The sequence below is a fragment of the Euleptes europaea genome, chromosome 5 (genome assembly GCF_029931775.1).
Source record: "Euleptes europaea isolate rEulEur1 chromosome 5, rEulEur1.hap1, whole genome shotgun sequence".
Lineage (NCBI taxonomy): Eukaryota > Metazoa > Chordata > Lepidosauria > Squamata > Sphaerodactylidae > Euleptes > Euleptes europaea.
Window position 1 is genome coordinate 18,496,016 of NC_079316.1, and position 71,786 is coordinate 18,567,801.

A 71,786-nucleotide genomic window follows, 5' to 3' on the forward strand; every position below is an offset into this window, starting at 1 on the left:
AGCAATGAGCTGGAAGCAACTTGACGGCACTTAACACACCTATAAGCATGCAAGCTTGCAGCCGTCAGAGCAAACCTAACAGCAGGAACCCCCAACTAGTTAATTCGGGAATCAATCCCATGCTTGATTTTGGGTAGTCGTGTTTTGCAGCTTTGTAAACCGGTTTGATTTTGCCTTAAGTGGTAGTCGGCATATAAAAACCAACTCTTCTTCATCATCACCAGCAGTTGTAATAACAGGAGATCTCCAGCTACTACCTGGAGGTTAGTCAAGAAAAAATCAGCACTAGGCTCATATCAAAATACATGTATTGTAAGGAGAGACCCAAATAACAACAAAGACAGTGCAAATATCTACAAGTGAACCATCATCTGAACGGGAAACAATCACCAACAGAATTATGCACACAAAATCTATGTCCAGGTTTCCCTCAGAGTCCAAAAAGACCTTTCATGTAACTAGAAGCCCTTGTAGGGGCAGGTCCTCGAAGACAAGGAAAGAATCTTCTTCATAGGTCTGTAACAATGAACTGATGCTTAAAACAGCAAGCCAAACGGTGGCTGTAGTGTTTTTCAAACGAGGAACCTGCTGGCACCAGCAAGGGAAACGTCTTCCAGGTAACTGACGCTTTCACCGATAATGGCTTCTTCAGCCTTAGCTTCTATGGCTGCGTGGTAGTCTCCAACAATCACTTAACTTCATACCAAAGCACCTTCCGTTGCTCGTGCCAGCAGGTTCCTCGTTGGAAAAGCACTGTGTGTGTGTGTGTGTTAAGTGCCGTCAAGTCACTTCCGACTCATGGCGACCCTATGAATGAAAGTCCTCCAAAATGTCCTATCTTTGACAGCCTTGCTCAGATCTTGCAAACTGAAGGCTGTGGCTTCCTTTATTGAGTCAATCCACCTCTTGTTGGGTCTTCCTCTTTTCCTGCTGCCCTCCCCTTTTCCTAGCATGACTGTCTTTTCCAGTGACTCTTGTCGTCTCATGACGTGACCCAAACACGACAGCCTCAGTTTAGTCATTTGAGCTTCTAGGGCCGTGTTGGCGAACCTATGGCACGCGTGCCAAGTCCGGCACGCCGAGCCCTCTCTGTGGGCTCGAGCAGGGGCGGCGAGGGCTTTGAAGGGAGCACGGAGCTGTTCAAAGCCCCCCCCCCTTCCCTGGACTCCCCGCTGCCCGGCTTTGAAGGGCTCCGCTCTGCCTAGCCCTTCAAAGCCGCCCCCCCTTCCCTGGACTCCACGCCACTCAGGCTTTGAAGAGCTCCGCGCTCCCTAGCCCTTCAAAGCCCCCCCCCCTCCCTGGACTCCCTGCAGCCCCTTGCCGAGCTGGGAGGAAACCTCAGTATTCAGGTTAAATTGCCATGTTGGCACTTTGCGATAAATAAGTGGGTTTTGGGTTGCAGTTCGGTCTCTAAAAGATTCGCCATCACTGCTCTAGGGTCAGTTCAGGCTTGATTTGATCTAGAACCCACCGATTTGTTTTTTGGGCAGTGCACAGAATCCGTCACCCTCTCCTCCAACACCCCATTTCCAAGGAACCTACTTTCTTCCTACCGGCTTTCTGCACTGTCCAGCTTTCACACCCATACATAGCAACAGGGGATGCGATGGCATGAATGGCATGCATGCCGCCTCGGTGGCCAGCGCCCCCTCCTCAAGCACGGCGGGCGCGTCTCCTCGGTCTTCGGGCGCCCTGCCCCTCCTCGCCCGCTAGGCGTCTCTGCCCAAATCGCCCCCGAGATGCCCAGCCCCACCGCCGGGACGCCAGGAGGCCGGAGGGGACGGAAGCGCCTGGACTTCCTCCCCGCTCTCCCCGCTGATTGGCTTGCGGAGGTTATGAAACCCTTGAATGGGGCTGCGCGCAGCCTTCTGCAGCCCCACAGCCTCGCCTCGGGGAAGCCGCGGGGCGAGAGGCGGCCAGCATGAAGGCGGCGGCGGCGGCGGTGCTGCTGGCCGGGCTGCTCGCCTTGGCCGCCCACTACGCGTACCTGCCTCTGCCCGGCACCGTGTCGGAGCCTTGGCGGCTCATGCTGCTGGATGCGTCTTTCAGGGCGGCGCAGCAAACGGTAAGGGGGAGGCCGGGGGAGGCCGCCCTCTTTTCTCCCCTCCGCCGCTGGGAGGGCAGATGCGCCTGCGGGGCTCGCGCTTGGGCTGCAGCCGCGCCCGGTGGGCGGTTGTTGCGCTGCAGCCGCCGGCGGCGGCTCCGTGGCGCACCGAGCCAGTCGCCGACGAGCGCTATAGCTATATAAAGAAGGGGTACTGATGTATAATTGTGTAACCCTACGAAAATAATCTCGGTACACACGATAGCGCAGTGGCCAGCCGCGCGGGGGGGCATTCCCCGGGGCAGGGGATGCCTGGCTCGCCTGCAAGCCGCCCGGCTTGGCTTTTCTGCGCGCCCTCTTTGCTCCTCGCGCCGCCCCGGTTGGGCTGCAGCCTGGGGAGCGGGAGGCGGGTGGCTTCCCTCCAAGCCGGGCGAGCGGACTGGGGGGATCGCAGCCCCCTTGGGCGTCGCAAAGCCGGCCCTCCCGTTGTATCCCCCGGGGCGATCCGGCTTCCCCTCGCCCGACCCCGGCGCCGGAGCAACGCCGGTGGTTGCGTCTGGATCTCGGAGCCCCGCCTCGATCCTCCTGGCCGCTGGGCAGGAGGCTGGGGGAAGAAGCCGCCCCCTGGGCGAAGCTGCCCCATTGACGCCCCTCGTGCGAGTCTTTCCAGCCTATACCTATGCAACCTTTGGAGGATTTGGGGCGGAGGGAGGTGGTCCTTTAGGAGAACGAGCCGTTAGCTTCGCTTTGGGCGCGCAGCCACTGTAGATCGGAATTAAAATTTCGTTTTTCTAGAGCAGACTTTCACGTCCCCGGGGTTGGGTTGAAATCCCTGGCGCCTGGTTCAGCGGTGCGGTTTGTAACTCGGCCTGCCTTGGCGGCCGCAAACCCAAAGGAAGAACCCTGGGGCAGGCATATTCAAAGCTGCCATTTCTCCCACTTCGCAAACCTGTTGTTTCCCAGGTGCATATCAGTAGTGAGGGGGAAAGGGCTGCAAACTGCTTTACAGGGCAGGTGTTAATTGGGTGTTGCCCTTGTATTACAGGGGACTTGCTCCAGATGCTCTGGGACAGTTTTCCCATTTATGCACAGGAGGTTTTGCCTTGGATTGGCTGCTCTCTAGATTCACGTTTTCCCCATCCAAATTCTCAAAACTCTGCATCTAGAGAGCGGCAAAACCTCCCATGCGTAAATGGCCTCTGCTTGTTAAAATCACCTTTTTTTCTGGGCTGAGATGCACTCAGGTAATGAAAACGTTATCAAGAGCATCCAACTTTTTTTGCATCTTGAAATTGGGTGGGGGATGAGGGTGGCCAGCGGGCCTGGAGAAAAATGCCCTGCCCCTTTAATAGAGGCTCAACTTGTGGGAATGGGTGGCTGAAGCTCAGCATCAGTTGATAAATGACATCCAATTAGGCCTTTATTAAAGGGAAGGACGTTTTTTTCTTCAGGCAGGTGGTAACCCTATGGGAGATAGTGATGTTCCAGATTGAAACCTGGTGCTGTGTTCTGAATATATGCATCCATACTCGTGTTTTTCCCCCCAGTGGCTTTTGAACTGTGTTCCAGGAAGCCTTGAGGTTCTTTCATGTGAGGATGAGTCATGTCAACCCAGGATTGTTTTGCAGGGTGGCTTTTTGCACCACTTCCAAAAGCTGGCCAAAACGGGTGTGTTATGGAGGTCATAGTTCCAGTGAGTAAGTGGTGAGGCACATGAGACTTAGCTGGTGCCCCAGAAACCATAAGTTTTAGAACACCCCTGTGCAAAACATTGAGGGTTCCTCACTATATGCAAAGAGGTAGACTTTTTTTTTTCAGAATACCTCTGCAGTTGTTTCATCTTCTAGGCAGCTGTCCTAGGACAGTACCTAATCTCCTTGAAAACTGGTGAGGGGGTTGAACTGGTATTCCCCAGTGAGATACAAATTGTCTTGAGCAGGGTTGTTAACCGCCTGGAGAAATAAATGTCCTGTTCCCTTTAACTGAGGGCTAATGGGTTGTTATTGACTAGATGATGTGATCCATGCCATGAAAAGTTTCAGTTGACCATCGGCACACATTAAGTCTTTGTTTAAAGAGAGACAACATTCTTTTCTGGGTCAGTTGGCAACCCTGTCATGATAGCCAAGTGTGGAATGAAACTTGGTATCTGTCAGGAAGTATAACCAACAGCAATTCTCCATAAATTGTGTTTGTGTGCATTCTATGATAGACCTGTAAATAGCTATTTGCAGAGTTGCAAGACTCCAAGAAACAATGTATTCTAGGCAATCAGACCAGAAATTAGTCTTTTCTTTTTTGTAAAATGGATATTTGTTTTTTTTCATGCTGTGGTTGCTCCACAGATGTTTGACGCTCGTGTTTTTGTGCATGGGAGAATAGGTTAATTTAAAAAATGGACTTTGAGCTAAACTTTTGTGGGGAAACTTCACATGACAACGGGGGGCCCATGAGTTGGACCCTATAACTCAACTTCTACTAATGGTGATGGAGACTTCTTCTGGTGCTTGAAGCCCCCAATATGTACTTTCTTCTCAATCCTGGGAGGTGAGCTTGCTGAGATACTGATGTGACGGAGTTATGCTTTCCCTCTGCCATTTTTCCCTGGTCAAAAGTCCCTGCTCCCTGGCTGCTTTTAGCCTGGTGTGGAAGAAAAAGAGAGGTACCACTGTTTGGCATCTTATCTCTGAGTGATGGGGGATATTAACTTGTGCCATTTTAAGTGCTGCAGTCCCAATTGTATTCTCCTCTTCCCCCCCCCCCACACGCACACACACACACCTTTTAGCCCTTGGGAAGGGGCTCCCTTTCACCCAATCCTGATTTTGGGAAGTAACTCTTACTGTGGAACATGTAACCCTCCTTTCTCCAATCAAGCATGTCTCCTTGCTTTATTTCCCAGCTCACGTTATAGCAACAGCCATCCATCTTCCTCTTCCTGGCAGTTGGGCAAATGGTTATCTCCTTGCAGGAAAAGTTATCTCTGCACAGCTTGCCATTTGAACAGTTCATTACTCCCCTTCCTGGGAAAGTGCATTTCTTCCCAGAGATATTGGAACCCCCGGGGATACTTCAAAACATCTTATGTCTCCTGTTCTTGACAATGGGCACTTAGCTGGGCCTTTAATGCATCTGCTGAACAGTGATTCCCCAACACCAAAGAATAATTACTAGTGATCTCAGTAGGGTCTTCTCTGATTTTTCAATGCTTATATAACCACAAACAATTCTCCGTTCTCACGGCCAAACCCCTCTTTCCTCATATCTGCACTAGAAGAAGAAGAAGGGTTGGTTTTTATATGCCAGTTTCCCCTACCTTTTAAGGAGATTCAAACCGGCTTACAATCACCTTCCCCTCCCCACAACAGACACCTTGTGAGGTGGGGCTGAGAGTGTTTGAAGAAAATTGTGACTAGCCCAACGTCACCCAGCAGTGTGTAGGAGTGGGGTAACCAACCCAGTTCACCAGATTAGCATCCGGCGCTCATGTGGAGGAGTGGGGAATCAAACCTGATTCTCCAGATTAGAGTCCACCGCTCTTAACCACTACACCACGCTGGCATAATATCGACCTCTTTAGCAATCTTATTGTAAGCCTAGCAGTTCAATCCTGAACAGATTTGCACCGTTCTACGTAAGAGCCCCATGGCACAGAGTGGTAAGCTGCAGTACTGCAGTCAAAAGCTCTGCTCACGACCTGAGTTTGATCCCAACAGAAGTTGGTTTCAGGTAGCCGGCTCAAGGTTGATTCAGCCTTCCATCCTTCCAAGGTTGGTAAAATGAGTACCCAGCTTGCTGGGGGTAAAGAGAAGATGACTGGGGAAAGCACTGGCAAACCCCCCCGTAAACAAAGTCTGCCTAGTAAACGTTGGGATGTGACGTCACCCCATGGGTCAGGAATGACCTGGTGCTTGTACAGGGGACCTTTACCTTTATGTACATTGAAGTCCATGAGTTTAGAAGGATGTAACTGCTTAGGATGGTTTTACAACAGCATTGTGAACTACTTCACAAAGACTATCACAATGCTGTACATTAAATTACTGTTAGTGTGTGGGAAATGACAAAGCAAACCTCGACAAAATCAAGCGTTTTTATTTTGGTTCGGTTTTATTTTTGTATATATGTTCAGAGGATTCTGCAAGTTGGAATTGAGTTGAGCTTTCAGCAAGCATGCTTAGTGCGGCTTATTGGGCCGGCCGAAAGGGTCACTCTAGTTCATTGTTTTATCTGAAGCAAGAGACTGTCAGGAATTGCACAAGCAGGGCATGATGGTGAAGGACATCCCTTTGTTAACTTGCAGTGGGGAGGGGCTATGGTTCAGTGGCAGAGTATCTGCTTGACGTGCAGATGGCCCCGGTTCAATCCCCAGCATGTCCAATTAAAAGGACCTGGTAGTAGGCAATGTGAAAGTCCTGGGAGAGCCGGTGCCAGTCAGAGTAGACAAGGCTGACCTCAATGGGCTGATGTTCTGATTCTGTAGAAGTCTGATTCGTACGTTGTGTTGGCCTTGTCTTATTGCTCTGATCATTTCGCTCAGGATGAAGGTATACAAAGTTTAAACTGAATGTTCTCTAGTGGGTGAAGCTCAGAGTTTCTGCTAACTACAGGACCCTCTCTCCTGGTATGCCCCCCAGAGAGCTTTACGCTCTGCAGATAATAACTTACTGGTGGTTCCCAGCCCAAAGAGTGACCAGCTGTCCTCAACTGGGGCCAGGGCTTTCTCTGCCCTGGCCCCTGTCTGGTGGAATAGTCTCCTGAGTGAGATAAGGGACCTGCGGGACCTCAGGGAGTTTTCCAGGGCCTGTAAGGCGGAGATATTCCGCCAGTTTGATAGTTGAGGACAACAGCAGTTTGATATCAGCGCTGGTCACCCTAACCTTTCTGTTATATCATCATCAATTTATATCGGAGCTCCTGACTGCTCACCAGCCCATTATTGGCCCTATGGGCCATGGGTTTATTTACATCCCCAGCCCTCTAATTTCAAATCAGCTGCCCAAAGGCAGAAATTGACTGAGTTATGTTCACAAATACAGTCCATTTGCCCAGATATTCCCAGGATATTCTGTGGAGAAATGAATGCTTGTATGGGCAACTCCTCTGAATGTTCAATAAAATCTTCGTTTTTTGGCATTGGGTTCCCTCAGTTACCAATGTAATACCTGGACATTGTAAAGCTAAAGATGATCAAGTTAATTTTGGAGGCCAATGTTTGATAAATTTTGCTGTTCAGTTTGGCCTTACAGTTATTAACGGGAACCAAAATTTTGCTAGCAAAGGAGATTTCACCTATATTTCAGATAGAGGATGCAGTATTAGCGATTATATTTTTGTATCCTCTAATATTACACACCTGATTTCTACTTTTCTCTTGGTTAACTTTATGATAACAGTCATGCGCCCTTGCTTTTAGAATTAAGACTAGAGACTCACTTCAGCCTCTGTGGATAAATGCTCTGCGCCATTGTATTAACTATCTAAGTGATATGCAATAAAAACTATCCTACTTCTACATTATATGTTGTTTCATTATATATTATTTTATTGTACAATATTGATGCTGTCAGCCGCCCTGAGCCTGGCCTTGGCTGAGGATTGAGGGCAGGTTATAAATCAAATAAATAAAATTGAAGACTGTCAATGGGTTCAGACAAGCAAGAAGGTGGGGTTGGGATGCCCAGGAGTGTCTTGTCTGTATAGTTAAACATTCATTTGGGGAGGGGGCATGGCTCAGTGGTAGAGCATCTGCATGGCATGCAGAAGGTCCCAGGTTCAATCCCCGGTAACTCCAGTTAAAGGGACTAGGCAGGTAGGTGATGTGAAAGACCACTGCCTGAGACCCTGGAGAGCCACTGCCGATCTGAGTAGACAATACGGACTTCGACGGACCAAGGCTCATTCAGTACAAGGTAGCTTCATGTATTCATGTGTATTCTCCACCCAGGATATCATCCCTGGAACACCTGCTGCCAAATCTTCCAGATATAAGTGAGTCTGAAACAGAGAATCTGCTTTTCACCTCCAGCTTAACTCCAATTCCAGAATGTCTTCTGACAGATGAGCTCTGAAACAATGAACTGGTTTGTCTGTGTTGGGAAAGTAGCAACCTTAATCTGTTTTTTGTTCAAGGATAAACTGCTGTGGCCCAGGACTTGGAACATTTTGTTTCTGACTACAGTGAATTACGACTTGGGGTGTAGACAAGCTGCGGAAAAAATATGATGCTGCATGTACCATAAATCAGGCGCCGTGATGTTCTTGTTTGCGAGAAGCAAAGGGTTTATTTTGGCTGGAGACACCTGCAGAAATGACACATGAACCCCCATTCCATTTGCATTAGACAGTCATCCAGGCCCAAACCCTATCACCTCATGTTGTGTGTCATAACATAAGAAAGGCCATGCTGGATCAGACCAAGGCCCATCAAGTCCAGCAGTCTGTTCACACAATGGCCAATATAATAGATGTGCTCCTCTGATCCTGGAGAGAACAGGTACGCATCATGACTAGTATCCATTTTGACTAGTAGCCATGGATAGCCCTCTCCTCCATGAACATGTTCACTCTTCTCCTAAAGCCTTCCAAGTTGGCAGTCATCACTACATCCTGGGGCAGGGAGTTCCACAATTTCCACAATGTCATGCAAAGCATAGCTCTGACAGGGTGAAGGTGATAGTCTGAGGGGGACAAAGAGAGCCATTGACCCCTGCCCCCATTAGGAGGATATTACTTGCCAGTGCTTGTCTCAACCTGCTTGGAAATTCACTCTTAAAATTTATTTTAATTTTTTTACATAAAAGAAAACGTTTCAAATTCTGAAGAGGCAGCAACACATGAACACATGAAGCTGCCTTATACTGAATCGGACCCTTGGTCCATCAAAGTCAGTATTGTCTACTCAGACAGGCAGTGGCTCTCCAGGGTCTCAGGCAGAAATCTTTCGCGCCTACTTGCCTAGACACTTTAACTGGCGATGCCGGGGACTGAGCCTGGGACCTTCTGCGTGCCAAACAGATGCTCTACCACTGCACCACGGCCCCTCTCAAGCTAGAGCCTGGGAAACCTAAACCACCTTTCACAAACCTAGATAAACACTTTTGAAAGCATTTCCTGGCACTGTCTTTCTTTCTGCTGTGATCAGATGCTAGTATAGCAGGGTGAGAATCTCTCCATCTTCTCCCCACCCCAATCTGCAATATTGGGATAATCCTGAGTTACCTTAGGGCCGAAATGCCTGCAGTGCTGCAGTTGTATGATCAAAACTAAGAAGCAACCATGTAGTGGGAGGCTGTATCTTAAATGAGCCCGAGGCACTAAGGAATAGTGTTTAAAGCTTTGCACCTCCCTCATATCTCTGACTGAAATTCCTTTAACCAGGCTGCCTTAAATCCTAAGGTACTGGGTGTAGTCAGGGAATCACTAGATCAGAGCTCCCTATGGGACCCCATGGGACCACCTTTCATGGTCCCACCAAAGGTTTTTGGGAAATGAGTTGGGCCAGGAGGGGTTTCTGCCTAGCCAGTCCATTAGCGGATGGATTGGCTGTGCAGATTTTTTTAACATGTTGCTTTGGCAGCAGCTGCTACCACAGCACAAGGATCTTCACGGTGTGACTGAAGATAAGCAATGGCAGTTGTTTTGTGGCTGGCTCTGCTTCCTGCGGCAGCAGATTTTTGGCAGCCACTTTGTGGGTGTCCCCACAACACACTACCAGAATTGCAAAGGTGCCGGCAGGCTCAAACGTTTGGGGACCCCTGCACTAGATCGACGCCAGAGCTTTCCAATTTGGTCCAAATCCACACCAGAATGTCCTGAGCATGAAGAAGAGGAGTTGGTTTTTATATGCCGACTTTCTCTACCACTTAAGGGAGAATCAAACCGGCTTACAATCGCCATCCCCTCCCCCCCAACAGACACCCTGTGAGGTAGGTGGGACTAAGAGAGCTCTAAGAGAGCTGTGACTAGCCCAAGGTCACCCAGCTGGCTTCATATGGAGGAGTGGAGAAACAACTCCAGTTCACCAGATTAGCCTCCACCGCTCATGTGGAGGAGTGGGGAATCAAACCCAGTTCTCCAGATCAGAATCCACCGCTCCAATCGACCGCTCTTAACCACTACACCACACTGGCTCTCCTAATGCCCGACACGAGCATCCCAAAAGGCCAAGAGCTGGTGTCCATAACCCCTGTTTGTTGGCATCATCTGACTAGAGGACAAGACCCAGAAGGCTCAAATTTGCGTGGACCAGTTGTGGTCAGGGAAATGGTGCGTAGTTTGGGGGTGGGGGGGAAGCACCTTTCTTCCCAAGCTTTACAGCCCTGATCACATTTTCTTCCTCCCACTCCTGGTTATTGAGGCACAATGATAAATTGAGGGGGCATTTTCTGTAGGGGGAAAGAGAGAAACCACCTGTTCCCCATGTGTGCTTAAATGACATATTGCCCCACAGGTACCTGTGTAAAACAAAATTAAAAGTTTAGAAGGAAGAAGTTTTATATTTCTCTGTGTTGATTTTGGGAAGTTAATTAAAATTCTCTTGTGGCCAAGAAGAGAGGCTTAGAGGAGAACAATCATGCTTGTGTTCCACGAAGGAAATTGCCTTTTCTTTTCTTTGTGCTTTATGAAGGAAATTGCCTTTTCTTTGCTGTAACCTGGCAAAAATTTGCTGTGATTCTGCATTTAGCTTTGAAATGGATGGGGAAAGGATAAGGAAGGGAAACCTGCAGAAATGCTACCTCACCCCACAGTTACCTGTATAGAACCATTACAACTTCGTTTAACTTGTGGTCTGACAGTGAAGCTCTTGTAAAAGGAGTCACGACCGCTGAAGATATTGCCTCCAATAAGGAATTTTCTACTGGTGGAAAGGAAGCACTCTTACAGCACTTGTAGGTGGGAACTCTGTGAAAGAAGGAGATACTCAGCTGAGGAAACTCCTGGGGCCAAGGTATGAGGCAGCTGAAAGGAAGTGGCGTCATAAGAAGGCCTGAGAGAGAAGCAGGTCAAAAAGATGGAAATGGGTTTGGGTAACAGAGAGCAATCCTTAGCACATCTACTCATATCTATTCAATATGGCTTACTCCCAGGAAAGCTTTCTTAGAACTGCGCTATAAAAATATTCTGCCTAACTCATACTTCAGTTGTTCAGAGGGATGAATGTTAGCCCTAGGGGGAATGTGTGTTTCTCTCGGGTTTTTTCTTTGCTCTGCAGTTGCTACCGTTTTTTCCCCACAACTATGTTTTCTTTTTTCGCAATTGGTGACCAGCTGCTAGTTTAGTTAAAAAGAAGAAACGTGAATTTGAACTTATGGAGGTCTGTCTGCTTCTACATTTAAAAAAATTAGCTGGGTCCAGACACTTCCCAAAGGCTAAGGAATAAAGAGAAGAGACTCCAGCCTGGGTTTGCATGAGTACATCAGGCAGGATTCTCAAGGCCTCCCCTATGTCCATGGTAATTTGAAGAAGGTGTCCAGGAAAAACCTGGGGTTCTTAATTTGAAGATGAGTCTTTAATGTGATGGTTTACATTCCAGAGGGACAAAACTAGTGTTATCTCTTAAGAAGAAGAGTGGGTTTTTATACGCTAACTTTCTCTACCACTTAAGGAAGAATTAAACCACGTTAGAATCACCTTCATTCCCCCTCCCCACAACAGACACCTTGTGAGGTAGGTGGGGCTCACAGGTCACCCAGCTGGCTTCATGTGGGTAAACCAACCTGGTTCACCAGATTAGCCTCCGCCGCTCATGTGGAGGAGTGAGGAATCAAACCCTGTTCTCAAGATTTGAGTCCACTGGTCCAAACCACCGCTTTTAACCATTACACCAAGTTTTCTGGTAGTGACCACAGTAGAAGGAATCTTATTTCTGTTGGTTCGGGTGGTGGTAGAACGATGCTGGAGAAATGAGGTCCTCATTGAGGCCTAGCAACGTGAGCAACTTGATTAGACTACGCACGCCCCAAGGTAAAAAGAGGAGCCTGTATTCTGCCACATCCTCCCATTTCTGTTTTTGCTGTCCTGGGAGGACAATGAAGTTAAGCAAGAGGCTTATCGAGTCCACAGTGGTGGTAGGTGATGTGAAAGACCTCTGCCTGAGACCCTGGAGAGCCGCTGCCAGTCTGAGTAGACAATACTGACTTTGATGGACCAAGGGTCTGATTCAGTAGAAGGCAGCTTCACGTGTTCATGTGTTCACCATCAAATGGCGTGTGGGTGGCATTCAGCTAGGGACTTCTGCAACATCCAGCAAGCTATTGGGCGCTCACAGGCTAACCGTGCACAAACCTGGCGTGTTGCCAAATGTATACCTTTGTTTCCTCTTCCTTTCCTCTAGCCCTCTTGTGCAGAGAATCCTGGTTAGAAACTAACTCCTGTTCCTTATGACGTACAAATGCTGGCATATGGATTTAGTAGAGTTAGTTTGTACTTGCAAGTTTTCATGTACAGTAAATCGCTCGTGAGAAGCAAATGCATAGATCAGCTCATCCTAGGCAGGTAGAGTTGCCAGTATTTTATTTTGGGGTGGCAAATGCTGGCTTGGATCCAGTGCAGTAAATCTGCCTGAGGAAAAACAGCGCTGGATCCAAGCCTGTGGTTTTCTTTTCAATTGAATATTTCAGGGCGTTTTGCTTCTATTCGAAACAGGCACTCCTGTGTCTCTTAGGTGAAAGTTCTTTTGTGCTTGGCTGGCTAAAATATAAACTTAAGAGTTTTGGCAGCTACTGTCCCAAGTAGTTCACCTTTCTGTGATGCAAATCTTGCTAATAATTGATACTGCTCTGAAGCTGAATTCCCAACCTTTCTGCCGTGGACAGGACCGGCTGGGTTTATGTTCCTTTTCAATGAGGCCATTAAACTTTCACCTATTTCCGAGTGTACTTACAGCTTGCTATGTTTTTTTCTCCTCACTATATTCTCCCTTAGGGGGTTGAGTTGCAGACGGAAACCACCCAGTTCAGCCTAACTATTACCTAACAAAATTGCACAAGTCACTCTTCGTGTTTATTCCCCAAACTAAGACATTTTCACGTATCTAAATCTATTTTTTCGAGGAGCCCCATGGCACAGAGTGGTAAGCTGCAGTGCTGCAGTCCAAGCTCTGCTCACGACCAGAGTTCGATCCCAGCGGAAGTTGGTTTCAGGTAGCGGACTCGAGGTTGACTCAGCCTTCCATCCTTCCGAGGTTGGTAAAATGAGTACCCAGCTTGCTGGGGGTAAAATGAAGATGAGTGGGGAAGGCACTGGCAAACCACCTCGTAAACAAAGTCTGCCTAGTAAACGTCGGGATGTGACATCACCCCATGGGTCAGGAATGACCCAGTGCTTGCACAGGGGACCCTTACCTTTACCTTTTAAATCTATTATATCAGAACTTTCAAATATTAATTGGAGGGTTTGTTGAAGCAATCTGATAAAAGCTGTGGTTGTTGGGAACCATTTCATTGTATGGAGAAGATTCTAAATCCTGCATGTTTTTACATTCCAAATTACTTGCAAATGTATCACATTTTTATTCTACCTTTCCTGCAACCATTTTTCATTGTACATGATTCTCCCTCTCTCCATTCTATCCTATTAACAGCCCTGTAAGGTAGCCCTGACCTGGATAACCCAGGCTAGCTTGATCTCGTCAGATCTCAGGAGCTAAGTAGGGTCGACCCTGGCAAGTATTTGGAAGGGAGACCTTCAAGGAATACCAGGGTTGTGATGCGGAGGCAGGCAATGGCAAACCACCTCTGAATGTCTCTTGGCTTGAAAACCCCACCAGGGTCGCCATAAGTCAGATGTGACTTGACTGCAAAAGAAAGTTAGGTTAGGTGAAGACAGTGTGACTGGCTGAAGTTCATCCACTAAACTTCATGACTGAGTGGGATTTGAGCCCAGTGTCCCCCGGACCCTGACCACTACACACCACTGGAAGTATATCACAAGCTTTTTATTCATGTGTTTCTAACGGTTGTACTTTCAGTGAACTTTGCCCGTGCAAGATCCATTGTGGAGCCAGCATGGCATAGCGGTTAGGGTGTCTACTAACTATGATCCGAGATACTCTGGCTGAAATCCCCGCTCTCCCCATGAAAGCTTGCTGGGTGGTCTTGGGCCAGCCACTCTCTCACACCCCAGCCTACCTCACAAGGTTGTTGTAAGGATAAGCTGGAAGAGGTGAGAATTTTGTAAGGCACTTTGGATCTCCATTGCAGAAGAAAGTGAGGTATAAAAAAAGGATAGATTGAAGTGGGGAGGGGCCGTGGCTCAGGGGTAGAGCATCTGCTTGGCACACGGAAGGTCCCAGGTTCAATCCCCAACATCTCCAGTTAAAGGGACTAGGCACATAGGTAATGTAAAAAAACCCTGCCTGAGACCCTTGAGGGCTGCTGCCAGTCTGAGTAGACAATACTGACTTTGATGGACCAAGGGTCTGATTCAGTATAAGGCAGCTTCATGTGTTCAGGTGAAGGGAAGCTTGGTTCCTAATCATTTCAAGGAGGTTTGAGGATGTAAACTTCATAGTGGATTAGCCCCACTGAAATTTCCCCAGCTCCTGCCCTTGACGTTCTTCCAGTCAATGCTTTGCTTCTCAGAGACTATTCAACACAATGGCGGACGTCTTTCTGAATCAACACGGGCTCTCACGGTTAGCTGTGGTGAACTGCACCAACTGTCTAGCAACTAGAAGGTCTTGCAAGCATCTTGTTTTTCTGGAGACATTCTTTATTTCCAGGCACTTGTCTGACAAGAGTGTGGTTAATCTCAACAAGTGGTGTGGTTAAAATCCTGAGGGTGTTATGTTTTTCAGGAGGGAGAATCAAGCCCGTCGGAAGCCTTTATCTGCTTTCTAGTTTCGACATGCCTTTTTTGGTGTTCCTTTGAACTTTTGTCACCTGCAATGGATACGTATTAAGACTTTGCAAGTCAAGAACAGGCGTCCAAAAACCTTGGGTGGCCCTGATAACTTGCCAGAAGGCATGCTTGCCAGCAAATGCTGTCTCTCTTGACATAGTGGTTAAGGTGTCTGACTAGGATCTGAGAGACTCTGGTTCACATCCCTGATCTGCCATGAGAGCTTGCAGGGGGACCTTGGGCCCGTCACACACTCTCCGCCTAACCCACCTCACAGGGTTGTCATGATGGTTCGTTCTGGTTGCTCTGACTTTGGGTGACCCAGGTTAGCCTGATCTCGTTAGGTCTCGGGAACTGAGCAGGGTCAACCCTGGTTAGTACTTGGCTGGGGGACCACCAAGAAAGTCCAGGGTCGCTACACAGAGGCAGGCAATGGCGAGCCACCTCTGAATGCCTCTTGCCTTGAAAACTCTGCAGGGTCGCCATGAATCGGCTGCAAGTCGATGGCCCTCTCCACTCCTACCACCATCATCCTGGTTTGATACAGATGCACATGAATGTAAGCATGTAGGAAATGGGGGGCTGAAGTTGGTTTCAAACTAGGAATCCTCAGTTGAACTCTGTGCCAGGAGAGGGGAGCGTGAGGGAATCAGAAGTGAGCTATGTTTGTGCAAATTGGTAGCAAACTGGTGAACCGGGTTGGTTTCCCCACTCCTACGTGTGAAGCCAGCTGGGTGACCTTGGGCCAGTCACAGCTCTCTTCGAGCTCTCTCAGCCCCACCTACCTCGCAGGGTGTCTGCTGTGGGGAGGAGAAGGGAAGGTGATTGTAAGCCGGTTTGAGTCTCCCTTAAGTGGTGGAGAAAGTCAGCATGTAAAAACCAACTCCTCCTCTTCTTCTTTAAACTGTAGCTTGGCCACATATCTGAATCCAGCCACATAGTCATTTACAGTTAATGGTGGGACACAAGATCATGCGCTCCTTCCCAAGAGTGAATACCACCCCCTTCCCCACCACCATCTTCAGACAAGGTTACTTCTTTAACATCCACCCTAAGCAGAATTGTGACCTAGTTAAGAGTCCTAGTTGTGTAGGGCTTTTCGCACATGCTGTTGCCTAAGGTCAGCAGGGAAAAAGTCATGCCGGAGAAGGGCAGGAACATGCTGTCCTGTTGCCCACTTCCAGTCTCTCATGAGACCTTGTGTTATGTCTGCGCCAGCTGCTGCAGAATTGCCCAAAGTAGAAGTGCTGTATGCTTTTTAAAATAGAGCCCAGAGAGTTATCTGGGCCAGTGTGGCGTAGTGGTTAAATTGTTAAATTATGTTAAATTATGCAACTCCCTGCCCAGGATGTGGTGATGTCTGCCAACTTGGAAGGCTTTAAGAGGGGAGTGGACATGTTCATGGAGGAGAGGGCTATCCATGGCTACTAGTCAAAATGGATACTAGTCATGATGCATACCTATTCTCTCTAGTATCAGAGGAGCATGCCTGTTATATTAGGTGCTGTGGAACACAGGCAGGATGGTGCTGCTGCAGTCATCTTGTTTGTGGGCTTCCTGGAGGCACCTGGTTGGCCACTGTGTGAACAGACTGCTGGACTTGATGGGCCTTGGTCTGATCCAGCATGGTCTTTCTTATGTTCTTATTTTCTTATGTTTAAGAGTGGCGGACTCTAATCTGGAGAACCGGGTTGGTTTCCCCACTCCTCCACATGAAGTCTGCTGTGGGCCAGTCACAGTTCTCTCGGAAGTCTCTCAGCCCCACCTACCTCACAAGGTGTCTGTTGTGGGGAGAGGAAGGAAAGACGATCTGTAACCTACTTTGAGTCTCCTTACCGTTTCTTGAATCCAGCTGCATGCTCCCTCTTCAAATAAGGGAAAACGTATTGGCATCACCCTGAGCTTCTCTGAAGAAGGGCTGTTACAATGGTGATCAATAAAGACGTAATATTTGGAAAGGTGTTTAATTATGTTGCAATTACGTTATTACATTGGGGAAGGCACTGGCAAACCACCTCGCAAACAAAGTCTGCCTTGGAAACGTCACGATGTGATGTCACCCCATGGGTCAGGAATGACCCAGTGCTTACACAGGGGACCTTTACCTTTATGTTATTACATGCATTTCCCTAGGGTGCTCTTCAGCTTAAGCAGTGAGTCTTGAGATCAAAACAGAGGCAACTAAGATGACAGATTTTATTTCCTCAATAAAAGATACATTGCTTGTGTTTGAAGCCCTAACTTGGATTGGGACTATATGAGGAGTGGATTTAACCCGTGGACCTCTGCTTTGTTATCTGTTCTGATGGTGGAGAAGGATAAAATAAATCAAAACTTTCACAGCACTGAGGTTCAACTTGGCTTTTAGAGCCCCCCCCCCCGCGCGTGCGTGATTCCGTCATTTTGACAATTAGAGAAACATCCTGCATTACTTATTCTAATAACAGAACTAATGTTTACTTGGATTGTTTCCTTCCCTCTTTCAAATCATTTTCCTCTTGTTGCTCTGGACTATGGCTGGATAAATTATTAATTGACGAAAACCCCATGATCTCAAAACAAGTGGCCAATTTTTGTGCTGGCGTGATAAAAGCTCGGAAAAAGAAAGGGGCTGGTGGAAAGGATAAGGAAATTTAATAAGAATAGTAATTCTGCTCCAAGTTTTACACTGCTGATAGTATTTTATCTGTATTTTATTTGGCCTGTTACCAATATTTTAAATGTTAGCTTTTAGATTTTCGGATATATAGCATAGGAGTGCAATATGATATTTACTGGTCTATGACTGCAATAAATTATTGTTATCATTATTATTATTCCGCTTGTTGTTTTTCCCCCCAGTGCAACCTGGCTCATTACCTGGGACTTGGTCATCACTTGAGGATTCTGAACTTTATCATTGGTACATTTGACAAGCTGAATCACCAGCATGGGGAAGGGATGAAGATAACAGATGCCCAGTTTGACGGTGTAGATATCAGGGTGTACGAACCTCCCGCAAAGGCAGAGAAGATCCTCAGGCGCAGCGTTGTCTATATCCATGGAGGAGGCTGGGCCTTGTCCAGTACAAGTATGTGTTTGCTGAAGGGGCTGCCATTTTCTTTTTAAGGAACTTAATCTTTGCTCCAATTTTGTGGTCTCCATCTCTGTCGTGTCCTGACCTGGATGGCCCAGGCTAGCCTGATCTCGTCAGATCTCAGAAGCTAAGCAGGGTCAGCCCTGGTTAGCACTTGGGTGGGAGACCTCCAAAGAATACCAGGGTTGCTATGCAGAGGCTGGCAATGGCAAACCACCTCTGTTAGTCTCTTGCCTTGAAAACACTACTGGGTTGCCATAAGTCAGCTGTGACTTAACAGCACTTTACACCCATCTCTGTCACATTCCTTGTAGATCATTCCTAATTTTTTCCTGCTTCACAGGATGTATTTTACCCTGGAAGTGGAGGCCTGTGTATGGTTGAGGGCAAGCTGAGCCCACAGGCGAAGGAGGCTCAAGCCAGTGATATTTCCTGAGGCTTAAAGTGTAGACGACGGGGGAAGGTAATGGCAAACCACCCCTGTCTGCCTAGTAAATGTTGGGATGTGACGCCACCCCATGGGTCAGGAATGACCCGGTGTTTGCACAGGGGACCACCTTTACCTTTATAAAGTCTGGGCCTGCAAAGCAGCTTCTCCTGTCGCTGTTTTATAAAATCATGATACTGTTAGAATGACTACTTTTAGCTTTTTAAACGTTTGCTCAAAGGTCTCTAGGCTTTTGATGAAGCTAATATGACTATATGCATTACGCTCCTTTGAAACGCGCTGGCTCGTTTCTCACTATATGCTGGTCCTCTTCTGATTCCAGGAGGAAGCTTCTATAACAATCTGTGCTTGGTGATGGCCGAATCTTTGGATGCTGTGGTCGTCTCCATTGAGTGAGTAATATTGTGAGCAATAAGAATGTGAAAGTAAACACTGTGTCGGTTTTGAATTTGCATCCATTGCAAGCCAGCGTGGTGTAATGGTTAATGGCGGTGGTTTGGAAGGGTGGACTCTAATCTGGTGAACTGGGTTGGTTTCCCTACTCCTCTACATGAAGCCACTGGGTGACCTTGGGCTAGTCACAGCTCTTTTAGAGCTCTCTCAGCCCCACCTACCTCACGGGGTGTCTGTTGTGGGGGGGCAGGAAAAGAAGATGATTGTAAGCCTGTTTGATTCTTCCTTAAGTTATAGAGAAAGCATATAAAAACCAACTCTTCTCGCTCAGAGGGCCAGAAGGGCATCTTCAGAGTGGGTGTTTCCGTTTCCTCTTAACTCGGGAGGCAGGAATCAATTATTTAAATTTTTCCAGCCTCTTGGGGTAAACCCCTATATCCATTCTATTTCCTGCCTTTATTGGGAGAGCAGCTTTTTCGCAGCTCTTAGCTCTAAAGAAATACATAGCCAGCCTTGTTTTTCTAATTCCTACTTTTTCTAATCCTAATTCTATTATTCTCTATCTGTCCTTCCCTTCTATCCTTTCCCTTCTTCAGGGTTTGAAGGGGAGGGGGTAAAAGTTAGAAAATTACAATTCTTGCCGCCCAACAAAATGGCGGCCAGGCATGACGACGCTTTCATTGCGCAGTCTGATTTGGATCCAAGTCTCCTAACGGCAGCTCCACGGAGCTCGCCTCCGGAGCTTAGTCAGCCCTCATGCAGCTACGCAGGGGACTCAAAGACGAAATCTAAGACAAAGGTGGCGCAAGCGGTGCCAGCAAGCGCAAAAGAGCCGGCTCGGCCAACAGTAACAAGCGCGCCAAACGCATTCTCGCCGCTGCCCGCTCTGCAGCCGCGCCGACCAAAAGCGAAGTTAGCTCCGTGGCAGTTTGTGGCAGGGAATTCACAGCGGCGGTTGCTGCCTCTCACGCACAGCCTGAAAGGGGAGAAGGCACTGAGGCTGGTGGCTTGCCCTTGCCTCCTGACCTTCCCTCCACAGGCGGCTCTCCTCCAAGTCAGGGACGGGACGTGGTATCGGAGCTTCCATCTGCCGGTAGGATTATTCTCCCCCCGATCCAAGACGTTGGGTTTGCCTTTTTGAAGGCAGAGCTTTCGACCCTAATTAGGGACGCATTTACTGAGGGATTAAGGGCTGCTCAACCCCCCCTCCTTCCCCCTCTTCCCAGGCAAGCTTTTTCCAAACTGCGCAGGCCACGGGCCCCAGAGTTGACCAAATGGGAGGGGCAGATATTTACTCAGAGAGCAGATGGCCCACAAAAGACAGTCTTTTGTGGCCTTAAAAGACACTTCTGGGGCACAAACCTTCCAAATGCAAGGAAGCAACAACCCCACCTCCTCTGGAAATGAGGCCAATGAAAAAGAGGAGGGGGAATTCAGTTCAGACGGAGAGGATCTGATTGAACAGCCTAAACCAGTGGTCGGCAAACCGCGGCTCGCGAGCCGCATGTGGCTCTTTGGTCCCTTGAGTGCGGCTCTCGAGGAGGAGGAGGAAGCGGCGCGCTGCGGCTCCTCCCTGCAGGTGGAGGCGGCGAGTGGCCGGCAAGCAAGCGGGCGGGCGGCTGTCACCTCGCCTCTGCTCCCCCCTGGCTCACGGCCCTCTGCCAGGGGGCAGAGGTGCGGGGTCGCGGGCCAGGCAGACCGGGCCGGCTGGCCGGAGGAAGGGCTGGGGAAGCACGGAACCAGCGTTCGCCTTCCCCACCCGTGCGCGCGCAGCTTTGCCCATTTCGCCCTCCCCACCTCCATCTTAGCTCCTGTCCGGGAACCACGCGCAGTAAAGCGGATGGAAGCCCGTCGGGGCCTGCACTGCCAGCATGTAAGATGGCGACGGAGGCGCTGAGTCATGGGCGGCCATTGGCTCGGGCGGGTGGCCAGAAGGCTCCGCCCCTTCACTGAGGGCTTCGCTCGGACCATGTGAGAGGAAGAGAGAGAGGAGGGGACTCGGGCCTGGCTGCGGGGGGCACCCTGGGGCAGAGGCCCCAGTGTGGGGCCAGTAGAAGAGCAGAGCCTTGGAGAGGGAGGAAGAGGGGAGGCGCCCAACCGCCGCCTGGAGGTCAGTGGGGGGGAGGGGCAGGTCACTCGAGAGGGGGGAATTTGAAAAGGGGGCAGAGCCTCATGCTGAGAAGTGAACAGCCCAGGGCTGGAGCCGGAGGGCAAGGAGCTGCGGTATGGGAGAACTTAATTAAGATGATTCACAGTGGGTAGCCGTGTTAGTCTGTCTGCAGTAGTAGAAAAGAGCAAGAGTCCAGTAGCACCTTAAAGACTAACAAAAATATTTTCTGGCAGGGTATGAGCTTTCTGAAGAAGTGAGCTGTGGCTCACGAAAGCTCATACCCTGCCAGAAAATATTTTTGTTAGTCTTTAAGGTGCTACTGGACTCTTGCTCTTTTCTATTAATTAAGATGATTCACCAATGCATTTTTCACCTGTTAAGCTTGCGAAGATTTATAAGGCAGTACCTAGCAATAGTTAGTATTGTGAGGAATAGAACACTGATTATATCTACATGTATAGGACTGCACAAGAGCAATAAATTATTGGCATATGGTCAAAATTATGCTTTCTAAAGGTATCCAACATGTGTCATTTCTGTATATTTGTAAAGTTATGTTATGAAAATTTTTTTAAAAGTTTTTAAAAGAATGCAAATATAAGCTTTAACAAGAAATATCAGTGGCAGTTTCTCTTTTGGCTCAATTAAAGTCCCCACCCAAGTGCAAGGCCATTGTTCACATTAAGTGTTTGTCAGTCATTGTCATGATTTAATTTTATGGATACCTTACTTACAATTTTTTTTTCAATAAATAAGATCGTTATTAAGTATGATATCAAGTTTTTTATTCAGTGTACCTATAGTTTAATTAAGACTTAAAACTTTAATTAAAGTTTATTAAGTTAATAAACAGTGTACCTACCTATATAGTATAAGTTTAAGAAATTTGGCTCTCAAAAGAAATCTCAGTCGTTATACTGTTGATATTTGGCTCTGTTGACTAATGAGTTTGCCGACCACTGGCCTAAACAATATAGGGTTTTCAACGCAAAGGAATCCCCTCGTTTGTTGTCAAAAACCTTAGCAGCTCTTGACCTCGCAGACGACTCTGAGCCTACTCATTCCCAGAGAATAAAGGGAACCAGAGAGTTTTTTCATATGCATGTCACCCCTGAAAGGGTTATCCCAGTACCTGACTACTTCTTAACACTTATGAGATCTGAATGGGAGAAACCCATGGCTTCCAAACAATTCTCTATTGCATCAAAAAAGTTTTATAACTTAGACCAAAATACCTCAGAACTTCTTAAGGTTCCCCCAGTGGAGGCCCCTGTAACTGCACTACACACCTCAGATATTGTCACCGAAGAGGGTCAGGCCATGATTAGAGATCCTGCTGATAGAAAGGCAGAGCTAGCATGTGAGAAGGCACACGAGTCTTCAGCCTTAGCCATCAGAGCTTCAGTTACCTCTGCCTTAGTTTCCAGAGCTGCCATTATTTGGGCTAGAAAACTTGCCCAAATCATTCCACAGGAAGAAAAACAGGCTTGTGAAGGGGTATCTAGGATTTTGAGAGCAGTATCCTTCCTAGCTGATTCTACCCTGGATACAATGTCTTTTGAGGCCAGGGCCCTGGCCACTGCCTCTGCTGCTAGAAGGGCTCTCTGGCTGCGCCCCGGCAGATAGAGCACCGTTCAAAGTCAGTGCTCATGGGTTTTCCCTACCAAGGGAAGAGATTATTTGGAGATAAATTGGACCCAATTCTCGTGGAGACTAAAGATAAGAAAAAAGCCTTACCTAAGAGTCTCCCAAAGGAATCCAGGGTTTTTTCTCAATCTACTACCTTTAGAACTTATCATACTCTCCAAAAATTCAGACCTGAACAGCGCAGATTTCAGTGGGGACAGAACCGTAGCTCCTTTTGTAGAGGAGGCAAATTCAGCAGATCTGCCAAGTTTTCTTCCTTTCAAGGCAACAAAGGGGATAGACCCGGTCGCCAATCCAAACAATGATGCCAGGTCACAACTGGTGGGAGGAAGGCTCAGTCTCTTTGTACCTCAATGGTTATCCTCCCATCCAGACCACTGGGTAGAGAGCATCATCACGCAGGGCTACAGACTAGAATTTTCACACATTCCGCCCGACAGGCTAGTCGTCTCCACAGGTTCAAAGAACAACATCAAGGTTCAAAGAACCTTAGAGGCCATTCAACACTTACTCGACATCAAGGCCATAGAGTCTGTCCCTCCATCGGAGCGCTCATCCGGAATTTATTGGTTTTTCTTCAAAGTGCCCAAGAGGGACGGAGGTTGCAGGCCGATCCTAGACCTCAACTTTCTCAACAAATTTATACCATTAAAACGTTTCCGCGTGGAAACTCTGAGGTCAGTCACAGAGGCTCTAAGGCCTATGGACTTTCTGACATCCATAGACCTCACAGAAGCCTATCTTCACATTCTAATCTCTCTCACTCACAGACGCTTCCTGAAATTCCTCTATCAAGGAAGACATTTCCAGTTCAGGGCCCTCCCATTCGGCTTAACTTCAGCTTCGAGGGTATTTTCCAAAGTATTACTGACTCTAGTGGCAGAACTACGCAAAGAGGGAATCAGAATTCTTCCGTATCTGGACGACATTCTGGTATGCGCAGACTCAGAAAAACAAAGCGTAGATCACACACAGAGGGTAATAGAGAAGCTACCAACCCACAGCTTCTTAATCAACTACAAAAAGAGCCAGCTCACTCCCTTCCAGAGGCTAAAGCACCTCGGGGTAGACATCGACACTCAAATAAACTCTCTTTTTCTCACACAGGACAAGATAAACCTAATAGTTTCATTAGCCAGAAAGGCACACGCTTCCCAGGTAGCCAGACTCATGTCATTGGCCAAACTACAAGGTCACATAATATATTGTATTCCGACCGTCCAATGGGCACGTCTCCACGCAAGACCCTTGCAGTGGCTCCTCAGACCTTTCCAAGGGGACATTCAAAGAAAAAGAGACAAAAATATTTTCATTCCAGCAAAACCCAGAAAAAGTCTAAAATGGTGGTCCAACCGAAGCAACCTCTCCAAGGGACTTCAGTTCATTCTCCCTATTTCAATCCAAGTTTTCACAGGCGCATGCACCACCGGGTGGGGGGCAACTTTTAAGGGGCTCCTAGCTCAAGACAACTGGTCCTCCCAAGAACAGAAATTACATATAAACATCTTAGAACTCAGGGCAATATTCAGAACCCTACAAAGCTTCCAACATCTTCTTCAGGGCAAGGATGTTTTAATAAGAACAGACAATGTCGCCGCAAAGGCACATTTAAACAAACAGGGGGGCTCGAGATCGTCGACCTTGCACAAAGAAGCTCTGACAACTCTTCTGTGGGCCGAACGCAACCTGTCATCGATAGCAACAGAACATATTCGGGGAGCAGTAAATGTTCAGGCGGATTGGCTCAGCAGAGAGACTCTCAGCGAGGCAGAATAGTCCCTTCACCAAGAGGTATTCCACAGCATCACTCAGAAATTTTGTACCCCACAGGTGGACCTCTTTGCTTCCAACAGCAACCACCAACTAAAGAGATACTTCATCCGGTACACTCAGCCGGGAGCAGAGCAGACAGATGCACTAGTGTCCCAGTGGCCCAAGGGCCTTCTATATGCGTTTCCACCTCTCCCTCTCATCCCGAGAGTACTGAGAAGGATACACCTTCTGAAGGCAAATGTGATATTCATAGCCCCATTTTGGCCCAGGCGCCCTTGGTTCTCTAGTTCAGATGGCGAACAACAACCTCTGGAGGCTCCCAGACAGGCAAGACCTACTGGTGCAGGGACCGATCTGTCATCCCAATCCAGGATGGTACAAAATGACCGTATGGGAATTGAACGCAAGAGACTCTCAGCCTTAGGTTACAGTGCAGACATCACTCACACCAGGCAACACGCAGACCCTCTACTCGGAGAATATATAATTCTTCCTGGAAAGTGTTTACTAGATGGTGTAGACATAAATCTATCGATCCACTTAAACCAAGAACGGCAGGGGTCTTGTCTTTTCTTCACGAAGGTCAAAAGCTAGGTTTATCTCCTTCCACACTTCGTAGGCAATTGGCTTCTATAGCCACCATCGTCCCCAGGGTAGCGGGATATCGGCTAACCAAGCATCCTCATGTTAAGGCCTTTCTCAGAGGCTTGAGCCTTATCTCCCCACCAGTCAGGCACCGGTTTCCCACTTGGAGTCTTCACACCGTACTCACGGCCCTCACTAGACCTCCCTTCGAGCCTGTTTCGCAGATAAGTCTCAAGTGGCTTAGAATGAAGGCTGTTTTTAACGGCAATCACTTCTGCTCGCAGGGTTTCTGAGTTAGGTGCTCTTTCAATTAGGCCAGGGCTCCTTACCTTTCACAAGGACAAGGTTGTTCTCAGACACAACCATTCCTTTACACCAAAATGCAACATAAGATTCCACAAAGAGCAGGACATAGTTTTACCTTCCTTCTGCCCTAATCCTAAAACTCCCAAAGAAAAGTCTTGGCACACTCTTGATTTACGAAGAGCACTACACATCTACGTTTCTCGCACCCAGTCTATCAGAAGATCAGATTCTCTGTTTATTAACATTTTGCCTCCTAACCAAGGCAAACCCATGTCTAGGGCTTCTATTAGCCGCAATATCGCCTCCTACATAAAGTCGGCCTATCAAGAAAGCAAGCTCCCCATTCCTGGAGGCATCACCGCACACTCTGTCAGAAGCGCAGCCACATCCACAGCATTTGACAGGCAGGCTCCCATTGAAGAGATCTGTAAGGCGGCCACCTGGTCCTCAGTGTCCACCTTTGTACGGCATTATAAGTTAGATCTTTACTCCTCAGCAGATGCAGCCTTCGGCAGAAGGGTTCTGCAGAGTGTAATCCAGGACGTCTAACCCTCCCAAATTCGGGACTGCTCTTGTATGTCCCACTCTGAAGATGCCCTTCTGGCCCTCTGAGCGAGAATGAGCCTTGGTTACTCACCGTGAAGGCTTCTTCTGCTCAGAGGGACGAAGGGCATCTTGCTCGCCCTGACGTCTGTTAGTATATTTTGTTTAGTCAAGTTCTACTTTAGACTTACTTAGTTGTACTAGGTTTTGGTACATTTTGCAGTTACACATGACTTGTTTCTTTCAATGTTCTGTTAACTATATAAGGCTTGGAAAGTTTTGAAATGGATATAGGGGGCGTTTACCCCAAGAAGCTGGAAAAATTTAAATAATTGATTCCTGCCTCCCGAGTTAAGAGGAAACAGAAACACCCACTCTGAAGATGCCCTTTGTCCCTCTGAGCAGAAGAAGCCTTCACGGTGAGTAACCAAGGCTCATTCTTCTTGCTGAACAGCTTTGTGGTTAGGAGATACGCAATAACAGTTCTCCTAAATAAGAATAACTTAAGATAGTGGCATAGTTACTCATATGTTCACATTTACATTTTATTTTAAGGGGTGGGGGTGGAATTGTCCATATGGTGGTAGTGTTCCCATAGATGAGAGCCAGTGTGGCTTTGTGGTTAAGAGTGTCGGATTCATATCTGGGAGAGCCAGGTTCGTATCTCCACTCATGCCATAGAAGCTCACTGGGTGACCTTGGGCCAGTTACGGTCTCTCAACCTAACCTACCTCACAGGGTTGTTGTGAAGATAAAATGGAGGACAGGAGAATTATGTAAGCCACCTTGGGTCCCCTTTGGGGAGAAAGGTGTAGTATAAATGAATGAAACAAATATATAAAAAGAAGAAGAAGAGTTGGTTTTTATATGCCTACTTTCTCTACCACTTAAGGAAGAATCCAACTAGCTGACAATCCCCTTCCCTTCCTCTCCCCACAACAGACACCCTGTGAGGTAGGTGGGGCTGAGAGAGGGTGACTAGCCCAAAGTCATCCAGCTGGCTTCATGTGGAGGAGTGAGGAAACAAATCCAGTTCACTAGAATAGCCTCTGCCGCTCATGTGGAGGAGCGGGGAATCAAATCCGGTTCTCCAGATCAGAGCCCACCGCTCCAAACCACCGCTCTTAACCACTACACCACGCTGGCATAGATAAATAGATCCCATGTGGGTTCTATGGCTAAGTTGCTGAGGAAAGATTTGTATTATTTTACCCCACGGACATCTACATCACCAGTTCTAAAGTTACGGTGTTTGCTACGACTTTGAGTTAACACGGTAAAAGTAAGGAACTGAGTTACTGGGAGTGACGGGGCTCAACTTTTGTAGGCGTAAGAGTGCATATGCAATTGTAAAGTATGTGCTTTGCACACCCAAGTTTCCAGCTCCAGTTTCCAGCTAATGGGTCTCTGGTAGTAGCAGCTCTGGGGGTGGGGGCTTTCCAACACCTGTGAAGCGGCTGCCAATCAGGAGGGAATAATGAGCTAGGTGGACGGGTCGACATAAGTCAGCTTCCTGTGCCAGCCTGGGTGGAGATGGCAGACTTAGAACACCAGAGTCCTACCGTAGAGTCTATCATAGCTTTTAGATAAACAGACCTGAGAAGTTGTATGGTTCAGACGCTTGGGGAATTGCACTTGTTAAATGTACATGCTGCCAGTTGGTAAATGGGTATATGCAAGGCTGCTTCTGCAAAGGGATGTTTTTCCCAGCGTGGAGAGCAGGAAGCTTCTGCAGTAAAAGGAAACATCCGGATGACATCATGACCCATCTGGGTACAGCTCTTCTGGTTCCTGTTTTGTTTGTCCCCACCCCCTCCCTTTTACTCTGGGGAAAATATAAACATCAGAAATGCAAGAAAACTGCCGGGTTGCTGTGTGTGAAGCACCCATCTGGACACTCCTCTGTCAGCCGTCATGGGTTGGGGGGGGACAGAGCTAAGGTCCACACTCTTCTGCCCCCCCCCTTTACAGCAGCTTTATAAAAGCCCTTTTAAAGTTTCTTGACCAAACCATGTTGTAGTGGGGTTGCCAAGTGCCAGGTGGTGGCGGGCAAACCCCCGCCAATCCACCTGGCTGCCCGTTGACCAGTTGAGGGTCGGCGGGCAATGCGTACACGCGCGCCTGCCTGCAGCGACAATTCACTTCCGGTTTACATCCGAAAGCGCCATAATGCAAAGGGCTTCTGGTTTACACCCAGAAGCGCTGCAATGCCCGGAAGTGCCACAGCGCAAGGGGCAACACAAACAAACCTCTGGGTGTAAACCGGAAGTGATGCAGCACTTGGGGGCATGCGCATCCCGTCCCCCACCTCCACTCCAAAAACCTCCTGTCGAAGGGGAAGGGGGACCTGATAAGCCTATGTTGTAGTGATACAGTACATCTAAGAAAAAGAAAGGGGGCCTTTAAAGGGGAGGGGGTTGCAGGCTGCCAGGGATCCCTGTACGATGTGTAAATGCAACAAGGGGAGGGGGGGTTGCAGCAGCAGGCCAAGCAGGCCCATCTTGCCCACAGACCCATTTTGGCGGGGGGACTAAGGTGGCCTGGACTGTAGCAGTTCACAGCTCCATCTCTCTCTGGTAATTGGGAATATTTGCAGTATTGTTTGAGAAAAACGAAGGCACTTATACTTGGTGGGGCTTTTCTACATTCTCAGTTTCCTCGCTCGTAAGTTCCTGTTTCTTCGGGGGGGGGGTGTCAGTTCCGCACATGTTGTGCTCTAACATAAGAAAAGCCATGCTGGATCAGACCAGGATCCATCAAGTCCAGCAGTCTGTTCACCCAGTGGCCAACCAGGTGCCTCTAGGAAACCCGCAAACAAGACTACTGCAGCAGCATTATCCTGCCTGTGTTCCACAGCACCTAATAGAATAGGCATGCTCCTCTGATCCTCTAGTGGTCGATGCGATATCAATCAGGTTTATGTCTAGCGTAAAACCCTGCAGTTTAAATCTGCAGGGAGATGTGCTTGACGTAAGCCTGTTTGATACTGAATTGACCGCTAGAGGGAGCTGAAAACACACACACGGAACAGGAACTTACAAGTGAGGAAACTGAGAATGTGAGAAAGCCCTAAATTTCACGAATATGCCTAATAATACAATTATATATGCTAAGTAATTAATGACACATGTTATGTTCTTAAAGTTGTCTAATAAGTTTAGATTGGATAACAATTTTTGCATGGGTTTAAATTTCTCTGAGATTTTCCGTTCAACACAGATGAAGGGGCCCACCTCTACCACCCCCCTGCTGCCCCCTTGCCTCTTTGTGCCCCCCTAGGTAATCCCACTGCCCCCCAGGGGTGGTACTACCCACTTTGGGAACCACTGATCTAAAGCTACATGGTCGTGACATGTCGGCTATCCCTTATGAATGTCTCCTCTGCAACACCCCAGCCGCTCATTCGCTCATTATGTGCCTTCTCATCCTTTTGTCTTGCATTTTTTTCCCTCCTCGTTTTAGCTCCACGGCACTCCCACTGGGATCTATTGGCCAAACGACCGCCTGTAATGAGGCGTGATCCACTCCTCGCAGAAACCCCACAAGGGAAAGCAAGTTGCCACAATTGGTCCCTTGAGGATCCCGCCACACTCCCTTTATTTCACTCATTATCTGCCCAAGCTCAACATCGTGTTGTTGTTTTTGAACATTAAAATTTTAAATTTTTTTGCAGAGACTGGCAAGGAACAACTGAGAAGTTTTTGTTTCCCAAAAGCAGCTGATAACAGAAAATCTTCCTTTGTGATTGTAACTCAGGTTAGAGTTAAGGCGTTACCGACTTTTTCATCAAAAAGTCCTTCCTACTGTAAACATAACCACAAAAGCACACAAATGTTGGCTTTCCAGATAAGAGTCTGTTGCCAAATTCAAGAGTTCTTTCACTTCTCCATTCTTGCTTGAGCTAACATATCTGCCAGGTTTGTTGATCTGTCTGTGCGAGAAAGGCCGTATCCTATACCCCATGGGTGTCAAACATATGGCCCTGGGGGCTGGATCCAGCCCCTTGAGAGCTCTTATCCGGCCTGCGAGCCAGCCAAGGTAGCCACCCCCCCAGGCCCAAGGTGTTAACTATCAAAGACTTTTACATAAAACAAAATACTGTGAGAGTGTTATTGTTTTAAGCATTGTTTTATTTTAAGTTTTTTAAAAATGAAGTAAAAATAATATTGTTAATTGGCTTTGCCTGTGTCTGCTGTAAAGTTTGTATCTCCGGTACCTGGCATTAAATTTTATGGTACATATAGCCCAGCCCAACCAAGTGACATTTATGTATATATTCATATTCATATTGAAACCTTTATTGGCATAGATCTTTTAAATATATCAATCAGTCATTAAAATACAGTATTTATTAATAGAATATCAATACAATAATTAAAATCTGTGATTCTTAAAGTGCTATGTAGTCTATTTAATAAAGTTTAGCTCTGTGGGGGGAGCTTGGCGCACCTCTCTTAGAGAGGTTTCCAAGAATCTTGCTACCATCAATGTTATATGTGCGTTACTGTCCCTTAGTAGGTAGCGCACTAGGCCCACATCTGTTTGGGCTAGACTATCCTTGAGTAATGGTAGCAAGATTTTTTCTTGCGGGAGCGTATGAAGATCGCAATGTAATAGGACATGGGCTACCGATTCAGGTTGTCTCTTTGGAATGCAACACAGGTCGAGTGATTAAGAAGTATCATTTTGAATGACTTTTCGGCATCCACGGTAAATTTTGAAAGAAGCAACAGTCCAAGGTTATCTATCCCCTTGGTCTTGAGTTCACAGAGATTATGACTGTGAGCCCCTAGAACATTTGGAGCTTCTCGTCAGGTTAAATGCAGCGGTCTCCATCTAGTGGTTCAATGACTGAACAACAATCCTTTTAAAGATAACGCCGTGTCCAATTCAGTCTCCAGCACAATCTACGGTTCATTTTAAACAAAAAGGAGTTTGGCAGCATCTTAAAAGAGTAAAAGATTTATTGCAACAACAAGCTTTCATTGGCTAGAGCCCATTTCGTAAGCTGCAGAAGTGAAACACCACATTTCAAAGGAATCTACTTTCTTCCTATCTGCTTTCTTCATTGTCCAGCTTTCACACCCATACAAAGGAATCGGGAATACAGCGGCTTGAATTAACTTGATCTTGGTTGCCAGTGACACAGTTTTACCTCCCTGCAAATTGAGACTACGGGGGTTACCGCACTTTGTATTCCCAGCGATGTATTAAGAGTTTGAAAATGTTGTAAAAAACATTGCTTTAAAAGGGTTTTTGGATAACATGGCTTATAAATGGTTGGAAGACATCTTCACAGCTAAAGGGGCCAAGCAAAGTGCGAACAGTATTTTTTATAACGTTTTCAAACTCTTTATACATCGCTGGGAATACATAGAAAGTGCAAACAGTATTTTTTATAACGTTTTCAAACTCTTAATACATCGCTGGGAATACAAGTGCGGTAACCCCCTACAGTCTAGAGTGGGACCAGCACTGGTAGCTCAGCTGCATGTGGCAGGGGAAGGTGGGAATATGTGGTTGCTAGTGTCGGTCTTCACGCCAAATATCATTTGATACATATCAAAGAGAGACAGAGTGGTGTAGAAGTTAAGAGCAGTGGTTTGGAGTGGTGGAGTCTGAGCTGGAGAATCAGGTTTGATTCCCCACTCCTCCATATGAGCTGTGGAGGCTAACCTGGTGAACTGGATTTGTTTCCCCACTCCTACACACGAAGCCAACTGAGTGACCTTGGGTAATCACAGCTCTCTTACAGCTCTCTCAGCCCCACCTACCTCACAAGGTATCTGTTGTGGGGAGGGGAAGGGAAGGTGATTATAAGCCGGTTTGATTCTTCCTTAAGTGGGAGAGAATAAGTCAGCATATAAAAACCATCTTCAGAGAAACCCCAGGCATCTTTAGGAACACCATTAACAAATCACTGAGCGAGGGAGCTCAAGCAAAGGGTTTCTTAAAGTCCCATGCTGCTGTCACACGAAGGCATGCTGAAAATAGGAGCTTTGACTGCCCATGTTGTACGTATGCTCCAAAGAGTTGCTGGAGGAATCAAGGCCTCTGTGTTGCTCCAAAATGGAACCAGTTCTTCTCTTTGCAGGTACCGACTTGTACCCGATTTCCATTTCCCGGCGCAGTTCGACGACGTTCTGCATGCCACGAGACACTTCATGCGTCCCGAGGTCCTGGCTCAATATTCGGTTGACCCCAGCAGAATTGCAATTTCTGGTGACAGTGCGGGAGGAAACCTAGCAGCGGCTGTGTGTCAAGAGGTGACCGCTCTTTCTGCGTACAGATAGAACGTGTGCATATCCACCTGCCCTAAGGAGTGCAGTTCATTCCAGCTCGCCACAACTCTGGGCCTTCAGGCTGAGTCTCACCTCCTGGGTTGTGAGCCTCTTGCTGCTATTGTTGAGTTTGTGGCTGCATTTTGGAAAGACCTGGTGCATGTGCACAGAAAACAAAAGCGAAATAGAACAACAAAAAAAGGGCGGAGGAACTCAACCAAATATTTAGAGCTTCAAAGATTAAAAAAAATACCCATTATAAAATTCTTATACACAGCTGATATACAATCTGGGCAGGTTGATGTACACACATGAACATATGAAGCTGCCTTATACTGAATGGGACCCTTGGTCCATCAAAGTCTACTCATCAAAGTCCATCAGATTGTCTACTCAGATCGCCAGCTGCTCTCCAGGGTCTCAGGCAGAGGTCTTTCACATCACCTACTTGCTTAGTCCCTTAGATGACGGGGATTGAACCTGGGACTCTCTGCATGCCAAGCAGATGCTCTACCACTGAGCCACAGCCCCTCCCCTATCATGGTTAAGAGCAACGGACTCATCTGGAGAACCAGGTTTGATTTCCCACTCCTCCACGTGAAGCCTGCTGGGTGACCTTGGGCTAGTCACAGTTCTCTCAGAACTCTCAGCCCACATGGAGGCAGGCAAGGGCCAACCACCTCTGAATGTCTCTTGCCTTGAAAACCCTACAGCAGGAGTGTCAAACTCAATTGTGACAAGGGCCAGTGGTGGGCCGGGCCATGCTTCGCCAGCCTAGATTGAGAGTGGGGGGTGGCTGCCTATCTCTGGGCATTTCCACGCCAGGTTATTGTTCCTGCTCATCTGCGTTGTTTCCTGCTTCCTTACATATAGTATCCTTTGACAAAAGTGATGTAGTTCAGAAGCTACAAAACCTGGTGCAAAGTAGAAACCCAGTGCGGAAAAAGCCTTACTTGGAGGACATAGCTGCAGATTTGAGCTGGGAATGGTAACTTCGTAAAATGCTGGACGTGGGTAGAGATTCTGACTCTTTGCAGACTGCAGTTCCCAGAATTCTTTAGAAGGAAGTCATTATGTTGAACACTCATCAGTGTATAGCGTAGACAAGTTTTAATTGTTCTGGGGTAGCTTTTCCCAAGGAAGCAATAAAGTTTACATGTGCCACGGCAGCCTTTTCAAAGTAAATGCTAACAGAGCTGTTCCTATCTCCCCCACCCCTGGCAATCATTTCATGATTCTTCATGTTTAATGTTTCATGATTCTTCATTTTTTAATGTTGTCGGCTGTGCACAGCCCATCTGTAGCACAAAGCTGCTTCTCTTTCTCTTCCCCCCCCCCCCAAAGTAATAAATAGCCAGTCTCCTGCTCCACCCTGTCCAGGAAGGCTGAGCCATTTCCTGGAGTTATGTGGAGATAAGAGGTCTCATAATTCCAGCATTAAATCTGGGCCCATGCTGGAGACCTGCTGAAAATTGTGAAAGTTTCTCAAAAATTCCTTCCCTGCTGAATTTAGAAGCTCCTTAAACTAATGTGCTTTTTTTTTTTTTTTAACATGAGAAGTCTAGGTTTTATAGGCTGGCTTTGGGATATACTGATTCAGTGTCTAGGTTCTAGTGTCATTTGGCTTGTCAGTTTACCATATTGTGTTTTCCATGGATTTTATCATGATAAATGACTAGTAAATGGATACTAGTCATGATGCATCCCTGTTATCTCCAGGATCAGAGGAGCATGCCTATTCTATTAGATGCTGTGGAACACGGGCTGGACAATGTGGCTGCAGCTGTCTTGTTTGTGGGCTTCCTAGAGGCACCTGGTTGGCTGCTGTGTGAACAGACTGCTGGACTTGATGGACCTTGGTCTGATCCAGCATGGCTTTTCTTATGTCCTTCACTGGGCCACTAAGTGGAGTACCAGAAAACCAGACAGAAAGCACTTGAGGATAAGACCAGTGGCCCATTAAGCCTTTCATGATGTTGATGCTTCTCTGTTATGTCAGCAAGTTTCTAAAGGAAGGTTGAGCAATGCCTGATTCTCTTTGTGGCTCTCTTCCAAGGATAATTCTGGGCTCAAATACCCAGTACTCCGGCAGTCCTGTGAACCGAGGAACCTATATCAGGACCTGCATCTCATGACTAAATGGGTCTAATCATATCTCTCCAGGGCTGTTTCGTATCAAGGAAATGTCACAAAGGGAAGACTTAACTCCTCTCTCCCCTCATGATAATGGTGATGATGGTGGGCAACCTCTAGTCCCTGTGGCCCCAGCCTCTCCTGCCGCTCAGTGCAGCAGCGGGAATAAAACCAGGGATGGTGGCAGTGTCGTTCGATGCAGCTAAACTACCTCCAAGTGAATACACCAAAATGACATTGCCGTGTCGGGTGATGATCTAGGAATTAACCCAATCTCTGTGGTATATACCATAGAGATTAAGTGACTTCCTAGAGTGTTCCCTGATGCAGCAATGTTACTTCATTGCCAGCGTGGTGTAGTGGTTAAGAGCGGTGGTTTGGAGCGGTGGACTCTAATCTGGAGAACCGGGTTTGATTCCCCCACTCCACATGAGCGGCAGACACTAATCTGGTGAACCAGGTTGGTTTCCCCACTCCTCCACATGAAACCAACTGGGTGACCTTGGGCTAGTCACAGCTCTCTCAGCCCCACCTACCTCACAGGGTGTCTGTTGTGGGGAGGGGAAGGGAAGGTGATTGTAAGCCGGTTTGATTCTCCTTTAAGTGGTGGAGAAAGTCGGCATATAAAAACCAGCTCTTCTTTTTTCCCCAAAAGTGAAATTGTGTCACTACATTGAGCAACATTCCCCTCCCCCATGCTCCATCCCTGTACCCCCCAGCAGTTGTTAAGCTACACCGGGGAACCCTCATAGGATGGGAGAGGAAATGCGGGGGAACGCCATCTCTCTTGGGTCCGTACCATCCAATGTGTGAATTGTGACCCTTCCGCTGTTGTTTTTCTCTTCTACAGATGAGTCAAGATCAGAATGAAACCAGCAGATTTAAACTGCAGGCTTTAATCTACCCAGTCCTTCAAGCGTTTGATTTTAATACTCCTTCCTATCAGCAGAATGAGTTCGCGCCCGTCCTGCCCCGATTTGTCATGGTGAAGTTCTGGATAGACTATTTCAATGGGAACTATGAGTTTGCCCAGTCCCTTGTGGTCAACAATCACACTTCCCTGGACGTGAGCCAGGCCAGCTCCTTCAGGGACCGCGTGGACTGGACTTCCCTCATCACTCCTCGTCTCAGAAAGACCTACAAACTTGTAACACCCGCAACAGGGAAAGTGGAAATCCTGCAGGCGATACCTTCGTTACTCGACGTTCGTGCCGCTCCGTTGCTAGCCGAGAAGCAGGTTCTCCGGCTCCAGCCGAAGACCTACATCCTGACTTGCGAGATTGACGTTCTGAGAGATGACGGGATAATGTATGCCAAACGGCTGGAGGAAGCTGGGGTGGAGATAGCCCTGGACCACTTCGAAGACTGTTTTCACGGCTGCATGATCTTCACCATTTGGCCAACCCGTTTTTCGGCAGGGATTCGCACCAGGGACCACTATATCAAATGGCTTAGTGAAAATCTGTGAAGAATGTCCTGCTTTCAAAACAAAACCCAAAACTGTAACGGGTTCAAAATTCCGTGAGCTCTTTAACACATTCTCGTGCCATCTGTTTTTAAAGGAAGGTTTAAGTTGCACCACAAGGGAACGCCACTAACGTCTTGTCTTTGAGCCTCTTAGACTTGTATGTCGCTTTGTTGTAGGGAAAGCCGCAAAACAATTCTGATCCCAAACGCATGAGGAGGAGGCAAGTTCTGTCTGGCTTAAGGTGACTTCTCAGGTCACCTGCAGGGCGCATTTGGAATAATAAAGTGCTGTCAAGTCGCAGCCGTCTTACAGCGACCCCTCCTGGGGTTTTCAAGGCAACAGAAGAGCAAAGGTGGTTGCCCCTTGCTTTCCATAGCAACCCTGGTCTTCCGTGGTGGTCTCCCATCAAAGTACTAACCACGGCTGACCCTGCTTGGCTTCTGAGATCTGATGAGCTTTGGGCTACTCTGGGCTATTCAGGCTGGGTGCGTTCAGAATTGTGCTTATCCGTTAAACGTTGTCAGCTTCAGCTAACCTACTAACTGTTTGCCATTCCAAACATGTAATCGTCTTATTCCAAATGTTTAATGCTGATCGAATCTGTCAGTAGCTCAGACGAGGGAAAACAGCCCAGGTACCAGCTTGCATATTTTTGCAGTTCGGCAAGTGCGATTCAGCTCACCAGCCGTCTCCTGATACTCGCCAGGTGTCTGCGAGTTTTCCGTCTACGTTTTTAGGCAGACAGCCAAATAGAGGAGGGTTCGGGAGCCCAACCTGTGTTTCAGGTGAGCTGAATAGGCCTCATTGTCCTTGAAAGCAGCAGACTGTAGCCCTGTTCACATGCTAACACCAAATGCACAGACATCCTGCATGTACATCTGTTTGTCAGAAACAGCCAACGGGCATTCATTTTACAAATGAGATTGGGGACCAGTACCTGGATAACTATGTAGTTTCAGCCACACATTCAGCATGGTGTAGTGGTTAAGCAGTGGTTTGGAGCTGTGGACGCTGATCTGGAGAACCGGGTTTGATTCCCCTCTCCTCCACATGAACGGCAGATGCTAATCTGGTGAACTGTGTTGGTTTCCCCACTCCTACACGTAAGGCCAGCTGGATGACCTTGGGCTAGTCACAGCTCTCTGGGAGCTCTCTCAGCCCCACCTACATCACAGGGTGTCTGTTGTGGGGAGGGGAAGGGAAGGTGATTGTAAGCCGGTTTGATTCTTAAGTGGTAGAGAAAGTCGGCATATAAAAACCAGCTCTTCTTCTTCTGTACATGGATTGAATGTAACAAGAGAATTACCCAGTGGGCTACAAAGAAAAATCAAAGCCCTCTACAGACAGCTGAGCCCTCTGCTAATTGACTGAACATTCAGAGAGGGAGAGTAGGCTTAAGTCTGGGGCCCCGGCCCCCACGTGGTCACCAGCCTGAGTGTGGAGGAACCCTCCATGCGTATGCTCTCTCCGCGTGATGGGCAGCATTTAGAAAGCATTGTCCCTCATCACAGGCTGGGTGTGTTTAGAATTGTGCTTGTCCACACGTACATCCCCATGTTGGTTTTTATATTCCCACTTTCTCTACCACTTTCTCTACCGCTATACCAACATGCCCATTCATCACCTCAGCAAGAACCAGGCCTACCGCAGACCACAGATGGTTGTCGCTGACTTTCTTCCAGCTTGTGCTGTAATTCTTTACTTCTTCAGCAATTCCTCTTTTGATTTTTTTTAATGCAGCAGTCCTCTCCGTCCAGCAGTTACACAGGCGGCTCCTTTTTTATCTGCCAAAAGCATAGGTGAGTGGTAGGCCAACTGTTAATTACGTGCTAGCCATTTTGGCTCCGGAGCTCACAGCTGCTTACATCCCAGGTCTGAAGAAGTTAAAACACTTTTAACAGCTTAAAGTGGTAATAACTAGATGCTAGTATTGTCCAGATCAATAGGACACTGAAGGCAGAAATAGCCAGCCTCTCTCACTGTGTCTCAAATTTCATTAACCTTTTTTTAAGGTGAAGAAAGCTTCTACTTCAGCTCATTATTAGTTCTTTTGTCCTCCAATAGCCATGCAGGGTTCAGTAGTCTGGGTAAGGTTGCCAACCTCCACGTGGCATCTGGAGATCTCCCACTATTGCAGTTTGATCCCCAGATTACCAAGGTCGGCTCCCCTGGAGAAAAGGGTTGATTTGGAGGGTGGACTCTGATATTATGCCCAGCTGAAGTCTCTCCACTCCCCAAACCCTGCCTTCCCCAGGCTCCACCCCCAAAATTTCCTGGTATTTCCCAACCCAGAGCTGGCAACCCTAAGTCTGGGGCCTGTCCAACTTCAGCAGAAATATAGACCTCTTCAGGAAACCATGCACTAGAAAATATGGGAACAAACATAACTTACGTTACCAGCGTGGTGTAGTGATTGAGAGTGGTGGTTTGGAGCTGTGGACTCTAATCTGGAGAACCAAGTTTGACTCCCCACTCCTCCACATGAGCGGCGGACACTAATCTGGTGAACCGGGTTGGTTTCTCCACTCCTACATGTGAAGCCAGCTTGGGCTAGTCACAGTGCTCTTAGAGCTCTCTCAGCTCCACCTACCTCACAGGGTGTCTGTTGTGGGGAGGGGAAGGGAAGGTGATTGTAAGCCGGTTTGATTCTTCATTAAGTGGTAGAGAAAGTTGGTGTATAAAAACCAACTCTTCTTCTTATAGTCTTAGCCCACTGAAAGCCGAGCGATATCGGATGCAAGAGCTCATCTGCTTGCTTTTAAATGTTCAAGTTAGTTAAGACAGGAATGTTGAAATTGTTGTAGAGGTTACCAGAGTCAGGTATAAGAGAGGTGCTAATGTGCATGTACAGGGCTGTCAAGCTGCAGCTGACTTATGGCAACCTTGTAGAGCTTTCAAGGCAAGAGACAAACAGGTAGGTTTCCATTGCCCACTTCTGCATAGCAACCCTGGACTTCCCATCCAAGTACTAACCAGGCAGGCCCTGCTTAGCTTCTGAGATCTGACAAGGTCAGGTTTACCTAGGTCATCCAGGTCAGGATGAGGTGCTACTAGCTGTGCAAAAGAAAAATTTAGGGGAAAGTATGAATTAAAATAGGGTACTGTGCAAACTTTCCCATTGTTGTCAATGGAAACCCCTTTAAGTCTGCAGTTCTAAAACATGCTTTCCTGGAAGCAAATTCAACTGAAATCAGTGGTACGCATGTCCAAATAAACAGAACAAGAGTTAGGCTATAAGTTTCAATGCATTTGGATCAGGTTTGGAACGTATAAAAATATTTTTTTCCCCTTCCTATCTATCCTTTGTTACTTTAAGCAGGGCTGCAGTCCTAGGTGCGCTTACCTGGAAGAAAGTTGCATTTTAACCCAATGCAACTTATTTCTGAGTAAATATACATAGGATCAAGTGTGACATCTTCAGTCCTCAGTATACTTACATGGGAGTGAGCTTTATTAAATTCAACAGGACTTGTTTCAGAGTAAACATCCGCAGCCCGCGATTTGATAGTTTCAAGAATAAATTTTGAAATGGAGACATACCTGATTCTTTGCACCCAAAAAAAATTTGCTTTGTAAAACGTTTTTTTTTTTTAGTGTGGTATTAAACTAGAAAAGATGGTGTAACCAGGTATCAAAAGCTTGGAGGAACAATAAATATTAAACTGCACTGCTTTTATGTTTTCTTTCTGTACTTGTAAACATTTTCAGGCTCCCAAAAGCAAACACAAACAGACTTTATTTTCATCATGCTAACTCAGTGCCGCCTTCCCACCCTTTAGTTCCAGATGTGAAACATGCCTGTTGTGAAACTTAAGTAAAAAAGATCAAATACCTTTGTTTCCAGTCTTACTTGATCACTTTTATTCTTTTTTAAAGGATGATTTATTTTCCTTAGGATCATAACCTGGAACGGGGGCTGTGGCATGCAGGTGTGGTAAAGCATCTGCTTGGCATGCAGAAGGTCCCAGGTTCAACCCCTGACATCTCCAGCTAAAAGGATAGGGTAATAGGAGGGGAGGGGCAGTGGCTCAGTGGCAGAGCATCTGCTTGGCATGCAGAAGGTCCCAGGTTCAATCCCCGGCATCTCCAGTTAAAGGGACTAGGCAAGTAGGTGATGTGAAAGACCTCTGCCTGAGACCCCGGAGAGCCGCTGCTGGTCTGAGCAGACAATACTGGCTTTGATGGACCAAGGGTCTGATTCAGTATAAGGGCAGCTTCATGTGTTCAGTAGGTGATGGGAAAGACCTCTGTCCAATACACTGGAGAGCCACTGCCAGCCTGGGTAGACAATACTGACCTTGATGGACTGATGGTCTGCTTCAGTATAAGGCAGCTTCATGTGTTCAACATTGTGCATGTAATATTCTGATTATATCTTCTGGCACCTTAATTCCAGTTGTGTGTGTCAAAACTTGGCCTTTGTCTTGTGGATCTATTAGAAGACTTCCCATCCCACCCATTCTGATCTTGCATGAAGTGCAAGATTCTCTCCCACTAAATGGTCTTCTCACCTGCCACTAACCTTTGTTCCCTGAGTGGTATTTTATATCCTGTAACTTGGCCAGTCACAGTCCTCTCATAGCTCAGCCCCATGTGGAGGCAGCAACAGCAAACCACCTCCGAACATCTCTTGCCTTGAAAACCCTACACATGAAGCCAGCTGGGTGACCTTGGGTTAGTCACAGCTCTCTCAGCCCCACCTACCTCACAGGGTGTCTGTTGTGGGGAGGGGAAGGGAAGGTGATTGTACGCCGGTTTGATTCTTAAGTGGTAGAGAAAGTCGGCATATAAAAACCAACTCTTCTTCTGATTGGTCACTGAAGATTTAATTGGCTGGGCAGACTAAAATAACGTTGTTTTGGTGGCAGGTACCATTCTAGTGTTTGGTTTATTCTTTCTGACTCTTTCCCAGTATTTTTTTTTTAACTACCCCTCGTTCTCCCTGCATTTGGGCTTCCTCTGTGTGTTTGGATTCTCCTCTGGGGCAACCATCTTGGCGCTGTGCCCACTGCCCTATGTCAGAATTCCAAAGGTGCCCACAGGCTCAAAAAGGTTGGAGACCCCCCCCCCATGCTTTATTGGATGCCCGCTTGATGCTCTACTGGTGCGTTGTCCACTGATGTCGCCAGGATAGGGCTGTTAAATTAGGGAAAGATTTTTTTGCCCAGGTCAGGTTGTCTTAATGCTTTTGGTCATGTGACTTGATGGGAAACCCAGAAACCTAATGTGAAAAGGGCTAATTACACATGTCACGTCTTTCCTGCAATGGCAACATTTAACTAACAGTGGCAAAATTTAACTATTTTTGTCTTTCTTGTTATTAAGAAGAAGAAGAGTTGGTTTTTATATGCCGACAGTCACTACCACTTAAGGAAGGCTCAAACCGGCTTACAATCGCCTTCACTTCCCCTCCCCACAACAGACACCCTGTGAGGTAGGTGGGGCTGAGAGAGCTCTAAGAGAGCTGTGACTAGCCCAAGGTCACCCAACTGGCTTCATGTGGAAGAGCGGGGAAACCAACCCAGTTCACCAGATTAGCGTCCACCGCTCATGTGAAGGAGTGGGGAATCAACCCGGTTCTCCAGATTAGAGTCCACTGCTCCAAACCACCGCTCTTAAGCACTACATCACGCTGGCATGATATCACAAAACCCATGTTTTGGGAAACTACGAGCAGTGCAGTCCTAAGCACCACTGCATCCTTCGATGTCCGCTGAAGTTAACATATGTGGAAAGGTACAACTCTGCTTAGGACTATGCTGATCACCTACAGCCGTGGTCCCCAGCATGGCGATCATGGACATAAGGGTACCCATCAATAGATTTCTTGGCACTCTTTTGCTTTCCCCCCCAGTGCACCCCTTCCTCAAAGCAAGTAGACAGTCTCCTCACCGAAGAAGGTGGTGCTTCAGAATAACACAGGAGTAGGGCTGGCAACCTCCAGGTGGCAGCTGGAGATCTCCTGGGATTACAACTGATCTCCAGGCAACAGAGATCAGTTCACCTGGAGAAAATGGCCGCTTTGGAAGGTGGACTCTGTGGCATTATACCCCACTGAAGTCCTTCCCCTCCCCAAGCCACGCCTTCCCCAGGCTTCACCCTCAAAATCTCCAGGTATTTCCCAACTTGGGGCTGCCAACCCTACACAGGGGGCATCACCTTTGTGTGTGTAAAGAGCAGAAAAGGCTGCCGCAATTGTAGGAGGTTGTCTGGCTTGCAACTTCCCAACATTTTCTAATTGATCATGGCAATCACTTCATGGAGATGCCGATCTTTATATTCTCAATCATCCTGAGAAAATAGCCCTCCTTAAAGGGTCCCTTCCTAAACTGTCAAGACCTTGTAAGGAAGGCGAAGGGAAGGTGTTGTAAGCCGGTTTGATTATTCTTTAAGTGATAGAGTAACTCGGCATATAAAAACCTACTACTACTACTACTACTACTATCTGGGAGGGGTTTGGGGAGGGGCAGGATCTCAGAAGGGTATAATGCCATAGTCCACCCTCCAAAGCAGCCCTTTTCTCCAGAAGAACTGATCTTGGATCAACTGTAATTCAGGAAAATCTCTAGGTCCCACCTGTAGGTGGCAACAATATGGCTGACCTGTGTCCTAAACATTAGTTTACCAAGCAAGAAGTCACGCTGAACTCAACAGGACCTACAACATGAGAAGTATATATAGGGTTAAAGGTCTGCTTCATTCTTGCACATCTGCACAGGATTTTAAAGACTTTTCATCGACTTCATTAGATCTTAGATCTATGCAAATGTATGTGGGAGTAAATTCCATGATATTAACTGAAGCAAACTTCTGAGTAGACATGCCTAGGATTGAGATGATTTTTTCTTCTGTAACCAGTTTAAATGTGTTCCACATCCAGATACATTTGAACTGCAATCCACCAAACACTTTTTCATTATTCCACTAAACAGGCAGATAATTGGGAATCAGCCCGGCCGCCCTGTGTTGCACTATTTTGTCTGATTCAGTGTTAAAAGAGAAAGTGCCAAAGCAGGACTACAGCTGAACATCAAGAAAACAAAAGTAATGACTACAGGAGAAATACACAACTTTAAGGTTGGCAATGAGGAAATTGAAATTGTTCAAGACTTTCTATTCCTTGGCTCCACCATCAACCAAAAGGGACACTGCAGCCAAGAAATCAGAAGGAGATTGAGATTGGGAAGGGCAGCCATGAAGGAGTTAGAAAAGATTTTGAAGTGTAAGGATGTGTCACTGGCCACCAAGACTAGATTAATTCATGCCATCGTATTCCCTATTACTATGTATGGGTGTGAAAGCTGGACAGTGAAGAAAGCCGATAGGAAGAAAGTAGATTCCTTTGAAATGTGGTGTTGGAAGAGAGTGTTATGGATACCGTGGGCTGCCAAAAAAACAAATCAGTGGGTTATAGATCAAATCAAGCCTGAACTGACCCTAGAAGCTAAAATGACTAAACTGAGGCTATCGTATTTTGGTCACGTCATGAGACGACAAGAGTCATTGGAAAAGACAGTCATGCTAGGAAAAGTTGAGGGCAGCAGGAAAAAAGGAAGACCCAACAAGAGATGGATTGACTCAATAAAGGAAGCCACAGCCTTCAGTTTGCGAGATCTGAGAAAGGCTGTCAAAGATAGGACATTTTGGAGGACTTTCATTCATAGGGTCGCCATGAGTCGGAAGGGACTTGACGGCACTTAACACACAGTGTTTAATGCTGAAAGAAGCTTATTATTCAAGCTATGCAAGTTTGTTGCAACAGCTGTCATTTGCCAGGGGAAATGGCCCTGAGAAGTTGGGAGGTTGGAGATCACGCAAGCAGAAAGGAACGGAGCATTTAAAATGAAAAGACCAGAAGATGGCGCTGTTGAAAACAACTTCGAAGCTTCCCTAACTTGGAAGTTTCTAAATCTCTCTCTTGATGATGCTGTTAAACACAAGATTCAGGACAACTGCACTTGGCCACTAATTCGACTGGGAAATTCATGTGCGAGTGGATACTGTGGTGGCTGTCGCTTTCCCAAGGGGGTTAGACGGATTTGTGGAAGAGAGGTCCATCAACAGCTGCTAGCTGAGGTCATGAAAGGGAATAGGTATGCATCATGACTAGTATCCATTTTTACCAGCAGCCATGAATAGCCTTCTCCTTGAGCTAGTCACAGCTCTCTTAGAGCTCTCTCAGCCCCACCTACCTCACAGGGTGTCTGTTGTGGGAAGGGAAGGTGATTGGAAGCCCGTTTGATTCTCCCTTAAGTGGTAGAGAAAGTCGGCATATAAAAAAACCAACTCTTCTTCTTCTTCCAAGCAAACTAGAAAAACGGTTGTCCACTGGCCCGAACCACACCACCTGCCTTACCTGAGTGCCTTTTTGCAGATGCAGCTTTTTACAGCATGGAAATAAACAACCTCACCTGCGAATCGCTGCAGATCAGACTGTTTTCAAAGACACAGCTGCAGGGTAGGTTGAAAGGTAGCCCCAACTCAGTTCAAAGCCGTTAGATAACACAGGCTTCAAAGCAACTTGCAGGCTATGTAAGGCCTTTCAGAGTTTCAGACTTACAAACATTTATAAACAAGGGATAGCCAGAAGGGCTCCAGAAATTCCTCCAGGAAACAGAGTATTTAAAAATAAGCCCTATGGTCAACACAGCAGCTTCTGTTATGCCCACTGCTGTTTATGTAACATTCTTAAACGCTTGCAGAATTGCACAGATGTATATAATCATCCTAGTATTGCCAGGTCTGGGTTGGGCAATTTCTGGAGTGGGGCCTGGGGAGGGTTTACGGGGCGGGGGGGTCACCTCAGTGGGGTACAATGCCATTGAGACTACCCTCCAATGCAGCCATTTTATCCAGGGGAACCAATCCCTGTCATCTGGAGATCACTTGGAATTCTGGGAGATCTCCAGGCCCCACCTGGCGGCTGGCAACCATCCATCCCCTCCCTGGCTCAGTTCAAGATGATGGTTCTGACTTTGAAAGTTCTTCACAGTCTGCAAAGTCGAAGGGAGGCCGCCCTTGTATGAACCCACTCCTCAGTTACATGCCTCAGGTCTGTGCCCCCCCCGGCTCCATGCAGTGCTTGTTTCCTCAGTCATACATCAGGTTGCCAGCCTCCAGGTACTAGCTGGAGATCTCATAGAACCATAGAGTTGGAAGGGACCACCAGGGTCATCTAGTCCAACTCCCTGCACAATGCAGGAAATTCACAACTATCTCCCCCACACATACCCCAGGGACCTCTACTCCCTGCCCAGAAGATGGTCAAGATGCCCTCCCTCTCATGAACTGCCTAAAGTCATAGAATCAGCATTGCTGACAGATGGCCATCTAGCCTCTGCTTAAAAACCTCCAAGGAAGGAGCAATTACCACCTCCCGAGGAAGTCTGTTCCACCGTGGAACCGCTCTAACTGTTAGAAAATTCTTCCTAATGTCTAGACAGAAACTCTTGATTTAATTTCAACTCGTTGGTTCTGGTCCGACCTTCTGGGGCAACAAAAAACAACTCGGTGCCATCCTCTATATGACAGCCCTTCAAGTACTATATGACAGCCCTCTCAGTCTTCTCCTCTTCAGGCTAAACATACCCAGCTCCTTCAACCTTTCCTCATAGGACTTGGTCTCCAGACCCCTCACCTCAGACATCTCCTGCTATTACAATTGATCTCCAGGTGACAGAGATCAGTCCCACTGGAGAAAATGGCCGCTTTGGCAATTGGATATGGCAGGGATGGGGAACATCAGGCCCGGGGGGCGTTTAAGGCCCGCGAAATAATTTGGTCTGGCCCTTCGTGGGTCCTGGCAGATCTCTAGCTCAGAAGGATCTAAGACTGGTGATCCGCCCCCCTCCCGCGGACAGGAATAGCCTCTATTCAAGGCAGATATGAGTTTGTTTTGCAGAGAAAAGGAACCTTTTCCCCCCTTGCAGAAGAGTCATTAGCTGTGGAGCTGCTAGGACCACCCAAGAAACTGTATTAACCCTTTCCCACCCGGGCCGTGGAGAAACATATTCCCTCTGTACTATAAAAAAGCTGGGGGCGGAAGTGGCGACAATGAAGGGGTTAAAGGGGGCAGGGCCTGAATGCACGGGGGGGGGGTTCTTAGCCAGTGTGTCCTGATTTCATCCCTGTAGGCGTAGGTAGCAGGAGCCAGCTGTAGAATCCGGCCCCGACCACGCAGAGCGGGAGCAACTCTGGCGTGTGGCTGGATGGCTACGCCTGGCTGGTGCAACGGACCATCCTGTGCCACCAGGTGGGCAAGTGCGCCACCGGTTAAATGCCTGCCTGCTTGCCGTTCTGGGGGGTGTCATCGGGGGCAACTGCCTGCTTGGGTCTTGGTCGGCTAATTTTAAAGTTGATAATTTTGTATAGCCCGCGACTGATGTTATAAATATCCAAATGGCCCTTGGCGGAAAAAAGGTTCCTCACCCCTGCTCTATGGCATTGAAGTACCTCCCCTCCCCAAACCCCACCCTCCTCTGGCTCTGCCCCAAAAAACCCCAGGGAATTTCCCAACCCGGAGCTGGCAACCCTAGTCTTCTGCCCACCGTTCGTAAGATAGGCAGCACCAGATTGTCTCCCCCAGTCATCTCTTGGTTGGCTCTCTGTGCAGCCTGATTTGCCTGGGCCTGGTTTGCAGACAGCTGCTCTGTCCAGCTGTTTTCTTTGGTTTTCATTCCAGAGGAGCAGCCGTGTCTGTCCCCCGCAGCAAAAACAAACCGGAGTTTGGTGGCACCTTAAATCACGATGAATAAGCTTTTGTTGGCTCGCAAGCCTTTGGTGGGTTAGAGCCCCATTGGTCAGATGCATTTCATAGCCTGTTGCTTATACATCTTAAAAAAATTTCATCCACTGCAACCGTATTAGTAAACCGCCTCGAGGTTGATACAGAAGGGCAGGATTAAAAAACACACACACTTAGAACTAAAAAATGGCCATCGCATTCAAGATGATGCACATGCTCCTCGTTCCAAGACTCTGGGGAGAGTGGCAAAAAATGACCAATTTTATACCAGGGCTGCTAGGCAGAGGAAGGCACTGGCAAACCATCTCTGTTAAGTCTCTTGCCATGAAAACCCCAAAAGGGGTCGCCATAAGTCGGCTGCGACTTGACTGCACTTCACACACACACACACATTTTAACACGGGACTTCCCCAAAGTCAAAATCAGGAACAAAACAGACAATCGTTTACCAGGGACAGGGACCAGAAAATAGGGAGTCGGGTAAATTTGGACAGCAGGAGTGTATGGATATCCAGTGTCATTGAGAGGCAGAATGGTATAGTGGTTAGACTGTTGGATTGTGGTCTGGCGGACCCAGGTTCGAATCCCCACTCTGCCATGGAAGCTCATTGGGTGACCTTGGGCCAGTCACTCTCTCTCAGCCTAACCCACCTCGCAGGATTGTTGTGAGAATAAAATGGAGGAGGAGAGAGCAAGGTTGTAAGTAGGGTTGCCAACCTCCAGGTACTAGCTGGAGATCTCCTGCTATTACAACTGATCTCCAGCCGATAGAAATCAGTTCAGCTGGAGAAAAATGGCCACTTTGGCAATGGGCCTCTACGGCATTGAAGTTCCTCCCCTCCCCAAACCCCGCCCTCCACAGGCTTCACCCCAAAAATCTCCAGGTATTTACCAACCCACAGCTGGCAACCCTAGTTGTAAGCCACTTTGGGTCCTGACTGGTGAGGAATTTGCAGTATAAATATCTAAAAAGGACAAATATTACAGTTAGGGCAGGATAACTATTCCCCTCCTCCACTACACAGCACTGAAACTGCCAACTTATACTTTGCTGAGAAGCGTCTGTTTGGACTGTGGATTTGTTGGGTGTGTTTGTTTTCAGGAAAGTGCTTGGGGAATTCCACCAGTACTATTTAGCTGCTATCTGATGGCAGCTCTTAGGAACTATGCCAGAGACTTTGCATCACTCCCAGCCTTGTGTCTATTTTATTTAGCATTCTTTTTTAATATTAATCTTGCAGATTAAAACTTGCGTTTGCATTCCAGTTAAATGCATCATTCATACTGGCTGGCTGTGTACATCATATCTAGGTCAGCTGTTTATGCGAGGCAGAAGAGTCCTCAGTCGAGCAAATATTATCTTGAGCTTGGCTTGAGTTAATATTCAATCAAAACCTGTCAATGAGTTCGTATATGCCGTGTCCTCTGGAATGCCCTCCAGTTTATCTAAACTCCTATCTCGATGCCCGTTAATTTAATGATATGCAGTCGATCTCCAGGTTTGTAAAGTCCCTGCAACAAATGTATGTATACCCCAAGTTCTTGTGCTAAATAATGATCGGGACAGGAAGATGTGAATTATGCCACTTCATTTCACTTGGGCAACAAAATGACTGTGCGGACAGAAGACATCCTGGCCTTGGGATTTAGCCACCGCCAGTGCTCTATGGAGCACTGACCACTCTGTAGAAAGATATGCTTTCCTGCAGTCTATGTCAAAGGTTATTCAGTGGCAAGTGAAAGCCCATTTTGTATGGGCTCGGGAGCAGTTGTCTTCAACTAGGGTTGCCAACTTCCAGGCAAAAAACAACAACAACCACCCATCCTCCGATGGGCTGCAGAACTGCCTTCTTCTGTCTTTGGAATGACCTGCTGCGTAGAGAGGATGGTTGCCATGTCTCTGTGCGCATGCATGCTGAGAAAGGCAGCAGGACAGTAAGGTCACTCAATGGTGAAAAGGTAGGGTTGCCAGGTCCCTCTTCACCATCGGCAGGAGGTTTTTGGGGCGGAGCCTGAGGAGAGGGAGGGACTTCAATGCCACAGAGTCCAATTGCCAAAGCAGGCATTTTCTGCAGGTGAACTGATCTCTGTTGGCTGGAGATCAGTTGTAATAGCGGGAGATCTCCAGCTACTACCGGGAGGTTGGCAACCCTATGGAAAGGAGTCTTCCATGACTCTGGCTCCATGGATCTGACCACCCTCCAAAGCAGCCATTTTCTCCAGGGGACTGATCTATGTCGTCTGCAGATCAATTGTAGTTCTGGGAGAGCTGGAGGTTGGCAACTCTAAAGTAACTCTTCAACATTTCAAGTAGAAGCTCTGTTTAACAGGATGCCTTTTAATGGGCACAGCATCCCTGCTGGGCAAAAGCCCCGCCTGCCCTGCCCCCATTCGCTGCCAGAGCATGTAGCGATGGCCACAGACATAGACAGCTTTAAAAGGGAATTAGACTAGGGTTGCCAACCTCCAGGTGGGCTCATTTCCACCAATGAGGGCCCATTTCCACCAATTGAAGATTTGATTTGCAGCAACACAAGGCTTACCTTTCAGTTTCCTGAGTTCTACCATGAGTTTCACTTTCCCTCCCCCTATCCTCTAGACTGAGTAGTGCCAAAATTATCTGCTGGGAATCTAGCAAACGCCCTGTTTTTCAACTAATTGTTTTTCAACCTGTAGGTTAGAAATGCTTTGGATATTGCTAAGTTGTGACATGAAACTTTGGATATTGCTAAGTTGTGACATGCTAAGTTGTGACATGAAACTTCTTACAAACTAAGTGATTCTTCTCTTTTCTTGCCACTGGGAAAGTCCACCCTTTTCGATGTTCATTCAAAAGAGCTTGCCTTCAAGATATGGAGTTATTTGAGCTCAGACAGGTTCCGAGAGGCTGGCTCCTCCTCTTCCTGTCACGTAGGGTTGCCGCTTGGGCAATTGGACTCTATGGCATTGAAGTCCACAAACCCCGCCCTTAGGGTTGCCGGATCCCTCTTCACCACTGGTGGGAGGTTTTTGGGGCGGACGTTTTTGGGGAGTGGATCCTGGGGAGGGTGGGGTTTGGGGGAGGGGAGGGACCTCAGCAGGGTGCAGTGCCATAGAGTCAACCCTAAAAAACAGCCATTTTCTACAGGGGAACTGACCTCCGTCACCTGGAGATCAGTTGTAATTCCAGATCTCCAGGCCCCACCTGGAGGTTGGCACCCCATTGCTTGACAACCAGGGACATGTGCCCAAGATGCAGAGGTGTAATTTATAGAGGGCTGAAGGCAGAAGGACAATGCTAGCAACTCACGCTAAAGGTGTTTTAACAAGGCACCCAAAGACAAAACTAGGGACAGTGATTTATCTGTGCACCTCTTCCCTCCCCAGTTTTTTTTTAATGAGCAGCTGATAGTGGTACAATTATCTGAAAAGGATTATGGGTGGGGAAACATTAAAGGTCCTGCCCAAGTGACCTTCATGGCTGAGCAAGAATGTAGAAGAAGAAGAGTTGGTTTTTATACCTCCCTTTTGTCTACCTTAACCTTAAGGGTCTCAAAGCGGCTTACAATCACAATCCCTTCTTCTTCCCACAACAGGCACCTTGTGAGGTAGGTGGGACTGAGAGTTCGGAGAGAACTGTGACTAACCCAGCAGGCTTCATGTGTAGGAGTGGGGGATCAAACTCGGTTCTCCAGATTAGAGAATCTCTTGACAGTGCTGGCTCTTGACTAAGATTTAGGATGCCAAGATTTGTTTCAATTCTAGGGTTGCCAACCTCCAAGTGGTGGCTGAGATCTCCTGCTATTACAACTGATCTCCAGCCGATAGAGATCTGTTCACCTGGAGAAAATGGCCGCTTTGACAGCTTAGCTATGGTGGATCCCAGATCTCCACTGTGCCTGTGATTTTGTGCAGGCAAATTGGGGTTGGGGCAGCCCCATGGGAGGTGTGGGGTAGGGGTGAATGCTATTTCTGTGCTCCTTGATGCTGCTGCAGGTGTAGCAGAACAGGGGAGCATTTTCATAACCCCATGTGAACATACGAACATAAGAAAGGCCCTGCTGGATCAGACCAAGGCCCATCAAGTCCAGCACAGTGGCCAACCAGGTGCCTCTAGGAAGCCACAAACAAGACAAGTGCAGCAGCACCATCCTGCCTGTGTTCCACCGCACCCAAAATAATAGGCATGCTCCTCTGATACTAGAGAGAATAGGTATGCAGCATGACTAGTATCCATTCTAACTAATAGCAATGAATACCCCTCTCCTCCATGAATATGTCCACTCCCCTCTTAAAGCCCTCCAAGCTGGCAGCCATCACCACATCCTGGGGCAGGGAGTTCCACAATTTAACTAGGCGTTGTGTGAAAAATGTGGAAGCAACCTATGCTGATTTATCGACATTCATGCCAGGGGTCTTTCACAAAGGTTAGACTTCTCCAAGGCCTGCTTGCTAGCTCCTGGGTCACCCTTGCTCTCCCGTGTCTCCCATTCTATTCATTGTTTTGAAGCAGGATACAACCATTTTAGATTTTCATCTGCATGTTTAGGGCATCTCATTGTGCCAAGCAAGCTTACACCCTGCCAGAAATTTTGTGAGTCTCTTAAGGTGCTGCTGGACTCTGGCTCTTTTCTACCAATGAGCAAAGAAACTCTTCAAAAGAAACAGCCTCAAGACCTTTTACCGGTACATCCTTTCTGAAAGACAATAAAAACCATCTTCTCACCTTCCAAAAGTCATTTGCCTCAAAGAAGAATTTGTATAATGTGACCTTTGGTATCTAGGGTTCAAAAGGGGTAGCCACAGCAGACAAAAACTTTTGTTTTGGAAGATTAGGGGTATCCCAGTCTTCAACCGCTGATCTTAAAAATAAATAGCCAACAATGGGTAAGATAGTGCTATTTAATGATTGCAAAAGGGCATGACTTTTTTGTGCGTGTTATAAGCATTTTGTAAGTTTCTTAACTTCCACAAATTTTTGGCAATGGGGAATATCTCCATTTCTCTTTTGCTGTAATGTGTGACATTGCATGGCTTACGTACCTATGGCATTTCCCTGATCCCCTTTCCTTTTTGAGGATTTTAAACATCAACACCTTTTTTAAAAAATGAGTTTTTATTGTATATATGGGATACAGAAGGGAAGAAAAGGGGGGAGGCAATAGAACAGTCCGTCTGCAATAGACACACATTTCTTTTTGGTCATTAATATACGTCAATATACGTTCCGAATACATTTCAACTGTTTATATAACTTATTGTATTATCTACTTTCTTATATATTGAGATTACTAGGAAAATATTACTAAAAAGTAAAAAAGTTAGTCTATGTGTTAGATATATAGGTATAGAATGACTGCCACTTCTCATGAAAATAGTGCACAGATTCGTTATCTGTTGTGTTCATTATGAAGGTCATTGTAGCTTTTTATTTAGGTACAAGCTAGCTTGAGTGGGAAGGCATAGCCCAATCTTCAAAGATCTTGAAAACTAAGCAGGGTGGGTACTTGGATGGAAGACCACCAAAGAAGGATCTGCAAGGAAGGAAGGAAGGAAGGAAGGAAGGAAGGAAGGAAGGAAGGAAGGAAGGAAGGAAGGAAGGAAGGAAGGAAGGAAGGAAGGAAGGAAGGAAGGAAGAGGAATGTGGTTATAGAAAAGACTACTAGATAAATGGATGAGAAAAGACTACTAGATAAATGGATGAGAAATCAGGTAATTTCCGCCCAACCTTCTTAACCAGTCCTTGGCTGAGAATAGGGTTAACAGTAGAGAAAAAGCAATTATCAGAACATTGTGAAACAATCCAAGCAGTTGTAAGCAATTACAGTAAAGGCTTTATACCTTAAAATAGCTTTTGTTGTCTTAATACCTTCCTGCTTTTCTTTGCATTAAAGTTGTGTGTGTGTGTGTGTGTGTGTGTGAAGTACTGTCAAGTTGCTTCCGTAATGTCCTCCAAAATGTCCTATCCTCAACAGCCTTGCTCAGATTTTGTAGACTGAGGGTGATGGCTTCCTTTATAGAGTCAATCCATCTCATGTTGGGTCTTCCTTTTTTCCTGCTGCCTTCAACTTCTCCTAGCATCATTGACTTTTCCAGTGACTCTTGTCTTCTCATTATATGACCAAAGTACGATAGTCTCAGTTTAGTCATTTTAACTTCTAGGGAGACTTCATGCTTGATTTGATCTAGAACCCACTAATTTGTATTTTTGGCTGTCCATGGTATCTGTAAAACTCCTCTCTATAGAATTGCCAACGTCCAGGTAGCAGCTGGAGATCTCCTGCTACTACAACTGATCTCCAGCCAATAGAGATCAGTTCACCTGGAGAAAATGGCCACCTTGGCAACTGGACTCTATGGCATTGAAGCCCCTCCCCTCCCCAAACCCCGCCCTCCTCAGGCTCCGCCCCAAAAACCTCCTGCCTGTGGCAAAGAGGGACCTGGCAAGTAGCAACCCTACTTCTCCAACACCATATCTCAAGTGAATCAACTTTCTTCCTGACAGCTTTCTTCATTATCCAACTTTCACACCCATACATAGTAATAGGGAATAAAAGAGAATCATAGAGTTGGAAGGGACCACCAGGGTCATCTAGTCCAACCCCCTGAACAATGCATGAATTAACTTGATCTTGATCTTCTTAGATTCAAAGTATTGCTAAGTGTTGTCCTATGTACCCATCGGAGGCTGAAGGACCATGAATGTTCAGGGCTCCAAACAGCTGGGCCCACCCACTTCTGAACTTTTCCTATCTTCCCTTGTTTAGGGATCCCTAACTCTCAATTTCCAGCTCTGTTTTCTGCTTTCCGCCCCAATCTACTTCTGCTTCCTGGAGTTCTGTTTTTCCAGCCTCCCTGCTGTGACCTTTCTCCTCAACCATGCTGCAGGCAAACCTGAGTCAGGTTACATATTCACAAATCTGTCAACAGCTGCTGACATTGTAGAAATGCCATCCAAGTTGGCTCTCTGCGTGAGCTGGAAAAGAGACATACACACTGAAGGACCAAGAGTGACCCTGGAAAACGTCGAGCTTTTTTTCCCCCTGACACTCCCTACTACAGTGTTTCTCAAACTTGTTCAGACTCAGGACTTCCTCAGGGATGACAGATAGCTTTGCAGTCGCCATGTGAAAGCGGACAAATGCACAGAATGCTCCAGCACAGCTGTATGTATGTAACGTGCTGTTGCGTGCATAAGGATTGTGGATCAGGGCGCTAATCCCACACTGCCATTACAGAGGATTAGAAGAGCTCATTTCATAAAACCAGTCAGGCAGGAGCTGATGGGACCAGTCACTCCCAGATCTTCCCTGTTTCACTGCAGTTTCCGCAGTTAGCATGGCAGTAGCTACAGCATTGGGGCAGCCAAATTTTCATCAGCCCTGCTCTTGCGCCTTTAAAAAGAAAAAAAAGGCCTAAAATGCAAAAAACGAAGTCAGCTCTGGGTTGGGAAATACCTGGAGATTTTGGGGGTGGAGTCCTTGGGGAAGGTTGGGGTTTGGGATGGGGAGGGAATTCAGCAGACTACAATGCCGTAGAGTCCACCCTCCACTGCAGCCATTTTCTCCCAAGGAGCTGATCTCTCCTGTCTGAAGACCAGTTATAATAGTGGGAGATCTCCAGGCCCCACCTGGAGGTTGGCAACCTACATATTCTGGCAGGGAAGTACATTGCCAAGAGAAAGCTACCATTTCTTAATTTCTGTGAATCAGTGTGATTCACAGTGTGATACACAGTCTGATAGGGTTGCCAACCTCCAGGTGGAGGTGGACATCTCCCAAAATTACAACTGATCTCCAGATGACAGGGATCAGGCCCTCTGAAGAAAATGGCCGCTTTGGAGGGTGGGCACTAAGACATTATACCCCACTGAGAGCCCTCCTCTCCCCAAACCCCACCTTGCCAAGGCTCAATCCCCAAATCTCCAAGAATTTCCCCCAGAATCCAATAATGCCATATAGTCTACCATCCAAAGCAGCCATTTCCTCCAGGGGAACTGATCTCTGTAATCTGGAGATCAAATGTAATCCCAGGATTACACCTGGAGGTTAACAACCCTAATTTATACCCTGACCTGAAACAGCTCACATCATTCTCCTTTCCTCCATTTTAATTTTCACAACAACCCAGTGAGGTAGCTTAGCCTAAGACTATATGATTGGCCCAAGGTCACACAGCAGGTTTCCATGGCAAAGTGGAAATTCGAACCTGAGTCTCCTAGATCCTAGTTTGACAGTCTAACCACTACACCCAACTGGCTCTTGTTACTGCTGCTGATTGTTTGAGATTATATTTGTTGTAAGTTTATTTAGATCCGGGAGGTGGGAGAGAGAAAAGCAGGATATGAATATTTAAACACGTGGTTCTCTCTACAGCTTTTTAATCCTCAAAACAACCATGTGAGGTAGGTTAGACTGAGAGAGGGGGACTGATACAATGTCACCCAGCAAGCTTCGTAGCGCAGTGAGGATTTGAACCTGAGTCCTCCTCGAGTGTAGTCCAATATTCTGAAGGCTGACAGTAAGGAGGCCCAAAGGCTGCCAATAAGGACTACCACTTATGGTTCCCAGGTCCAGGTTAGGAAACACCTGGAGATTTTTGGAGCGGAGCCTGAGAAAGGTGGGGTTTGGAGAAAGGAGGGACTTCAATGCCATAGAATCCAGTTGCCAAAGTGGCCCTTTTTCTCCAGGGGAACTGATCTCTATCGGCTGGAGATCAGTTGTAATAGCTGGAGATCTCCAGCCACCACCTGGAGGTTGGCAACCCTACTACCAATTGGCCTGCGAACAAAAACATCCTGGTGTGCTCTTGAAATTTTTGGTACAAAAAAATCAGCCAATGAAGCATTCCAGCTCCTATTAAAATAGGGTTGCCAGGTCCCTTTTCCCCACCGGCGGGAGGTTTTTGGGGAGGAGCCTGAGGGCGGGGTTTGGGGAGGGAAGGGACTTCAATGCCATAGAGTCCAATTGCCAAAGCAGCCATTTTCTCCAGGTGAACTGATCTCTATCGGCTGGTGATCAGTTGTAATAGAAGGAGATCTCCAGCTAGTACCTGGAGGTTGGCAACCCTATATTAAAACACTGCAGCTCTGGTTGCTGCTAAGGCTTCAGGGACCAGTTCAAAAATTGGGAACTCTAGTTCAATACAAGGTCACACATATTTCTCTTACCCCCCCTTCTTGTCTCCCTTTTCACATTTCTTTTATTGAGTAAACGGCTACATTCTCTTTGACACGGCATCCTGAGGATGAAACAGATTCACCTGCCAACTTTAATGACACTGCAGAGATCTGAGGAAGATCGGCAGCGAGAGGGGACAAAATTGTGAACACGTAATGATATTTCACTTCATCGGCCAACCACGCTTATTATCTTAATGGGCTTCCTAATTCAATTCCGTGAGCCAAAAGTTGAGGATAATTGCCCTGCCTTCCTGGGCCCGGCTTCTCAAGATAAATCAAAGAGAGAGAGCGGCCCCGAGATCACCGGGAAGCTGTTTAATTTGCGAGAGGTCTTGCCAAAATTAATTGCTCGCAACAGGGCAGTTGGAGAGGATGGTAAAGTCAGATGTGTCAAAAAGTTAGCATCCCGCTCTCCTCCTGCCTCAGCACGTCTTAAGAAATATTAAATGCCTGGAGAATGAAGAATCTGTGGAAGAATATAGACTGTTTCCCCCCAATGATGAATGTCTCTTGTCACCAATCCTGTGAAGTTTGCACTAATAAAATCTTCCTCTGCTGGAAAAATGTAGCTACTTAGAATGACGTACGACTCCTGGTGTGCTGCGGCAAAAGCACTGGATGGTTATTTCAAATGGGTATGTGACATTGAGGGAGCACAACACACCTTCCCTTCCTGATGCAGCTATTTCACCCTAACATAGGCAGCAGATGCGGAAAGAATTTCCCAGAAGTGGAACATCTGGAATCTGCTCTAACCTAACAAAGAGAAGGACTTCTCAACAATATTTAAGGAGCAGATATGGTTGCCAGTTCCAGGTTGGGAAATACCTGGAAATTTTTGGGGCAGAGCCTGAGTAGGATGTGGTTTGGGGAGGGGAGGGACTTCCATGCCATAGAGTCCAATTACCAAAGCGGCCATTTTCTCCAGGTGAACTGAGCTCTATCGGCTGGAGATCATATGCGTTCATCTGATCCAACTTGTATGTATGGTAAGTAGGATTGCCAACCTCCAAGTAGTATCTGGAGATCTCCCGCTATTACAACTGATCTCCAGCAACCCTAGTGGGGTATAATGCCATAGAGTCCATCCTCCAGAGCAGGGGAACTGACCCCTGTTGTCTGTAGGGTTGCCAACCTCCAGGTACTAGCTGGAGATCTCCTGCTAATTCAACTGATCTCCAGCCGATAGAGATCAGTTCACCTGGAGAAAAATGGCCGCTTTGGCAATTGAAGTCTATGGCATTGAAGTCCCTCCCCTCCCCAAACCCCGCCCTCTTCAGGATCCGCCCCCAAAATCTCCCGCCGGTTGCAAAGAGGGACCTGGCAACCCTAGTTGTCTGGATATCAGTTGTAATTCCAAGAGATCTCTAGATACCACCTAGAAATTGGCAAACCTAGATTGTTTGTGATGCAGCAGAGAAAAATAAGGAAATTATTGCAAAGTCTGGGTTGGTCCAACAAGATAAGAGGAAATATAGGCAGGAAAATATAACCAGTGCTAGGCTAATTGGGAAAACCCCAGGAACAAATATAATTGCTCTGTCACCTCTTGGATAAACAGGGTTTGAGGAACGGGGGGTCTAGTATATTCTTGTCCCCATTCTCCTATTATTTCCCCAATATTATTTTCCCCTTCTCCTTGCTCCATTTCTTAAGGAATGGTCATAGGGTTGCCAGATCTGGGTTGGGGAACACCTCGAGATTTGGGGGGAGGAGCCTGGGGGGGCAGGGTTTGGGGAGGGGGTTGACGGCAGTACTCACTGGCCATATACACAGCAGACAGCAGAATTTACACTTGGAGTAGCAAAGTAACTTGAACCAGTCCAACACAGTTATTTCCTTGTTCCTCGTTGCTGCTGTAACAAGAATCCACATTGTACTGATAGCACACTAGTGAGTTCATTAAGAAGAAGCTGTGGTGAAAGAGGACTGGAACGGGGATTTCCTGGTTGACAGTAGCAGCTTTCAGATCAGATAGCTACAACAGTCAGACAGATACTTCAGTCTCACCTCACAGAGGACCCATTTCAGTCAGCTGAATAAACTGAGGGACTAAATAGGGTTACCAGGTCCCTCTTCGCCACCGGCGGGAGGTTTTGGGGCGGAGCCTGAGGACGGCAGGGTTTGGGGAGGGGGGGACTTCAATGCCATAGAGCCCAATGGCCAAAGCAGCCATTTTCTCCAGGTGCCCTGACCTGGATGGCCCAGGCTAGCCTGATCTCGTCAGATCTCAGAAGCTAAGCAGGGTCAGCCATGGTTGGTATTTGGATGGGAGACCACCAAGGAATACCAGGGTTGCCGTGCAGAGGAAGGCAACTGGCAAACCACCTCTGTTAGTCTCTTGCCATGAAAACCCCCAAAAGGGGTTGCCATAAGTCGACTGTGACTTGACGGCACTTCACACACACACACACACACTGATCTCTATCGGCTGGAGATCAGTTGTAACAGCAGGAAATCTCCAGCTAGTACCTGGAGGTTGGCAACCCTAGGAATAAACCTGGGGGTGACGGAATAAAAGAAAGGGAATAATGGAATACTGAGGGAGTAAAGGAGGAGGGATGGAGGGAAGCGGCATGATATCGCCCATCTTGTCAGATCTCAGAAGCAAAGCAGGGTCGGTACTTGGATGGCAGACCACCAAGGGAGACTGCAGAGAAAGGCAATGGCAAACCACCTCTGATTCTCACTGGCCTTGGAAGCCCCTTGCTGGGGTTGCTATAAGTTGGTTGCAACCTGAGGGTGCTTGCATATGTAAAAGAGGAGGGAATAAAAGAAAACACCTCTGCAAACACAAAATCATTATTGTGAGAAAGCAACTTTATGGAACGTGCTTGCTCAGCAAGCTTCGCAGAGTTATTGACCAGAGGGCTAGTTTTACTGGCTCGTTTGTGCTGATAAACTTCAGTTATCTCTCAGTTCTCCTTTTGAGAGGGATTTTTCCTGGTACAGTAAAGCAATTTCAGCCTTAATAGCCATAACTGAAATCTTTCCCATTTACTGTAACAAAAGTCACAGAGTTTTTAGCATATTAGTCTGTTGCCGCAAGAGCAAACGGTTCTGTGGAAACGTAAAGACTTATTGGGGCATAAACTTACATGAACTAGGCTCCGTTTGACTCATCTTGTTGTCCACAAAAATCCTATGCCGCCATAAATCTGCTAGACTTGAAAGTGGCACAAGATACCTGTTCAAATGAACTGTGCTGCTCAACCGTTTATTCAGAAGTATAATATAAATTCACCTTTGAGACTCAGGTCAGCAATGAAAATGTCCAGGGTTTCAGCAAAATGTATCACCTTCTTTCCTCTAAGACCAACAAGATTTCCAGGGTATCAAGCTTTTGAGAGTCAAGCTCCTTTCGTCAGATACAAGTAGGAATGTTCCTACTTGTATCTGACGAAGGGAGCTTTGACTCTCGAAAGCTTATTCCCTGGAGATCTTGTTGGCCTTTTCAGTGCTACTGCCCTCAACTCTAGCTCTTCTACCAACACGGCTACCCACCTGAAACCAACACAGCTACTCACCTAAAACTATTTCCCGTCCTCTGTGCATTAAAGAGCTTCAGAATGGTTTATGGGAGTTCTAGAAGCTAAGGTGCAGTTCAATTGTATGAAGACACCTGGTTTATGGTTGTTTTCAAAGCCATAACGTTTGCACGCAACAACGAGCTGCAAAATGGGAAACTTGTCAGGTCACAGAAAATGGGTGAAGAAGAGCATTACGGATTTGGAGCTTTTCCCACACAGGAACTGTTTCAAACGAATGGGGAGAGCAGAGTTGCAACCTGGAGAACCTGACATCGAGGGTGCAGCAGGAAATTGTGTGGCCGATGCCTCTTCGCTGGTCCTGCCACTCAAGAGGCCTCCCCCTTACCCTGCTGTCGTGAGAGGGGGATTTGGCCAGTGTCTCCTAGCAGCCAGGAGAGATGAGCAAAAGCGAAGGAAAGGAAGAGAGGCATAGCCAGCTGCACCATCTCCCACTGCGCTGAAAATGTTAACAAAAATAAATGCAGGTTCTCTCAGTTGCAGCCTCACAACCAGGGCCGTCTTTAATGCATGGGCCTGCTGGGCAGTTGCCCGGGGTCCCCGAGAGTGTAGGGGCCCCGTGCTAATCTATGTATGCTATGACTTGCTGCCAATGAATAAACAAATGCTGTACAAAACTATAAATATTTGTTATTGGAAAATGCATATTTAGCATGTGTTTTACCAACGATAATTAACAATATTAATGTTAGTTTGGGTTTGAATTAAGAATAAACACTGAAGTGTAATGTAAGAAAGGACTTGTTCATTATGGAAGCACCAATAAATATATCTTTAATTTTATCGACCATTTACATATTTATTCCTGTGAGTGGTTGTGTAGTTAGGGGCCCCAGTGTGCTGCTTTGCCTAGGGACCTATAATGCTGTTAAGATGACCCCGCTCACAAACCTGAACACATGAACACATGAAGCTACCTTACACTGAATCAGAGCCTTGGTCCATCAAAGGCACTGTCTACTCAGGTAGAGGTCTTTCATGTCACCTACTTGCCTAGTCCCTTTAACTGGAGATGCTGGAGATTCAACCTGGGCTGGGACCTTCTGCATGCCAAGCAGATGCTCTACCACTGAGCCACGGCCCCTCCCCTGCCTTATACTGAATCAGACTATTGGTCCATCATGGTCAGTATTATCTGCTCAGACTGGCAGCAACTCTCCAAGGTCTCTCACATCACCTATTGCTTGGTCCTTTTAACTGGAAGTGCTGGGGATTGAACCTGGGACCTTCTGCAGACAAAGCACTGGCCCTTCCATTGAGCAACAGGAATGTTAGCATCCTCTAGTAGCACTTCAGAACCATTCAAGGCAAGCTCTTCAGTTTGCAAGCTGGCATCCTCATATCCCCTCCAAAACTAAATTATTCAATCAGGCCTGCAAAGTGTGACACTGTAGAGCTGGTGTAAGGGTGTTTGAGACGGTGTCCTGAATCTCAACCTTGTCCTTTGCTAAATAGGATTAGCCACGTGTGCCTGTCTCCTGGTAAGTAACGGGAAGATTCGTGCTCTGCTTTGAAGCTCTTCAGTGATATTTTTGGCCCAGTAAGGGGGGAAAAAACATCCATATAACACAGAAGTGTGACTTTTTAACCTTGCAGAGTCAAGGACAGGCCGCGTCCTGTTACAATGATTTTGGTAGGCAGGGTCCAAACTGAAAATAAAACATCCTGGAATTCAGCTTGTATTTGGATACATGTATTGTCTTGTGGGATTCTCAGCCCAAGTAATGAAAACATGTCAAAGGCAACATTTTGAAAACATGTTTTCTATGCTCCAACATCTCTGGTTTTCCCCAGGAGTGTTTGTTACCTCTCCCTATTTTGTTTCTATTTGGGGGAAGGGCTGTGGCTCAGTGGAAGAACCTCTGGTTTGCATACAGAAGGTCCCTTGTTCAGTCACCGGCATCTCCAGTTAAAGGGACTAGGCAATCAGGTGATGTGAAAGACCTCTGCCTGAGACCCTGGAGAGCCGCTGCCGGTCTGACTGGACAATACTGGCTTTAGAATCATAGAGTTGGAAGGGACCACCAGGACCATCTAGTCCAACCCCTTACACAAGCTGGAAATCCACAACACCCTCCCCACACACACACCCAGTGACCCCCTACTCCATGTTCAGAAGATGGGAGGGGGACCCTTTAGGATCCCTGGCCAATCTGGCCTGGAGGAAAATTCCTTCCTGACCCCAAAGTGGCTATCAGCATTACCCTGAGCGTGTAAGAAAGGGCCACAAGAGCCAAACACTGACGCAACCCTCCCTGTCCTCCCTCTCATGATCTGCCTAAGTTCACAGAATCAGCATTGCTGACAGATGGCCATCTAGCCTCTGCTTAAAAACCTCCAGGAAAGGATAGCCCACCACCTCCCAAGGAAGCCTGTTCCACTGAGGGACCACTCTAAATGTCAGGAAGTTCTTCCTAGTGTTTAGCCGAAAATTATTTTGATTTAATTTCAACCCATTGGCTCTGGTCCGACCTTCTGGGGCAACAGGAAACAACTCCGCACCATCCTCTATATGACAGTCCTTCAAAGATGGCTAACATATCACCTCTCAGTTCCTCTTAATGTTTACCCAAAAACTCTTTTGATTTAAATTGATAGTCCGGTGGTCTGATTCAGTATAAGCCACCATCATGTGCCTTCATCTGCCTTTGCAGGGAAACTTTGGGACCACCCTTTAAAACTTCTGCTCACTCCCAGGTGTCTAAATCTCTGAGAGGGCGGTGGATAACCTCAGTTCAACTGCATATGCATGATGTATCTTTCCACTCCCCTCTTTGTAAATGCCTACCCATATACTAAAAACTGCTGGACGTGTCTTGAATTACAGCTAGGAAGAACCAGATCAATCACACGAAATAAATGATTCCTTCAAGCATTTTTTTTTTTTTTAAGGAAACTATTCATTTGTCAACACACTTTTGTGCAGAAATCCATCTAGGGCAGGTTGCTGCAGATGCAGTGCAGAGCAGGCAGAGAAGAGAGCTTCCGGCGTGGCTTGGTGGTTAGAATGTTTGTTTTGGATGCAGAAGGTCCCAGGTTCTATCCCTGGTATCTCCCATTTAAAACGCTCAGGTTGGAGAGGATGTGAAAGACCTCCCCCTGAGACCCTGGAGAGCGGCTGCCAGTTCAGAGCAGACCTTGCTAGACCAATAGTCTGATGCGGTATAAGGCAACTATGCGTATGCATGCGTTAACATAATCATGACCCTTGCAAGGCAGTTTCCCTGGGCTGGAGAGGGAAAGAACTGCACGGAAACGTCTGTGTCTATTTTCATCTGTGAGATGTTGGATGGGTGCGTTTACATGTCTATTATGAGCATGTTCCTTTCACCCCCATGCAAACACAACTCTTTGTGTACAGTGGGGGGGGCCCTCCTGGCTCTGATTTCACCACCATTGTTTTCGCAGAGCGGTTTGATCCTTCTGCCTCTGGCAGCCATTCTCTCGGTTTGTTTTCGCGCCCGACTTCCTCCTTATGTGCTGAATAAGGAAATCCTGAGTGGAACCAGGGGAGGTTCGGTTTATCGCATCCCACAGGGTTGTTTTTGCACGATTGGTGCTTATCAGTCGTACTTAAAAAAAAGAAAACAAGCAACATCGGGAGACAACAAAAGAGGTGACGTAGAGTCAATGCGATACACTTTCAGCCACGGAAAATGCTGGCATTTGTTTCCAGCCCTTCCCTCCGGGTGGTTGTTCCAATGAGTTCCAAGGTTATAGATTATCGGGGCATGTTTTGCACTGTGCATCTACTGAAGAGGACCCTGGCCTGCACAATCTTATGCAACAATAGATCTGTTGATCTTTAAGAGGCCACAAGAGTGCTTTGTTTCCCTATGGGAGCCAGCATGGTGCAGTGGGTAAGAGTGGCGGATTCTAATCTGGGGAGCCGGGTTGGTTTCCCCACTCCTACTCATTGAAGCCTGTGACCTTAGGCTAGACACAGTTCTCTCAGAACTCTCTCAGCCCTACGTACCTCACAAGGTGCATTTTGTGGGAGGGGAAGGTAATTGTAAGCCACTTTGAGACTCCTTAAAGTATGGTTGCCAGGTCGCTCTTTGCAACTGGTGGGAGGTTTTTGGGGTGGAGCCTGAGAAAGGCGGGGTTTGGGGAGGAGAGGGACTTCAATGCCATAGAGCCCAATTGCCAAAGCCGCCATTTTCTCCAGGTGAACCAAGCTCTATCAGCTGAAGATCAGTTGTAATAGCAGGAGATCTCCAGCTAGTACCTGGAGGTTGTACAAAAAAATAGCACTAATGCCTAAATGGAAACTATACAATAAATATAACAATAAATGATTATATATGACAAAAGCCATGATTGTGTATGTATTTTTATCACAAACTGCAAATGTGCAATGTATGTTCTCTTAGAGAATCATACTAATATACAAGGTTACAACATGTAACACACAAACATACAAAAATTACACCAGCAAAACCATAGCAACCAAAAATTACACCAGCAAAATGCAATTGACAAGGTCCATAAGCATACAAATGGTAACCCAATAAGTTCCAGCACTATCCAATACTCTTGAATTGGAAGTAGAAGTGCATTGAAAAGATAGTAGGGAGACCAACCAACAAGAAGGGGTTCTGATACAAGTCCCTTTTCACCGAGGTTTCGTTGGTCGTGGTGGTGGTCTTCCACTCAAAACCATGAACTTGTGCAAAATACAGGCCAATAAAGTAAAGAATCCACTGTCAGTCACTCTGAATGGATGGCATAGTAACCTGGAGGTTGGCAACCCTAGACTTCAATGCCATAGAGCCCAATTGTCAAAGCGGCCATTTCCTCCAGGTGAACTGATCTGTGTCGGCTGGAGATCAGTTGTAATAGCAGGAGATCTCCAGCTAGTACCTGGAGGTTGGCAATCCTACCTTAAAGGTAGAGAAAAGCGGGGTATAAAAAACAACTCTTCTTCTTCTATGTTTTGCTGCATCATACATATTAAGACTCTGTCCACGGTGTACCTTTGGTGATGTGTATCAATCCACATTGTGGAGAGGATCCAGTGCAAAGCCAATGTGCAGCTAACTTACTCTGGCATGGGTGAGTTTTCCTTAAGTCAAATATGCCTGTCTTTTGCAGGGGCATTTCCCAGACGCACCCACTGCAACATCCAAGCATGACAAGCTGTGTTTCGTGTTATTTTGTCCCCCATGAGTGAACTCTCATTGAAGGACTCCTGCTAAGGTTCCTGGAAACTCCAGGACTCTCTAGAATCATAGGTGAAAGCCACTCCCCAGTATATCGAACCAAGCAGTCTTTAAAACTGGCAGCCTTTCAAGTTATTCAGAGTATAGCCCCCATCCCCAAACCCCAAGAACCAATGGCAAAGTGGTATTCTCTGCCTCCAGGTGGTAGCTGGAGATCTCCCGCTATTACAACTGTTCTCAAGGTGACAGAGGTCAGTTCACCTGGAGAGAATGGCTGCTTTGGAAGGGGGACTCTATGGCATTATACACCATTGAAGTCCCTCCCCTCCACAAACCCCGCCTTCCTGAGGCTCCATCCCCAAAACCACCAGGTATTTCCCAACCCAGAGCTGGCAACCCTAGCCCTAATGGATGTACAAGCTGGGCCAGATGGCCTCAGGTTTGGTCCGAATTCACACATCGTTGGTTATTGCGCTATTGTTGGGGCAGTGCACTAGTTTACAACTGGATAATCTTCTCCACACAAGAAAATCCAGATGCAAATGACTGCTACAGCACAATGGTGGTGCAATATCCAACCATGTGTGGATGCAGCCTTTTGGTCAACAAGAAAATATTGCAGTTGAACTGATGAGGAACAACATTTTCCACAACAGGCGCACTGGCTGGGGGAAAGGCATTTGCATCGTTCACAACTAGGAGCTATATATTTATTGGGCAAAGCCTTCCCGTTTGGTTGGACAGGCTGTAAGTTACAAAAAGGATCTGCAGTCTTCTCTGCTTTCATTATCAGGCATGCGAAGGAGTGATCTGCTTCCTTAGTCTTGTGGAAGGCAGACGCTTCATCACTCAGATAAGACTGTTTCTAATCAAACAGCTTCAAGGCAGTTTCTTGCATACCAAGAAGGGACGTGGTTCTTTTCGAGATAATACCAAGCAGATTTCGCATTGATGTCCCTGGAATCTCAATAAACTTCCTGTGAAGCATCTGAACCAAACTTTCCCCTCCCAGATCAACATTTTTCTTTCTCTAATCAGAGATACTAATTTACCCTGCGGTCGGGATTTCGCAAGGAGGCCTGCAATTACCACACAATACGTTTGGTTGATTTCTGAATACTGGGTTGTATTTTCCTTTCTAGCACCCGTGGTTCTGCAGCAATATCTTTGTATACTTGCACAATGCTGTGCGTGAGGCATACCTTTTTGTGTAGCCTGCTTGTTGAACCCTGGTGTATTTTAATGCTTCACTTGCCTCTCCCAAGCTTACACTTCAATATTCCTTGCCCTGTCTCATCTCTCTCTCTCTCTTTCTCTCTCTCTCACCCTCGCTCCCTCCTTCACTCTCTGTTGTTATCCAACCGTCACTTATTGTACTGGTGTGAAATTGTCTTCTGATCACTGTGAATGGGCCTGCCCTAAAGGGACTCCAGCCAGGAGCAATGACAAAATAATGTGGACTTTTCCTGGCTTGGGGGATAATTGTTCGGAGATGGCTCTCCAGCAGCTAAATTCAAAGCATCCATCAAAGCTTGGGGGAAGTGACACTCTGCTAGCTGAGTGCCTGTGTGTTTATGCATGTGTTTGAAGTAGCAGTTGAGTATGGAACAGACAGAGAAAGACAGCTATGAGTCATTTGAAAGCATTTTTGTTTGCCATCAAGTCATAACCAACTTATGGCTACCCCAGAGGATTTTCAAGGCGAGAGGTGATTTGCCATTGCCTGCCTCTACGTGGTAACCCTGGACCTCCTTGGTGGTCTCCCATCCAAGTACTAACCAGGACCAACCCTGCTTAGCTTCTGAGATCTGACAAGTTATGTAAGGAACCTGCTGCCTTGTCTCTGTGCTCTACTTGGATTCACAGCAGGCCACGATTCTTCCTCTCCCACTGCCTTTTGCCTAGGGTTGCCAGGTCCCTCTTCGCCACCAGCAGGAGGTTTTTGGGGTGGAGCCTGAGGAGGGCAGGGTTTGGGGGAGGGGAGGGACTTCAATGCCATAGAGTCCAATTGCCAAAACCTCCATTTTCTCCAGGGGAACTGGTCTCTATTGGCTGGAGATCAGTTGTAATAGCAGGAGATCTCCAGCTAGTGCATCTTTAAATATTGAGAGTGCTGTGATTTGTTTTGTTTTGAAGTACCTGGAGGTTGGCAACCCTAGATTCACCTCCAATCTGTGAAAGACAGAGAACAGGCGTGGCCACCATTTCATGCAAACAGCACATCTACACCGGTCCTATTGAACTCCAATAATTAACATGTTATATTTACTTCAGGTAGGGTTAGGGTTGCCAGGCCCCTCTTCGCCACCAGCAGGAGGTTTTTGGGGTGGAGCGTGAGGAGGGCACGGTTTGTGGGAGGAGAGGGACTTCAATGCCAATGTGGCAATCAGCATTACCCTGGGCATGTAAGAAAGGGCCACAGTAGCCAAACACTGATACAACCCTTCCTGCCCTCCTTCTCATGATCTGCCTAATTGCCAAAGTGGCCATTTTCTCCTGGTGAACTCTCTATCAGCTGGAGATCAGTTGTAATAGCAGGAGATCTCCAGCTAGTACCTGGAGGTTGGCAACCCTACTTTCCCCCATGTAATTTTGTTCCTAAATGTTTGTGTACAATTTTCATTTCATATACACCTGCTTGGTTAGGCTTAGGGTTGTCAGACTCCGGGTCGGGCCTAGAGATCTCCCAGAATTACAACTGGTCTCCAGATGAAAGGAACCAGGAGGAAACAGCTGCATTGGAGGGTGGACTCTATGGCATTACATCTCACGGATATCCCTGCCTTTCCCAGGCTCCACCCCCAAATCTCTGGGAATTTCCTGGCCCAGAGTTGGCAACCCTAGTTCGTCTTAAAGGTGCTGCTTGGTTTCTGTGTATTTGTAAGTGAAGCAAATATTACAAAAATGGCATAAGACTCTGGAGCTTTTCTCCGCCAAAGTAAACCAACCCATGCAGTTTAGGTAAGGTTTTTTTTTAAAGGCCAAGTCTTTGCAGAGGCACTGAGACACCACCACCCCCGACTGCAGATTTTCTGGGCTACGCAAGACCTAAAACAAAAAACGGGGAAATTACCTTGGAAAAGATGTACGTGCAAAAGTTGGCAGGCTTTATTCGGAAGATACCCCCCCCACCCCCGATAACAAAAAGGGGCTGGGGATTTCTTAGCCACCCTTTGTAGAAAAAAAACAAAATAGGTGGAGGCAGAGGAGAACAGGACCGATGCGCAGGAGGGAAACGTAACGACCTGTTTACAACAGAATACTACGTTTGTCTACTCAGAATTAAGTCCTGCTGTGTTAAATGGGGATATTTCCCAAGTATGCATGCATAAGATTGCAGAGTATTAAAAAAGTGGGGCTAAGAATCCAATTGAGGATAGAAGCTTTGTATTAGGTACACACTGCCCATGCTATTAAGTATATTTACTCGGATAAAGAACGCAAAAGGTAGACAAGATAGAATAGCCAGCCAGATCCTAATAGCCGGGTGACATGTACAACATAGTACAAAGTTCTCTCTGTCACTCTGACCCTCAAAAGCTTATGGGGGAGGGGCTGTGGCTCAGTGGTAGAGCATCTGCTTTGCATGCAGGAGGTCCTAGGTTCAATCGCCGGTAGGACTGCCAGGTGCCCGCTGGTGGCGGGCAAACCCCCGGCAATTTCCCCCTCTGCCCGCCGACCACCTGAGGGTCGGTGGGCCGACGTGCACGCACGCGTGCATACCACTCGCATCACCCGCCTCGCGAGGGGCCCTTTACCTCTTAGTTTGAGTGGTAAAGGGCCGCTTTACCACTCAAACGAAGAGGTAAAGGCCCTTTGCGATGCGGCACTTCCAGTTCTAAACCAGAAGCGACGCGCATGCATCCGCGCGCACGCACACTTAACAAGAAGAGCCTCCTGCAGGAGGAGGTAAGGTACCTGGCAACCCTAATTGCCGGCATCTCCAGTTAAAGGACTAGGCAAGTAGGTGATGTGAAAGACCTGGGGCTGAGAGAGTTCAGAGAAAACTGTGACTAGCCCAAGGTCACCCAGCTGGCTTCATGTGAAAGTATGGGGAATTAAACCCGGTTCTCCAGATTAGTGTCCACCGCTCTTAACCACTACACTACGCTGACAGTTGGACCCCATCAAAAGTGAACCGCACCCATATCCTTCAGGGCCTTGGCCTTCCCCATCAACACCAGCTCCACTCTTCTTGGTTTCTCCCATTCTCTTGTTTGAGGTATTCTGTCTCTTCATCACCTGTATTCAATACTGTTTTCAGTTAGAAAAGAATACCAGATGTATTTATTTTTATAACTTATTTCTTAAATGTATCTCTCTTAGCTCAATTGACTGAACTCCTAAAGGAACACATAATAAGCAAAAACAAAAACCATCACTGCAAAGCATAATAAGATCAGTGCTGTTAAATGCCACAATAATGTAGCTCAACTGGTAGAATTTTAAACAAACGCATTGGTTTAATTAAATTGTTTGGGCTTTGGGGGAAATCAGGCAAAATCATTCCAGAAACCGTGACTCAGCTCACAAAACATCCTAATCTGGTTCCCTGGTGTCAGCCTTTTCATTAATGTTACAGATTTTGAAACGAAGCAAAGTTATAAGGAAACTTTTTTATAATTTAGCTTGCTTTCACAATAAGGTTTGGCTTATTGCCAACTTGAAGAACTCAGCAACGCAGTTATTGTAAATGACAGCCGTAGAAAACAGCAGGACTTTTCTTCTGAGAAGATCTGCTGCCTTTTGGTTGAAGCCATTTTCATGGCTTTGTGATAAGGCTGGATTAAGGGAAAGAGGCCACATGTGGGGTCACAGAAGTTGAGGCCAATGGTTATGCATCTGTGAAAATATCAAAGGATGAATACTGACAGGATGCTATGTCAAAGAGTTATGCAACTCTTTGATTGTGTTACACCCAAAGGGTTAAATATGTCAAACGACCTCACCTCTTTCTTGTAACTTGCTCATTACACCTGGGATCGTTTCTCTTATGCATTTAAGTAAGGTGTTTAACTTGTATTATTTGACTGAGAACAAGAAAGAAACCTTGTCAGGTCCACACCTTATAAGGACATAACCAATCATCTTTTGAAGAAAAAAGGAAACCCTGCAACACAAGGAACAAGGAAACAAAGATTTTTCTGTTGACTTTATTTTCATGGACTTTATTTGGACATACATATTGACCTACATTATACTTGTGCCTTGCTGCACTATGATATAAATAGTGTAACATAACAGTAGATGATAATTGGGTTACTATACATAGTATGTTATAATACAAATATTAATGCTGTTATAATACAGAGATTGATTGTGTTAACATTGGCCTACAACTGTTTTTTGACTACTACCTGGCAGTTGGCAACCCTACTCATAGAGCATTGCCCCAGTGTGATAATGTCGCTTCCGGTTTCACGTGGGAAGTGAAATACATTGGTGTTTTGCTGAAGAGTCCACTCCCCTTTCCTTCTGCTGGCCTGTTGAGTGGCAACTGGGAATAAGGGCCCTAGGCCAGGAGGTCTCCTGCTATAGTCCCACTAAGTAGACCAACTTCAGGAAAATTCTGAGTACATCTGCTTAGGATCTCCAGATGACAGAGATCATTTCTCCTGAAGAAAATGGCAGCTTCAGAGCGTGGACTCCTTGGCAATAGGTTTGCCAACCTCCAGGTGGTTGCTGGAGATCTCCCGCTATTACAACTGATCTCCAGGCCAAAGAGATCAGTTCACCTGGAGAAAATGGCTGCTTTGGCAATCGGCCTCTAAGGCATTGAAGTCCCTCCCCTCTTCAAACCCCGCCCTCCTTAGGTTCCATCCCCAAAATCTCCTGGTATTTCCCAACCCAGAGCTGGCAACCCTACTTGGCACCCTCTGCTGAAGCTACCTCACTTCTCCAAACTTCGCCCTCTTCAGGATCCACCCCCAAAACTCCAGAGGTTTCTCAACCCAGAGGTGACAACCCTACCCCACGTTCCAAACTAGAATAATGGGGGAGCAAGATATTAATTTCAATGGAGTATGGGAAATTTAAGTCCAATATAGAGCAAGAAAAGGAGGGAAAGTGGTGCTTATGGAGAGTAATTGTGTGTGTTAAGTGCCGTCAAGTCGCTTCCAACTCATGGCGACCCTATGAATGAAAGTCCTCCAAAATGTCCTATCTTTGACAGCCTTGCTCAGATCTTGCAAACTGAAGGCTGTGGCTTCCTTTATTGAGTCAATCCATCTCTTGTTGGGTCTTCCTCTTTTCCTGCTGCCCTCCACTTTTCCTAGCATGACTGTCTTTTCCAGTGACTCTTGTTGTCTCATGACATGACCAAAATACGATAGCCTCAGTTTAGTCATTTTAGCTTCTAGGGTCAGTTCAGGCTTGATTTGATCTATAACCCACTGATTTGGTTTTTTGGCAGCCCACGGAATCTGTAACACTCTCCTCCAACACCACATTTCAAAGGAATCTGTTTTCTTCCTGCCAGCTTTCTTCACTGTCCAGCTTTCACACCCATACGTAGTAATAGGGAATACGATGGCATGAATTAATCTAGTCTTGGTGGCCAGTGACACATCCTGACACTTAAGCATCTTTCCTAGCTCCTTCATGGCTGCCCTTCCCAGTCTCAATCTCCTTCTGATTTCTTGGCTGCAGTCTCCCTTTTGGTTGATGGTGGAGCCAAGGAATAGAAAGTCTTGAACAATTTCAATTTCCTCATTGTCAACCTTAAAGTTGTGTAATTTTCCTGTAGTCATTACTTTTGTTTTCTTGATGTTCAGCTGTAATTACAGAGTAATTACAGAGGGATTAATTACAGTATGCAGATTTTTTAGAAGGGTAAAACTCTGCCCCCTTTTAAAAATCAAGGAAGCAAACAAAAGACTAATTGTTCTCTGATAAACATGTTTACATTAGTGGGAGGTCTCTGAAGCACTGGATTAAGGACTGTGGTGTGAAGTTTGGTTCCCACTGAGATAATACCTTTGTGAGGACTATATCAGACTACAGGCAGGGGGGAGTCATTGAATCTTTCACTGTTGAAAAAATGCCCTGCACCTGGAAAATTAGACATTAAGCTAGAATTGTTCTCCCTATCATCTTGTTTTCTGTGTGCAGGGAGACCTTTTTTTTTTTTTTTAACACTGAGGAAGAGTCAGTCACATAGTCTATGCTACTCCAATTTTGCCATCTCACATAATCTTTATATGAAGTGGTTAGGGTTGCCAGCTCTGGGTTGAGAAACACCTGGAGATGTTGGGGGTGGAGCCTGGGGAGGGTGAGATTTGGGGAGAGGAGGAATCTCAGCAGGGTCACAGAGTCCACCCTTCAAAGCAGAAAATAAGGGGGGAGAAACCTCTGATAAGAAACAGAGAGAAAAAATGTGCGATGCACCAGAGGTTACAAGGCGTTTATCTAATCACTTGTAGTTACACCAAAGTTTTACAAAATAGTAATAACAACAAAGGTTCAAATAAACTCCAAAACATATATCACAGAATACAAGTAATGAGCAAACGCTGGTGCTTTG

General features: G+C 46.9%; 1 protein-coding gene across 1 annotated transcript; it reads left to right on the top strand.

The window, feature by feature from the left end:
* Positions 1-1,921: 1,921 nt before the first annotated feature.
* Positions 1,922-35,667, top strand: NCEH1 (neutral cholesterol ester hydrolase 1). The gene is made up of 5 exons (XM_056849676.1): positions 1,922-2,065; positions 17,729-17,957; positions 18,734-18,803; positions 31,863-32,034; positions 35,033-35,667. The coding sequence occupies exons 1-5, from the start codon at positions 1,922-1,924 to the stop codon at positions 35,648-35,650; spliced, it is 1,233 nt and encodes a 410-aa protein (XP_056705654.1). The 3' UTR covers positions 35,651-35,667.
* The last annotated feature ends 36,119 nt before the right edge of the window (positions 35,668-71,786 follow it).

Coding starts and splice junctions, on each gene's coding strand:
- NCEH1 (XM_056849676.1), top strand. CDS start 1,922: ATGAAGGCGGCGGCGGCGGCGGTGCTGCTGGCCGGGCTGCTCGCCTTG. Junction 2,066..17,728: donor TCAGGGCGGCGCAGCAAACG/GTAAGGGGGAGG, acceptor TTTTCCCCCCAG/TGCAACCTGGCTCATTACCT. Junction 18,804..31,862: donor GCTGTGGTCGTCTCCATTGA/GTGAGTAATATT, acceptor TTCTCTTTGCAG/GTACCGACTTGTACCCGATT.